We start from the raw sequence: 66,481 nt of genomic DNA on the forward strand, positions 1-66,481 counted from the left end.
GACCCCAGCGAAGTCGGCTAGTCCACTTCCAATGACTGGGCATATCAAGCCATCTAACTACAATACGAAACTATCTACACAGAAGATGAGGCTTCCCGAGACACTATCCTTTTCAAGCAAATCCCTCTTCTTTAACTTCCTTGTCACTGGTTCTTTAGCCCGACTAGTACACGGAAATGAGAAAACCCCTTCCCAGTTGAGAGAGAACCTTTCCAAGTAGTACGATACTCGAAGCAAATGGGTCCTACTCCTTTGCTGCTGACTCTTGCTTGCCGACTTCCTTGCGCACCTCCTCTTGTTGCTTCATCTCGCGCACCTTGGCCAAGACGACCTCCCGGAATATGGCTCCTTTTACCGCATTGGTCAGTCTTTGCTTCCCCGTGATGTTACCACTGCCGCTGTCACTCGACGGCGTCCCTTCCGATTGCGCCAGTACAGGCTGAGCTATCTCCGGAGGGGCACTAGTTGGCATGTCCGAGTTTTCTGGGTCCTCCTCTTGCATTTTGAGAGCTTCTATGCGATTGGTCAACTTGACTAACTCGATACCGCGGCGCAAACGAGCCTTTGCCATGAACGCCTTGATCTCGGGCAGCAAGTTGTGGTCGGTGGCGTTCTCGCCGCTCAGCCACTTGTGCTTCATGGCTTCCTAAAAGACAGATTAGTGAAACTGAGGTCAACTACATACTAGGAGCGAATGTGGACAGGCTGCTTACTTCACTGGTCCACCGATCTTCCGGCTTCGGCTGCAGCAACCCCATGATAAAATCTTTGGCATCGTCGCTGACATCTTTCCAGTAGCGGTCATGGAATACGACACGAGCAGCCGTGCACTCCTCAATCAGATCCTGTAGGTTCTCTGAGCGAAAGGGCGAGTATCCGCACAGCAGAGTGTATGTGATAACGCCCATCGACCACATATCCACGGGTTTGCCATGTCCTTTCTTTAACATTACCTCAGGTGCCGCATAGCCAAAGGATCCAGCCATGGTGGTGAGCACCTCGTCTTTACTGTCGAGCATCTTGGCAATACCGAAGTCGGCCAGGACAAGGTCAGAGTCAGCCTCCTTCGTGAGATACAACAAGTTCTCAGGTTTTAAGTCTTAATAATGCAGGTCAGTAAGGTCTATGCTTATCCAAAGCCTGAAGTGGACCATTGTATTGCTCACCTCGGTGGACAACGTTGTTGTTGTGTAGGTAATCGACGGCGGTCAAAACCTGCTTGATGGTCTGCGAGGCATCCTTCTCGGTGAACCTTCCCTGCTCGCAAATGCGGTCGAACAACTCGCCACCTGTTGCCAGTTCCGTCACAATGTAATATTTGTCCTGTCGAGGTGAGCGCAAAGCATCAGCAAATGGAGAGGACAAAAGGAGGAGAGGTGGCTCGAGAGATGCCTACCCTTGACTCGAACCAGTCAACGAAACGGACGATGTGGTCGTGTTGGAGGGTTTGAAGCAATTCAAGTTCATCATAGACCATCTGTTCATTGCCCTTCACATTTTTTTTGAGAATGACCTTGATAGCCACCTTCCCTGTCGGACCATCTGCTTCGCGGACGATGCCATATGTACCGGCGCCGAGCATACGACCAAAATGGTACTTGGATCTGCAATTGAAGACAGGCGGTCAGTGCCGGGCGCTCGAGAAGAAACCGTTTTGTAAGGTTATAGTAGGAGTGGCTGAGCCATACTTCTTGTCGTAGCTCTCTGGCTGGCCATGCAAGCGATTGAGCATACCCGTGACTAGATGGAAAGAACTGCATCAGCGTTTGCTAGGCAAGACAAAAGCAACTGTCCTGCGCTTTGGGACGGAGGTGCAAACAGCAACATCTCTAGGTGCACCAGGCGTGCAAATGGAGGTGGATTGTTTCGAGTGAGCAGCAAGGTAGGGGAGAGTAGGCGTGCTTACGACTCATTCTTGCAGATGGAATAGGCACTGATTGAGGAGAGAGAAAAAGAAGCGCAACCGAATCTGTCTTGGGCGATGGAGAGAAATGCGCGCTAGATGCCGGGGAGCGGAGCAGATAAATGGGATGGCAGATACGCAACACGACCCGGGGTAGGATAACTGCAGTCAGAGGGGTCTTGTGAGAGAGGCCTTAATTGAGACGAAAGAGACGTCAGAAGGGCTGACGATAGCGATATTTCTCGAGTTGGGCTTTATGTGAGCGGATGGGCCAGAGATGTTGGGTATTTTCTGCCTTGGCTGTCGCGATAGGGTGGAAAGTGCCTGGCGTGTGAAATGCGAATGGTCAAAACCAAGAAGAAAGTAGGGCAGGAACAACAAGCGAAGCCCAAGAAGAAATTCAAAGACTTCGGGCTAAAGCGAGCCAAGCAAACGTCCTGCAAAGATGAGGGCTGTACTTCGCAAAGGGGAAGGAGCTTCAGCTCACCCCCTCCCTTCTCTAGGAGGAGGGGCTGCTCTTGCAAACAGTACGACGTAGGAGATGCCCCGCTTCTGCTGCCAGGCATTTTACCCCCACTCGTTACGACAGCCAACCTTGCACTGGGGCTGATCTCAGTGCACAGCCTCAACACACCGCGTAAAATGTAATAACTGAGGTGGGTGTATGAAAAAAAGGGGAGAAGGCTGTGATGTACGGAGTATTGGGAGAACTATACTTCGTACGGAGTACTCCATTAGGTGGCCAAAGGCCGGCGGCAACTTGGGCCGTCCGTGGAACCCGAAGTGTGTCAGAGGCTTCTATCTTTCCCCGTCGAGTTGGGCGACAAGGCGAAATTGGCTGCCTCTTACATACTACGACCGAATACGAGTGCCGCATCCTGAGGCTGTTGAAAAAAAAAAGCGCATGTGCCAGTAAGCTTGTGCTGCCGACCCCGACCAATGCATCCAAATCCAAACCATATCGTCATCGCTATGTACCCAGCGGTAAAACGTCGTAGATGTTCGTTGCCTTGCGAGGCGCGCTAACTACTCGTATAATACGGAGTAGTACACGCTTGCTAGTTTTGGTCGCTGTCTTATCTTACATAATACAACCTGATCGTTTCCAACGGATTGACCCCCCTCGCCGTCGTTACCCACGCTTCCGACGCGACAGAAGACATCACCTAGCAATGCTTTCCATCCCTGTCAGTCATTTGCATTGCACTCCGTATCCTACCGCATCTCGCCGCCGCCGCCGCCTACTGCCCCTCTCCTACTTTATCTCCTCGATATCCCTGCCCCTCTTCTGCTATCCAGTCCCTAAACAGCCCAGCAGTCCACAACCAGGGGATCCACCAGCTTCTTCCTTTACATCACCAAGTAGCTCTGTCAACGTGATCGGTGCTTCTCAATATCTATTCGGGATTCAACAACGACCTCTCGGCCTCTTTTTCCCATTTTTTCCCACATTGCCAGACGACACTTTATCGAGTCGCCGATTCAGTTTCCCTGCTGCCACGCACCTTGACCTGCTCTCGTCTCTGCCCCTCTGTGAAACGTCGCAGCCCAGCAGACAACGGAGGCTGAGATAATAAGCTGGTAAAGCCCATGCACATATGTGTATGCGCAAGGTAACAGACAAGCATGAGCTTTGCAGCAAAGCGGTTGCAGAAGGAGTTGGCCAAGGTGAGATCTCATGCGTCCTTTCCCACCCCACACACTGTCGACGACAATCGCCAACACAAAGTGCCTTGGCCCTCTTCCCGTCAGATTCATAGTAGTGGCCTCCCTCCTGGCATCAGCCTAGTGACTGCAGATAATCTGGAAGAATGGACCGTCGATGTTCAGGTTCTCGACCAGAATCCCCTCTACCTAGACCAAACCTATCGTCTTTTATTCAAGTTCAATAAATCTTATCCGATCGGTTAGTTTCTGTCAGATCCCCCCCCCTCCAAAATCCCCCTTTCTCTTCACCGGCTGAACTTGCAGAACCACCCGAAGTTGTATTCGTCCACTTGCCTGATCGGCCGATTCCCATCCACCCACACATCTACTCTAACGGCATCATCTGTCTGGATTTGCTCGGCTCGGCTGGCTGGAGTCCCGTTCAGAATGTTGAGAGTGTATGCATGAGCCTGCAGAGCATGTTAACCGGAAACTCCAAGAACGAGCGACCGCCCGGGGATGCTGAATTCGTCCGGACCAACCGGCTACGGCCAAAGGACATTGAATTTTACTACCACGATAACAAGGTGTAGTCAGCCCTCTCACACACAACCATACATATGTATATACACGAATGCTTCTCGCAACTGGGGGCATGGAGTGTATACGAACCTCTGAAGATATACAGCTTTGTGTTGCGTATGCATCTGAAACGGCCGTGTTCATCTAGAGTTGGGCACTAAATATATCTATGCGCAAATTGGGCTGAAGGATGGCCTAAAGTATGAGCTTGACACGCCACCTTATATGCCGTCGGGTAGTTGGATGGACGCCTTCCTGTACTGCTAGATGCTGGGCATTGTATGCATTCTGTGCGGGCCTCTATGTCCTCCAATCCTAGGAATCCCCTTTCGTTTTATAGCTCGGGCAAGCTTCGAAGGTTTTGAAGACTACGCGGATTCATACGAGAAGTTCATTGGGTTTCCTCTCCTGGAAAGAGGCCGGAAATTTTACAAGTCAAAAGAGAGTCACATATCTTAGGTGGTGTCTTCAAGTAGTAACTTGGACTAAGAGTCCTGCATGTCATGTACGAAGTACTCCGTACTCCGTACTGTAGAACAGTTAACAGTAAATATGGGTCCACTGCGCCCAAATAGGCGGGGCAGTTTTAATCGTCTGTCGTTGCTCAGAGCTCTTAGCCTAGGATTTGCGCAGAGTCCACGACATCTGAATATTTCTAGCTTTATCTCTTCCACCTACCTCACAGTCACACCGACATCCTCCCTCTCCCCCCTCCTCCCTCGACACCGGCCCCCCTTAACGGAATTATTGGCCGGTTTAAGCGCACTAGGATACCCAATGGCCCCTCCTGTTGCGTTCGACACTATCCAGGTCAAAGACAAGGCACGACGTGACTTGCTGCATCTTCTCGAGGGCGTGAGTTGGATGGCCACCTCTTGCTCTCACTCTTTCGACTTCTGACATAACCAGGTCCGCGGCAAGAAAAACCTGGTTCTTGAACAGACCCTTGCTGGACCTATCGGCACAATCGTCAAGGTCTCCACGCTGCAGGATTACGGAGTCGACAAGTTTTTCTTTCTCGAGAACGGTAATACCGATACTAGCCAGCATAATGTCGTCTTCTTGGCTCGCGGCGAATGCGGCCGTCATGCTCAGGCGATAGCAGGTGACTATCCCTCTCTTTGCGCCTACTACTCTATGCATGTTAGCGGTGAAAGTGATCAGAGGGGGCTGACGGTGTTGCTTCTAGACCAGATCCGCCGACTACAACGTGAGAGCCAGACGGGACACGACTTTCACATTATCTGGGTGCCACGTCGCACACTCATATCGGACAACATCCTGGAAGAAGCTGGAGTGCTCGGCGACGCAAACATATCCGAGCTACCTCTCTACTTTTTCCCCCTCGAACACGACGTGCTGTCTCTGGAGCTGGACGATGCATTCCAGGACCTCTATCTCCACAAAGACCCGACACCGGCATTCCTCCTAGCCAGAGCGCTTATGGGTATCCAGCAACGCCATGGTCTTTTTCCACGCATCATTGGCAAGGGCGATAATGCGAAGCGTGTCGCAGAACTCCTCGAGCGTATGCGCCAGGAGCTGCTTGCGGGCGAGGATGCGAGCGAAGCCTCCAAGCTCGGCCTCACACCTAGCTCCACATCCGAGAGCGTCATCATCATCGATCGGGAAGTCGATCTTGTAACCCCACTGCTCACCCAGCTAACCTACGAGGGGCTTATTGATGAACTGTTTGGAATCCAAAACAGTCAAACCGACGTCGATCCCACCATTGTCGGAGCCGCCGCCCCAAACACTGCCGCTTCCTCAGCTACCGGCGGTACAAGTGGGGCTACATCGTCGGCGGCTGGCCGGATACGCAAGGTTCCGCTGGATTCTTCAGACAAGCTCTGCGAGGAGCTACGGGACGCCAATTTTGCCATTGTCGGCAACCTGCTCAATAAGACTGCCCGCCGCCTGCAAAGTGATTACGAGGGTAGGCACAACACGCGGACAACGGCGGAGCTGCGCGATTTTGTTCAGAAACTACCGGGCTTTCAAGCCGAGCAGGCCAGTCTCAAAGTGCATACAGGGCTGGTTGAGGAACTCTACAAATACACACGAAGCGACGAGTTCAGCAGCTTACTCGAAGTACAACAAAACCTGGCTGCAGGTGCCGATCCCTCCGCTCAATTTGACGCCATTGAAGAGCTCATTGCCCGGGATACATCGCTGCCACATGTTCTTCGTCTCTTGTGCATATACTCAAGTATTTCTGGTGGTATAAAGCCGAAGGAGTTTGACCAATTTCGCCGGCTCATCCTCGAAGGCTACGGCTACCAACACCTTCTTACGCTGCAGAACCTGGAGCGGCTACAGATGTTCCTCCCTCGCTCATCGCCGATGGCGGGCATGATTCCGATGACCGTAGGCACAAATGTTGCTGGTACGAAGACCAATTACACTTTCGTCCGAAAGCAACTACGACTGATTGTCGACGAGGTCAACGAGCAAGATCCGAATGACATAGCATATGTTTACAGTGGCTATGCGCCCCTTTCTGTGAGATTGGTGCAGTGTCTTCTGCAGAAGCAGTACCTTTTGAACTTCACAAAGGGCAATGGATCTACGAGCGGGTCGCATGGCTGGCGGGGCTTTGATGAGGTGGTGAAGCATGTACGCGGACAGACCTTTGACGATCTTCAGAAAGGGGATGACAAGGTTTTCAAGGCAAGAGCGCTTCTGTCGGGCAGTGGAGCTAAAAAGACCGTTTTCGTTGTCTTTGTTGGTGGTATTACGTTTACAGAAATCGCAGCTTTGCGATTTATTGCGAAGCAGGAAGCCGGTACGTTCAAATATTATTCCTTCCTTCATTTGACAGACAATTGCCCTGCATTCCGGTTCCTCGTCGTTTCTATATTTATTTCCATGCATATACTGATGGGGCATTGAGCAGACCGACGAAATATTGTGATCTGTACAACCTCCATTATCAGCGGTAATAAGATGATGGCGGCGGCCACTGAGGCCGGATCGTTCGAACGACAAGCCAACCAGGCTGCAGCTGCACAATGAGACGGAGGAAATAATGAGATGACGATAATTGCAGAGTAGCAAAGCATTGAAACACCCCAGGGTGGTCTTCTTACTGGGGTACGGCGTTATATGGCAAACAGAGATTTGGCGTTTCAGGCGAAACTGGCATGTGCGGGACGTAAATTGAGACTCCATCAAGACTAGACACGATTGCGTGAGGGCGCCGAGAATCCCGCGGCCGAGCTGAGAATGACAAAAGAAAGAACAAAGCGATTGCATGTTGAGTTCTACGATGTTGAATTGAGTTGGTGCTCACGTGATACAGCTCTAGGCCCGGCGGTTAATATTGATAGATAATAATACTAAAACTGCGCTGGGAAATAAATTTTTAGAGGCGTTGGGGCAGGTGCCAGCGCCAACTCTGCGTAGGCTTAGAGAAATGGTCCGATGCGACTGCATTCTTCCGGCGCATTTTCACCTTCCGCGAGAAACAAACGTGTATAGCATCTCACTATTACAAGGACGCAACGGGAGAAAGGAACGAGAGAACGGAACATAATCTCGGTTCTGGCCGACTTGGCCGTGATATATACATATAACGGGTCAATTGCGGTTAACAGCACGGAGTTGATTGCCGGGACCGGCGATCAACGAGAGGCTTTTTGACACCGAAGAACGAAGAGACCAAGAAAGGCCGAGGCCGAGGCCGACATAACGGGCCGGACCACATCCTCGGACATTTCAGTGGCGACCATATTCGGCAACTCATCTGTATGTGTGGCATACCTCCTGCATTTGTTGCGTATGTGCTATTTACCTCCTTTTCACCGGCTCGCAATGCGCCAACTGGTGCGGGCTTTGCTTCGAGATGTTACGCCTTACATAGGGTTCACTGGCCGGCGGTCCCGGAGTAGCTGCTTTGGATATATTGCCAGCTAACCGTCATCCGTCATTTAGAGTCCGATTCTCTGTCCTGCCGGGTCTTCCTCCGGAAACCCGAGCCTACTACCACAATCTCCAAGTGACAAGAAGAAAAGCAGGAGAAGGTCGCAGAATTGAGACTGTTGGACAGCTAATTCCTGTGGCCCGACGAGGTGCTCCAATATCTGGATTCAACACAGTCGCGCACCATTTTTGCGTCTCACTCTTAGCACACCCCACTGCCTCTTCTGAGTATGGGAGCTGTCGCCTCAGCACCAGCCTTCGCCTTTCTATATGCTCTCTACGCTCCTCTCGGATGCTAGCCTAATCTTCAATAGCTCCCTTATATCATGGAAGGCTACGAGGACGACGGTCATCATGGCGGTGATGTCTCGGACGACTCAACGCTGTCCGAACTTAGCTCGCCTAGCGATATGCCAGACGACTTCAAGTATTTCGCTCTATCTCCAGAATACAACTCGATAGAAGCGGCACCTGGCGCAGTGCCAAATGCAGGATTGCAGCCAATCGGACCAATTGAGTCTCTAATTGAATCAGCAGAAACAGCAACCGGCAATTTATTCGAGACGCCAGCGTCACGCGCTTCCTCCGAAGACTCATGCCTCAGCACAGCAAACTCCATGTACAGCCTGGGGGAGGAAGAGTCGCACACTGACATGGAGGCATCGATCGAGGATTCTGTCGAGTCGTTCATCGAAGTGTATGCCGAGGAGCCACCTTCTGGTGATGACGACGAGCGTGACGAGCCCTCCGCTGAACCAGAAGAGGGGCTGCCAGATGAGGAGCTGCCAGAAGAGCACATACCAGAAGAGCAGACATTAGAAGATCATGCGGACCGACTAGCTATTGAGCCAGCGGGCACATGCCCCGACGAGGCCACGGAGCAGCCTGGTGACAAGCCTACTAAGTTGGAGCCTGAGAAGGCGAGACCACTTGGTCATGTGGTACCATCGTAAGTCTCGCCGGCCATTTACACCCGAATTCTGCTTCGTACGTCTTGTAACGCTGACCGTCCTCTTCGCAGACCGGATTCATGTCATCACACATTCCCGTCGTTACTCAGACTGCCTCCTTTGCGCGAAAGCGTACACAAGTCGCTTGCCTCGTCGGTGTCTGCCATTACCGATCGGTCGGAGCTGTATTCAATCCCGTCGCTGGCATCCAGCTCTAGTAAGGCCACAACACCAATCGACTCGGACATACCGCTCGATGTATCGAACCCGTCACCGCAGCTGTCCTCGGCACCCGCAAGTATGCAAGCTCCTTTGCCGCAATCACTAAGGAAGCTGTCTCTCTCACTTCTTCCCGACCTCCAGCCTCCCCAGTCGGCAGTGGTGCATCTGCAACATACGATTTCCTCACTGGCTTCAGTTTCTCAGCTTCCTGCTTCTCCTGTACCCACATCGCCGAAACCTTCCCTCCCAATCCGAATTGTGCACAAAGTTCGGCCCAAGTCATCCATCCCGGCAGACCTGTCCGCGCGGGAATACGCTAGACAGTGCGTGGCTGCCGCTGAATCGTCCAGACTCAATCCATATGCTTTAGACGAGGAGGAGCGGATGATACTGCGCCAGCACATCAGCCACGCACAGGTCACCACGTATCTGAACATTCGCAACGGCATCCTCCGGCTATGGGTACGGCGACCCCAGGTTGCTGTCACACGGCAGGAGGCTATAGGCTGTGCAAAGGATAATCGGTGGTTTGACGCAGCCAATGTCTGTTTCCACTGGCTTGTCCGTCGTGGCTTCATCAATTTCGGATGTGCGCAGATACGGGGAATCCAAGCCAGCGTTGCTGACAAAGTAAAAGACAACGCCGGCGGTAGCAGTAGCATGCCTTCCGGAAAGCAGCAGCGGAGAAAACGGATTATCGTAATTGGTGCCGGCTTGGCGGGTTTGGGCTGTGCACGCCAGCTGGACAGCCTCTTCAAGCAGTATACCAATAGGTTCCTCGAGCTAGGAAAGCAGCCCCCGCCGGACGTGGTTGTCCTGGAGGGACGCAGTCGAATCGGTGGCCGGGTGTACTCGCGACCATTCCAGCAGCAGCAGCAACCGCAGCAGGGCGAGGCAAAGGAGGAGGGAAACGAGTCCGGCGAGCGTCCTGTATTTCGCTGTACTGCTGAGATGGGCGGCATGATCATCACGGGGTTTGACCGTGGCAACCCACTGAACGTCCTGGTCCGGGGCCAATTGGGCCTCCCCTACCACGCACTGTGGTCAGAGACAACAATTCACGACACAGACGGCAAACCGGTCGATAGCCGGCGTGATGGATTGGCGGAAAACCTGTTCAACGAGTGTCTTGACCGTGTCAGCGAGTACAAGTTCAAGACTCCGGTTCAAGCACCGGTCGAAGGCAACCGCGATCTGATGGATGAAGGCCGCGACAGCTCCAGTTCGGCAGAGGGACACCGGATGATCGCCCAGGTGGAGGATGCACAAGCAGCAACAGCGCAGGCGGCACGGACTGTCCAAGCCGTGGCGACGACGGCAAAAATGGCGCAAGAAGCAGTGGCACTCGCAGCGACCCAGCTTGAGACTCTGGCGGCGAAACCATCGGCCCAAAAGGCGACAATCCTGCCCCAGAATGGGCTCTCTGTCCTGCCGGCTCGTGGCACGCCCGGAGTGCCAGGAGTCTTGCCGGCTGCTTACAAGGTCCAGAAGATGGGCTGGGATCTAAGGCCTGGCGTGGTTGAGTCTCGAGACCTCCATCTAGATGCAGCTGCAAAGGCACCGGGCGCCACACTGGGCTTCGTAATTGACGAGGCCATCAGACAGTATCAAGAGATGGTTGATTTTGGCGCCAAAGACTTTCGGCTGCTCAACTGGCACATTGCCAACCTGGAATACAGCACTGCTATCAATCATTCCCGTCTCAGCCTCCAGGGGTGGGACATTGATGCCGGAAATGAGTGGGAGGGAAAGCACAGCAGGGTGATTGGCGGCTACCAGAGCGTGCCCCGTGGGCTGATGCTGTGTCCCACGCCTCTGAATCTGCGTAGAAACATGATTGTCACGAAGATATCCTACAGCCTGGACACAGGCGGCAGCAATGCTACTGGCCACAATGGGTGGGAGGAGGGCAGTGCGCCCGTGATTATTGAGTGTGAAGGCGGGTACAGCTTCGAGGCGGACTATGTTGTGAACACCATTCCGCTTGGCGTTCTCAAGCACGGCAACGTGGAATTCGAGCCACCGCTGCCAGAGTGGAAGACTGACGTGATACGGCGGCTGGGCTACGGTGTGCTGAACAAGGTCATATTGACGTTCCCACGTGTTTTTTGGGACCCCAAGTACGACATATTCGGGGTGCTGCGCGAGCCGAGCAACGGGTCCAGTCTCGACCAGCAGGACTATTCGCGACGACGCGGGAGCATGTTCCAGGGGTTCAACGTGACGACGACGACGGGCCTGCCGTGCCTGCTGGCGCTGATGGCAGGCGATGCGGCCTACGACACGGAGACATCATCCAACGACGAGCTTGTGGCCGAGGCAATGGCGGTACTGCGCAGCGTGTTTGGGGCAGAGAAAGTGCCGGCTCCGGCCGAGGCGGTTGTGACGCGCTGGGCCAGCGACCCATTTGCGCGCGGGAGCTACTCGTCAGCCGGGCCTGAGATGCGCATCGACGACTACGACGTGATGGCGCGGTCGGTCGGCCGGCACCTACTTTTTGCCGGCGAGCACACAACGGGCGCGCACCCAGCGACGGTGCACGGAGCCTATCTATCGGGGCTGCGAGCGGCATCGGAGCTGATCGAGGAGCTGCTGGGACCCATCGACGTGCCAGTGCCGCTGGTGATACCGCGGGAGATGGCGGCATCGCTGAAGCGCAAGGCAGTGCGGGAAGAGGAGGAAAGTGCCGGGGGAGGGGCCACGGGCGACGAGAGCGGCAGTGGAAGCGCGGCCGGAAAGGGCGGAGCGAGTCTGGGCAGCAGCCACAGAGCGGTCAAGGCACGTCTGCGGCGGCGGATGGAGGAGCGCGAACAGCAGATGGAGAAGTATGTGCAGGCGCATATTGGTGAGCGGCCGCTGCAGCCGGCGCGCGTGGTGGACACGTCGTATCTGCTGTTCAGCAAGGCGAACTACGAGCGGGCGCGGAAGAAGTGCGAGGAGACAATGATGAGTCGGCGCAAGGGTGGCAGCGGCAACGGCAGCGGACTGTCGAGCGCGCGGGCACTTCCCAACGACGTGCGGGTGTTGACGTCTAAGATGTGGCGCAGCGCAAGCGCTGACGAGCGGCGGCCGTATGCTGAGCGAGCGTCTGCTGAGAAGCAGGCATATGTGGCAGCACTGGAACAGCACAGACAAGAGGCAGCCGAATGGGACCGACAGGCGACCGTGCTGCGGTCGACCTTTGCGGCCGAAAACTCCGATCCGACGGCCACTGTGGCTTCGGCGGTGATTGCGGCTAGCAGTAGCAACAGCAACAGCAACAGCAACAGCAGAAGTAGCAGCAGCATGGAGCAGATCGCCCGGTCACCCTCGGCGATGACGTTGGACAAACCAGAGCCTCCTGCAGTGCCGCGACGGTTGCGACGGCTGACGAGTCAAGCCATGGATGCAGACAACAGCGACGTCGACATGACGGGATGAGGGCTGTTGCATTTGGATGGAGCATCCACTCTAATTATGCGAAGTATTGCACTTAGACATAAGAAAGTTGCTTTCCTCTTTTGGACTATACACGTGACTATCCTGTCCTCCTCTGCAAGACAGGAGAAAGCAAGTTAATCATACTGAAGACAGGTGGCGGTAGTAGAGTTCCTCTAGTTTCGGTTCAACAAGAGCGGTCAGTGAGGGATAGATATCGGCGATACGGAAAGCTAAATATCCCTAGGGGCAGCTCCAATCCCTTTTCCCTAAAATTTGTTTTACATATCCTCCGAGGCCGTGGCACCCGTAATGATCTCCACCAGCTCGCCCGTGATCACGGACTGGCGCGTACGGTTGAACAGGATCTGGTACCGGCTGATCATCTCACCGGCATTCTTGGAGGCGTTCTGTGCAATAGCGGTTAGCAGTGCTAAAGCGATGACAAGCACAGTCAGTACTAGGGACACTTACGTCCATAGCGTTGCGACGGGCAGACTGCTCGCAGGCGTGGCCCTCAGCAAGAGCCCAGAAGAGCGAGTTGGCCAGGGCATACTCCTGCAGGTTGGGCAGCGTGGAGTCGTCGACCTCGAAGACGGAGAAGTTGGCTGAAGCCGTGTCAGCGCAAAGTCATCCAAGAAGAGTGAGAGCAAAGATTTACGCGAGGCTGCGACAGCCTCCTCGGAGAAAGCCTCGATGGCCGTCGGCTCGTAGCTCTGGGCATTGACAAACTTGTTGTACAGGATCTTGACGGACGCATACTCGCCCGGCAGCTGAACAATCTGGTCTGCAATGGCCTGGGCCTCGGCAAACGACGGAATATCCTTGCCGACGCCGGCAAACGACAGCACCACATCCTTGTTGTTCGTCCGCTGCAGCTGCGCCTTGGACTTTTCGCCCAGCAGCACCAGGTCGTACGACGTCTGCGGCGCCGCGCCCGCCAGCGCCGCCTCCGCGAACAGCTTGCGCACCGTGCGCGATAGACCCGAGTGGATGCCGCCACACAGGCCCTTGTCCGAGCTGCACACGATCAGCAGCGTCTTCTTCGGCGCGCCCTCGCTCGCCTCGCTGGCCTCCAGCGGCTTCGTCTCGGCCGACTCAAACACCTCGTTCGACGTCTCGCCGTACTTGCGGCTCGCTAACATGGCACGCTGTGCCCGCGTCAGCTTCGTCGATGCCACGATCTTCATCGTCTTCGTGATCTTTTCGATGTTGCGGATCGACTTGAGACGACCCTCGATCTCTCGGAGCGTCGCATACGTCGCCAACGGCGTCGCCGTAAGAGACCTGTGGGCGTCAATCGTCAGCACTGTCTCCTTCTCCGTTTCCCCATTTACCCATGTCCCCGGTTCTTCCTCTCTTCCCTCTCTCCATCCATCGACAATCGCGGACCAGACGCACTCCGCTTTTCTCATCTCTCCCCCTTATTCATTTGCCCAAGTCCTCATTGTTTGCTCCCACCCCCCCTCCCCTACCCTCATCCGGCACCTATCCCCAAATAGGCCCTCCCCTGCTGCACGTACCGGGAAGCCGAAGCTCCAGCTCTGAGAGCTGGCCGTGCCGCTCTCGACAGCATTGCGAACGAAGTGGAAAGGTGGCGGAGAAAAAAATTGACGAGTGCCTCGGCTGGCAGTTAAAATCCTGGGTCAATTAGTCGCTCGTGGATGGCGGCCAACGGGATGTGAGTGGACGGGGTAAGAGAAAAGAGATGGTTGCGTTCTTTTTTCGGTTTTCAAAATTGGCACTGCGTTTTCTGTTTCCACTTCTCGCGCTTTTCCGGGAACTCTATGCCCGCCTGTCCGTTTTCGCCGGCTCTAACTCGTACACTTGCACCGCCACAGAGCGCCACACTCACTGTGCCCCGTAGTAAAATATACGGAGTACTCGTACTCGTACTCCGTATCTTACGAGTACTGATATGCCACGTGATGACAGCCACGGCAGGCTAGGACGGGTCGTGCCCCACTGTTTTACTATGGCCTTCTTTGGCGAAACCTAATAAGACGACCCAGTTTTCGGGAGGCTGGAATCTTACACAATCGCGCACTAGGTAACCCAGAGAGAACGCGCCGTAATAATGCGAAGCCTCAGGCGACCTCGTCCTCACTAAAACGCTAACAGAAATAGCCTCAGAAATTCTTTCTAATTCTTCTCCCCTCTCTCGTTCCCTCTCTCCCCTTCTCTCGACCGCATTCCACCGCCCACACCCCTTCTCTGCCCTCTTCTTTCCAATCCTAGCCTCTCGCATTACTGGTCCAGCTTATGCCACACTTAGTTTACCTTCGTTAGTGCTCACTGCTCTCTATCGCCACACAGACTTCTCTAACTGACACCCTCGATTTTTTCGCTCCTTCAGCCTCTTCAGCCTGTTCCTCACAACTCAGCACTGTCCGCTAGCCTTTTACGCCATCACTTATCCCTCTCACAAAAGTTCTTTTTTATTGTTCTATTTTGCGTCTGTGGCTAGCTAGTTGGCTCTTTGCGTTTTCTCAGTCGACCTCCCAGTATTCTGTCCTAGTTCTTCGCGCGTCTTGCGATTGGGATCTGAAGGTGTTGCATCTCAACAGCATCCACATTAAAGGATCACCTCCGGCCATTTCAGGATGTCAGATAGCTCGGATGATGACCGGCCTCTGGCAAGATCAAATGGACACGGTTAGTTCTTTAATTCAACTGCAATCCCTCTCATAGCTTTCTCACTCTTTTCGCACCGCGCCGATGACTTATCTCTTTCGCCATTCCATTTCGTCTCCCTTTTCTCTTCACTCGCCGCTCATCTTTTATCCTTATCCTCCGTTGTGGTCTATCTATCAGCGCCGAACGTTCTGACGCTCCAAATTCTTCTCTCAGGTTCCAACTCGACCCCGAACATGGCCGTCACCAATGTGACTTCTCGGAATGGTCCTGCCAACGGAGACCATGCCAACGGTATAGCCAAGCGGAAAGCCCGTATTTCTCTTGATACGAAAATAAGCTACAAAGACGAGTCCGACAGCGATGACAACGCTCCTCTGGTCAGCTGCCCTATAGTACCGCGAATGTCGCCTACTTGGCCAAGGCCTGTAGGTTAGCTGAGACAGTTGGTCAACTAACAGTTTTCATCAACAGGCAAAACGAAAAAAACCAAATCACGTTGAACTCGACAGCGAGGACGAACCAGTTTCTTCAAAAGCAAAACGAAAGCCTCTACCGTCCACACAGGACACGCCCATGCTCGACTCGGACGACGATAAGCCTCTTAGTGCTAAAGTCGCTAAGAGGGCCAGCACCGTGGTAGCGAGACCGAAACCCAAAGCATCTGCATCCTCGAAAAAAGCAAATGGCGTGAAGCTTAAGGAAGAATCAGACTCGGACACCCCCATAGCAAAGAAGAAGATTGTCAGCTCATCCAAGCCCGCGGTCAAGCCTGCAGCCAAGTCATCACGACCGCCAGCCAAGTCAGCCCCCACACCAAAGAAGGCTGTAGGTGCCAAGGGCCTAAAAAAAGAGGAAAGTGCCGACCTCGGTGACCAGGAGGCGGAAGGACAGGACTATCGTTGGTGGGACCAGCCAAAGAAGGAGGACGATAGCATCAAGTGGACCACGCTGGAGCACAACGGTGTTGTTTTTCCGCCTCCAAACCAGTCTCTGCCGAAACATGTACGCCTCTACTATGACGGTGCACCAGTCGAGCTCCACCCCGAAGCGGAGGAGGTTGCTACGTTCTTCGGCTCTATGCTTCACTTGACTGTCAACACGGAGAACCCGACGTTTCAAAAAAACTTCTTCGCCGACTTCCAAGAAGTAGTTGAGAAGACAGGCGGTGTAAAGCGGCTGGACGGGAGCAAAGTGGCACTGCGTGACTTCACCAAACTCGACTTCAAGCCCATGTTTGAGCACTTCAAGGGCTTGACCGAGGCCAAAAAAACACGATCCAAGGAAGAGAAGAAGGTGGAGAAGGACGAGAAGGCGAAGCTAGAAGCCCCATATCTCTACTGCAAGTGGGACGGGCGGAAAGAGAAAGTGGGCAACTTCCGTGTGGAGCCTCCGGGTCTGTTTCGTGGTCGTGGTGAGCATCCGAAGACGGGCCGGGTCAAGAAGCGGGTTGCTCCTGAGCAAGTGACAATTAACATCGGCAAAGACGCTGCCGTTCCGATGCCGCCCCCTGGACACAAGTGGAAGGCAGTGCAACACGACAATAAGGCGACATGGCTGGCTATGTGGCAGGAAAACATCAACGGATGCTACAAGTACGTCATGCTTGCGGCAAACAGTGCAATCAAAGGCCAAGCCGATCACAAAAAGTTCGAGAAAGCTCGCGAGCTGAAGAAGCACATCACCCGCATCCGTGCAGACTACACCCGAGAGCTAAAGAGCGAGGTTATGGCTGACCGCCAGCGTGCCACCGCCATGTATCTCATCGACCGATTCGCCCTGAGAGCGGGCAATGAGAAGGATACGGATAATGAAGCCGACACGGTCGGTTGCTGCTCTCTCAAGTATGAACACATCACACTGAGAGAGCCGAACACAGTGATCTTCGATTTCTTGGGAAAGGACAGTATACCGTATTACGACGAGGTGACTGTGGACCGGCAGGTTTTCAAAAATCTCAAAATGTTTAAGAAGCCTCCCAAAGAGGATGGCGACGACATCTTCGACCGACTAAACACCTCACAATTAAACAAGCACTTGTCAAGCTACATGCAGGGCTTGACGGCGAAGGTGTTCCGTACCTACAACGCCTCATATACCATGTCAAAATTGCTCCAGGAGCTGCCGGTGACTAGCCTGTCGATCGCAGAGAAGGTCAAGCTATATAACGACTGCAACCGGAAGGTGGCTATTCTCTGTAATCACAAGAGGACAGTAGGCGCAAGCCATGAAGCACAGATGGAGAAGATTGGCGACCGCATAAAAGGCCTCAAGTATCAGAAGTGGCGGACGAAGATGATGATTTTAGATGTCGATTCCAAGCAGAAGAAGAAAAGGGGGGCCGAGTACTTTGAACTGGACTCAGACATCAGCGACGAATGGGTTCTCGCACACCAAGCATTTCTCGTCGAGGAGCAGCGTATTAAGATCACCAAAAAGTTCGAGAAGGACAATGAAAAGCGGGTGGCCGAGGGCGACAAACCGCTACCGGAGAAGGATCTCAAGGAGCGGTTGAAGGCTCTGGGCGAACTGGAGGCCAAGTTCAAGAAGGAGAATCGGACCAAGAAAGTTGAGGCCGAGGGAAAGTCCGCTTCTGTGGAGAAGCTGGAAGCCGCTGCTCAGAAGATTGACGAGCGTATCCACAACATGGAGTTGCAGGCCGCCGACAAAGATGGAAATAAAGAAGTTGCTCTGAGCACGTCGAAGATCGTAAGTCTATACTCTCTGAAGCTCTTGTTGGCCTGCATTACTAACACCAAGTTATACAGAATTACATTGATCCTCGTCTCACTGTCGTATTTTCCAAAAAGTTCGATGTTCCCATCGAAAAGTTCTTTTCCAAGACGCTCCGGGAAAAGTTCAACTGGGCCATTCATTCCGTTGGCGACGACTCGACCTGGGAATTCTAAAAAGGCTTCCAGACGGCAATTCCTAGGTCGCCTTGCTTAGATTTGCGTTCGATACAGAGACAAAACTCGTTTTTAGACGCGCACTTTCGAAGCTTCCCCTCATCGTCGCTTTTCAAATTGCCACTGGAAATTTACTCTGGTTTTCATTTGCATTTATCGTTAGCACTTGCTGGGCTTCAAGGTAGGCCTTTTTAAGAAAACTCCCGCCACATTCCTGTTTTAATGCGTCATTGATGTTTTGCTTTCTTGATTTTATTTCGGGCCTGTGTTGAGGGCCGCACTCTCACAACTGCAAACCAAGGCAACAGAAGGCATGCTGGGAGTCGGTGGGAATATATAGGACATCGTTGCGCTTGGCTAAATTCTAGCAAAGAGAGGCTGCACAAGCGGCGAGCGGACTGGAGTGACACCCGGACGAGCTCTGAAAGTGGGGCTTGAAGAGAGTTGGAGTTGAACATGACGAGAGACAAGAGAAAATGAGAAAATGGATATCAATCAAAGTCGTTGTACCGCTTGTGAGTTCACAGACGGAATAATATTAGTCAGCGGTTCTGCCCAACAGGCGGCCGCTATTGGTACAGACCTGTACGGAGTACTCCGTATTACACCATAGATTCCATGGTATAACGCCAAGTGTTGCATAAGCTAAAAAAAATGGCGGCAGCCGCGGCCGCGCAGGAAGCAAAGGCATCACAAGATGCAGAGGTAGCGGCCCGTATAATTGCGTATCTAGAGCCCGCCAGCTGGCAAGACAAAATTAGACAGGCTAGGGCGGGCATGCGCAGGTTGATACAACCGCATAAGGCGCTACTATAGCCGAAACCCAAGATTTAAAGGATAGGGATAGGCAGGAGAGGCGGCAGTAGATTCGTATAACTATGTAGGAGGCCAGACGGGCTACCAGAGTAGGCCACCGTGGAAAAACTACTTTTGTAAGATACTCCGTACTTCGTGAGATACAGTAACTTGCTGCAATACCTATTTTCTTCTAGTGCATTTCGCCATGAGGTTTTCTTTTACAAGACACTTTTGAAACCGTGTTATCTACAGTGTACTCCGTACAGATCCAGTTTATCTTACCTGTTTTTTGCCACCACACTGGCACAGAGACTGGCCCAGTGACTGGCCCAGTGACTGGCATAGAGACTGGCATAGAGAAGACTGGCAAAAACTGTTTGATGGAATATTCTTGCTTTAAAAAGACATTTTCGGTCATGTAATGGCAAGAAAAAAAAGGGCGAATTTAAGGGATGTTGCACTACGGAGTACATATTTCGCAATGCCTTGTTTATACTCCGTACACTCGAAACGTCCACTATCATGATATCATCGTCTATGGGTATTTATCTGGCGGGGTCGTAGCCCGTTTCTATATAATTTCGTTGGGATCCGCAAAACGCCAAAGCCATGCCAAACGAACAATTAAACGCCAACACAGTCAAAGCCAGAATGAGTCGGTCTCCTCCGAACAACCGGTTTCGTCGAGCGGAAGACCCCATCTATATGAAAACCCGCAGTTTTCAGCGCCGTGCCATGTTTCGGAAGAGGCATCGTTAGCCAAAAGATAAGATAATGGCAAATAGTTACACCTAACGCTCTCATCACCAGATGAAGGCTGCGCCGAGCAGAAGACTCGCGCAGATCTGCACGGCGAGGATTGCAAGGTGTGGTGGTCCTGCAAATAAAGTGTTAGCAAATCAGTACCAACAGAAAGGCGGGTTAAGAAAGGCAGAGTACATACGGATCAAGTTGGAAGCGGCCGGTACGATTTTGCCGCTGGGCGTCATGACCCAGCCGCTTGGAATGGTCTCAGCAGAGGCAGTAGCCGTAAAAGCACCAATACCACCAACAGGAATGGTGGGTGACAGCGTAGAGGAACCGACGGCAGCAGTAGCCGTGGCCGTGTTTGCACTGCCCGAGTTAACGCCGACCTCGCCGCCAACGGCGACGATGGACTGCCAATCGCCGCTCTGGTTGCTGTACTGGTATTCGGTGCCGGTCGAGTAGTCCGTGATGGCGATGCTCCGGACGATCATGGAGAAGGGCCCATCAGAAAAGTCGGTGGGACCGCGAGCCCAAGAGACAGTGCCCTCGGAGTTGGTCGCTGTATCGCCACCAGCCCAGGCGCCAAACTTCACCTGCATCGGGGTCTGCGGATACTGGCCCGTGTCGGCGTCGGCATGCAGCAGCGTACGCACAACTGTGCCGGAGACAGACCACTCGATGCGGTCGGCCGTCCAGTCGATGTCGTAGGTGATGAACTCGCCCTGGTTGTTGGCGGCAGCGTCAAACTGGCCGCGGTTGTAGGTGATGGTCTCGCCCTTGCCAAAGTAGTTTGTCTGCACCTCAGTCGTGTCGGTGCCAAGCCACTCCATGTCGATCTCATCGAGGTCGTCGGACTGCAGCACCAGCGAACTGACGATGCCAGCACCAGGCGCCGACTTCATGACAAATTGGACGTGGCCAAACATGATGTAGAAGACGCTGTTGAGCTGAGGGGCGTCGCCAGATTTGGTGATGGTAAAGGTCACCCCGTCGGAGCCGTAAGTCGGCGAGCCGTTGGCGGTGAAGGAGTTGACGCTGCCCTGGCTGAAGTCGACTTTAATAGACGTGCCGAGGGCCTTGTCAGCGGAGCAGCCGGCTAGGCAGAGCGGGCGTGTCAGTTCTTGTCTGCATTCCAGAGAGCTTGCGTCCTTGCTTACTGCTTTCTAAGGGGTTGCATGATGCTGCTGCGACTGTGGTTTGGAGGGCCACAAGAGCTGCCGCCAATTTGAACTGCTGGATTAAGTGCATTGTGCGTCTGGGCTTGCAGGCAGGGAGGAAGGAAAAGAATATGCAAGGCGATTTCCCAATCCCGAGATCGTGGCGCTGGGAGAGAAAAGAAGGTGGTACGACGCGCTCAAAGAATTGAGGGTCTTGGCAACGGGTAGACTTGAACAATCTGAACAATGGACGGAAAAGAGACAATGAAAGGTCAAGCAGCACTATTGTGGCTCCCCGGGAAATAAATAAAGAGCATGAACTCTGAGAGTCCTTTTTGGCCGATACGAAAAAAACGGACCCGCCAATGATAGCATACATACTCCTACTCCCAATTACTTTTCTTACGTCCTTCGCCCAATCCCGTCCTTCCAGTGCAGTTTGTAGGGGAGAAAGTCCGAGAACGTGGAGACTACAATCAGAGGAAAAAGCGCAGTTGGCAGGGGTCTGCCTTTGTCACAGCTATCGTCTTCCGACTTTTGCAGCTCACCTCTTTTTTATCGCGAGGCTGGGAGGTAGCTTGTCAGGATATTTGCAAATAGCGGGCGTTAGTGGCTCTGTTAGCTGTGAGGTCGCCCCTGACTACGGATAAGTCCGTCTCGCATTGGCTGGTTGCAAGCTCCACCATTATCCCCCACCAGGCCAGCGGTCTACGACGTACGTCGTATAGTACTCAAGTGGCTGGGATTCGAAAGCGGGGCACACGAGGTTGGGGAAAGTGCGAATGTCGACGACACGCAATGGCAACCACGCAAAGCTGAGTATGAGTACGGGTACTCCGTACTTCGTATGATCTCTTGGTTAGAGTCATCCTAGCTTTGAGCTTGGTAGCTCTTGAGCCGTGTGATTTTCAACTCTTGGCTACTTTGACAAACTAAAGAGATGCCCATATTCTGTCTGTCTACTAACATCAAACTGCCTATGCAGCCAGGTACCCCCAGGCCCAGTGAAGAACATAGCTTGACAGCATTACAGAACAGACGGCCCACGGTGTATATGTTAACAAAGTGACTGCTTTCTTTGCTCCTGTAACAAAGCCAAACAGAGCCACTACGCCGGCGGCCATGGTAGTTATCAACAACTGTATTTCATTGTTTCTCCCCCCTCTTCGTTGTATAAACGAAGAGGCAGCGCATCCAAGCAAGAGACTGAAAGTAAACGCAACATTCGGCGATGGCTGCTCGAGAAACTCAAGCGTGAGTATATGACCATTTTGAATTGTCTGCGCAGCATCACGTCCTGTCAGTCTGCGCCTACAAAGGGGTTGGCGGCGTCCAACTCGCCATGTGCTAGAGACAAGGCTGCTGCTGACCTTGCGTTCATGATGTGAGAGCACAAAGGCTGATAGTGTTGCTGCAAACAACTCTGCAAGACACAATGGGGGAGTGTGATGTCGTGTGGAGGCTGCTGCTTTATTTTGCATCGCAGTGTTTGCAATCTTTATAGGAAAGTCGCCGCATAAACCAGATCTTCAAGACTTGAGGCTGAGGGAAACCCGAGAATAGGAATTCTGGGCTTATTATGAAAAAACATACTTCATCTTGCGAAGCCCAACGTCATCCTTCTCACAAGGCGCAGGTGCGGACTTGGATGATTAAGCTAGGCAGCCTCGGACGCCTTTTCGGGCACCCATACATACACCGACGACCCGGCATCCCTCCCCTCAGTTCAATTGGTGCCGGCCTGACCGAAGTATGAGCACTCTGATTTCATATGAAGGCGGATGATGATCAACTAGTCGCTAATTCGGGCATCAATGTCACATTGTGTTTTGGGGCGTCGAAACCTCTAATAGTTCACAATCCCCCGATTCATATTCTGAGGCCTTCCAACTTTTGTTTCTCGCTTGCCATCTCCGTATTTCAACGTTGCAGTCCTGAAAAGTCATGTCTTTTGCACAAGAATATCAACGTCAAATCGAGCGGGAGCACCCTCGGCTTCTTGCTCTGGCCAAACAGCTCTCTCCCGGGCTAATGTTTGGTAGCTCCATTTTTGCTGCCTCACAGCCTGGTTTTATACCTTGTTTCGTGTAAGTGTCTTACCATAAAGCTGATGTTTTCATTTCTCGGCCAGAATGCCCATCTGTTTTTTGGATTTTTGTGTCTTTTGTTCGTGCATGCCCGATCTCCCCCTTCCCCTGGGTCCTTGTAAGCTGACCGGGTTGTCCAGGCACGTCGTATTTGCGTTGTCGTTCGCCACATATCACTTAGCTTATTTCGAGGCATTTATTTCGTGAGTCGAAGTTTCGTTGCCACTACTGTGCCTTGTGCAGTCTAGGTCTGACCAACGTCCTTAGGATGGCGACCCTGCTTCCCGCAATATACGTGATTGTTATTCTCTTCTTCACCACTGACCCACTTCGGATACTGAGTCTGGAAGGGAGATCCTTCTTGCTGGTATCTCTATCCATCCTGCCCTTCTACACCGTGATTCTATGGGAGAAAAACCGTTGTGACCGCTCCAGTGGACAGTACACCCGGACGGATGAGGAGACACGATTAGCCTTCGGCCCATCGTTCCATCGCACGGAGCATACTGCATCATCCAGACAATCGGATATCTCCCTCTCGCTGGATGGAGCGATTCCCGACCGAGGACTATGGAATGCGGAGCAATGGTGTCCCCTTTTACCCTGGAAGTTCAACAGCGTTGAAGACATTGATCACAAGTCGCATGGAAGTACAGACTACAGTTCGTGAGCTGTGTTCTATTTGTGAAGGAGAGATCCGGATATATGAAAAACACTCCGGCAGTCAGATGTGACGATATCGAATGCGAACCGCTTGTGAAGCCAGTGCGGGGAAAATATGCACGCAAATCTGCTGTTTCAAGTTTACACAGGCTTTATACCAACGGCCACGAAACAATAACTCTGAACTCCCCAGTTATGCCAGTCGGTTTTGACACCATGGGATTTTAAGGACTTAGTTTTGCTTTGGGCTTGAAACGTTGCTTTGGAGACGTTCTAAAACGTATTGCACTCCACCAGACTACATCTACCAGTGAGAAATACAGGACCCAGCCCGGATTTTAGGATGGGGAGTACAGAGTACACGACCGATCAGCAGATTGAAAGAAGACCTCTGAACCCAGCACAACACATAAAAAAGAACGGAACAGCTTTCTTACAAAAGACAGCGAGGTCGCTGCACAACGTATTATAACGGGCGCAATCAATATTAACACTTATTTTGACACGTGTATGTATCTTGATTGGGGTTATCAGCGGCTATACACGGACAATGTGGCACCCCGCAAACATCCATGCCAATACGAAGGACCGTCTCCACGATCCGGTTACGGAGTGCTGTTTCCTTTCAGTGCTCGCTCCTTCCTCTTTTAGCTGGATGCTTCTCACATAAGCACACATCTCTGTACCAACCACTAACTCTCAGCAATTTTTTTTCCGTTTTTGGCCACCAAGAAGCGTTGCCAACATCATCATGGCACAGCCTGCAGCGGCCAGGACTTTGTCCCGGACGGTTCTGCCCCGGCCTGTGGTGCCTGTCACCGCTCGTTCAATGTCCACCTTGCCAAGACTTTACCGAGCACGCACAGGATTGCGTCCGCGAGTCCCTTTATGCAACAGGTTCGAGCTCGGTCGGTGCCGTGGGTTCCACAGCAGTTTGAGCTGCCAGTCTGCAGAAGGCGAGTTGGTGACCGAGGCAGCCACAGGGGAGACTGGGACGAGCAGCAATACAGCCTCGAAGCCGCCGGCGCCACGCAGGATCACGATCGAGGACATATATGCTCGGCGGAAGCGAGACGGGCGGCTTGTGGCCGGCACGGCAGCAGCAGCCGACATCGACTCGTTCAAGACGGCGTCAGACTGGCAGCTGCTGCCCAAGGCGCGGCGGTGGGACCACCTGCTAAGCTCGGAGAGCAGGGCGCGTGGGCCATGTGTGTTGAAACAGGCGGCGCAACACCTCAAGAAGCCGGGCATGATTTCACTGGGAGGCGGTCTGCCAACGCCGGAGCACTTCCCCATCCAGTCACTAAGCCTGCGGGTGCCTACGGGACCGACTGACTTCTCCGAGACCGCGGCAGGGTCTGAAGATGGCGGGGCGACGGTGACGATGGGCAAGTACGACGCGTCGTTGCGTGCAGGCAGTGGCGGAGAACCAGCAGCAGAGTACGACCTGTCGGTCGCGCTTAACTACGGACAGGCGGCCGGATCGCCACAGATGCTGCGGGGGGTGACAGAGCACACGGAGCTCGTCTGCCGGCCACCGTACGCGGACTGGCGCACGACATTGACAGTGGGCAGCACGGGAGCACTGGAGCAGGCACTACGCATCTTTTGCGAGCGTGAGCGCGGCGACACGCTGCTGACGGAGGTGTACAGCTTCGCAACGGCGCTGGAGACGGCGTGGCCGCTGGGCATCCACGTGCAGGGCGTGGACATTGACGGCGAGGGCATGCGGCCGGACAGCCTGGACGCCCTGCTGTCCGGCTGGGACGTGCAGGCCCGAGGTGGACGGCGCAAGCCACATCTGCTGTACACGGTGCCCAGCGGGCAGAACCCGACAGGCACGACGCAGAGCCTGGAGCGACGACAGGCGCTGTACGACGTGTGCAGGCGACACGACGTGTTCATCCTCGAGGACGAGCCGTACTACTTCCTGCAGATGCCACCGTATGTGCGCAGCCGGGACGCTGCAGCGGCTCCGGGGCCGGGTGACGGGCAGACACCGCCGTCTGCCGAGGCGTTCCTGCAGTCGCTCATCCCGACCATGGTGAGCCTCGACGTCGACGGCCGGGTGATGCGCTTGGATTCGTTTTCCAAGGTGCTCGTGCCGGGCTCGCGCATGGGATGGGTCACAGCGTCGGAGCAGGTTGTCGAGCGGTATGTGCGGCACAGCGAGGTGTGCAGCCAGGGTGCAGCGGGCATCTCGCAGGCGGTTCTCTACCAGCTGCTAGAGACGACCTGGGGCCACGCCGGATATCTGAACTGGCTAGCCCACCTGCAGCGGTCGTACACACGTCGCCGCAACGTCATGCTGGACGCGTGCGAGGACTACCTGCCGACGGGCATCGTCACGTGGAAAGTGCCGGTTGCCGGCATGTTTGTGAGTTCAGAGTGTTCCCCGTTGTGTCTGACGACTTGTCTGACTTTGTCTGCACAGCACTGGCTCAAGGTCGACCACACGCAGCATCCAGACCACGGACGGCGGGACGCGCTCGAGCTGGAGGACGAGATCTTCAAGCTCTGCATCGACAAGGGTGTCCTGGTTGCTCGGGGATCGTGGTTTTCAGCCGAGCCTGACAAGCCGCAGACGGGACTGTTCTTCCGCACGACATTCGCTGCAGCCCCGCCGGATGCGATAGTAGAGGCCATCCGCCGGTTCGGCGAGGCCGTCAAGCGGAGCTTCCGGCTCTGAGGCGATAGCACAGCACATGTACAGAGGTTGATCATCAGGCCACATTTGATAACAGCATTAACGATCAGACTAATATTAAGCCGACAAAGCATAAATTCGAGACCAAATCGATGTGAGCAAATGCAGAACAAAGCACGGTATAACGCCTACCCGTGATCAAGTTTGCCACCCTCCCTCTGTTCACGCCTTTGCAGCCTCGAAAAAGGCCACGTGCACACCGTCGCCGGGCTGCAGAACAATGTCGGCCTTGAGCGTGGGATGCCCGCCGTCAATAGGACCCATGTGGCTGACGATACGCTCGAACTTTTGGAGTAAGCGGACCAGCACGTAGCCCATCTCGGTGAGGGCAAACTGCTGGCCGATGCAGATGCGCGGGCCACCGTTGAAGGGAATGTAGTGCCAGGGCTTGGGCTGCCAGTGGTCCCAGCGCTCAGGGCAGAAAGTGCCGGGGCCGCGTAAGGAGGCTTTGTGACCTTGGGTTTCCGGGTAGAGGTCGCCGCGACGTTGCATCGTCAGGGTGGAATAGCCGATTGGAGTGTCTTTGAGAATGGAAACGGGCAAAGAGCCGTCAGGCCCGCCACCACGCGGAAGGGTCGTGTCGTGCAGGGCGAGGCGGACGTTGTAGGGCACGGCCGGATACATGCGCAGGATCTCGTTGAGAACGTGCTGGAGGTAACGCATGGATTTGAGGTCGGCATAGGTCGGAAGACGGCAACTGGTGCCCTGGGCGCCCTCTACGCCAACGACTTCGGCAATTTCGGCACGCAGTCGCTGGACGCATTCCGGGTGGCGGGCCAGCTCGTAGATGCCCCAAGACAAAGTGCCGGCAGTGGTATCGCGGCCGGCCAGCAGGACTGCGATGAGCTGGTCGCGCAGGACCTTGCGGTCGCGGGTGAAGCGGGCGAGTTCGTGCAGGAAGGTGTAGCGGCCAGCGGCTCCGGTGGTGGACTTCTCGAGCTCCTCGACCGGCAGGCACAGGGCCCGCTCAATGAAGAGGTCGAGAAACTTGTCCATCACCTTGAGGCCGCGACGGTAGGCAAAGCGAGGGACGAAGATATTGGCCGGGCCAGTGCGACTGATCATGCTCTGCATGTGCTGAACCTCGTTGAAGGCCTCAGCAAACTCTTGGCGGGGGATCCTGGACGCGTTAGAGAACAGAACAGGACATAACAGGACAGAACACAAAGAGAGCATACGTCAGACTTTGAATATCTGTGCCGAGCAGAAAGTCGGTGGCCACGTCGAGGGTGAAGCGGAAGAAGAGATCGCTCATCTCGAGCACACGGCCGCTGGAAGATACCGGTCCTGAAGCAGGGCTCTGGAGGGCAGCAGCAGTCGCAGCTGCGTCGCCGCCGACGGACATGGCGATGAACAGAGTCTGCAGATGGGACTCGAAGATTTGCAAGTCAGACACGCGATCCTTGACGAACTGCGGCCGGATCAGCTGGCGGCTGGCGTGCCAGCGGGCACCGTCGGTGGTGAAGATACTGTCACCAAGAAACTCTTTCCACTCGCGGTGGAAGGGCTCGCCTTTGCCATAGTCACCAAACTGAGTGGCCAACAAGGCCTTGATGTTCTCGGGATCGTCTGTGAAGATGATGCGCCTGCCGAGTACGCGAAACTCGGCCGTGTGCAGGCCGGTGGACCGGAAGATGTTCTCCCACAGCTCGCGGTTCTGGTGGTAAACGACCGCCAGCACGGCCCTGTAGGCGAGATCGAGACCCCAGGGCCATTTCCCACGATACATTGCTGTGCGGGCACCGCCCGTACGATGCAGCCGCCGCCGTTCTATCTGGCGGCGTACGACATGGACGACGGTGTAGCCGCCAATGGCCCAAAGCAACACGGCGAACCAGGACAGCTGGCTCCAGGAGTCATCGAGCAGACCCATGATGTTGCGACGGTGCTTTAAACAGCGAAAATGGTGATAATAGATGAGGAGGTTGTGATGTTGGGGGATGTTCAGACGCTGCGGAACATCACCGCTACATCGAAGCAGAAAGATGAAGTAGATGGAAGTCGGGGAGATCCTGATCAAGGCAGGCCGGACGCAAGCCAGCTTTTAAACAAACGGCTTGTGTGTCGATCCTGCTTTGTAACGCTGTCTGAGGAAGGAGAGATCGACTAGCACACACAAGCTTTCCTGCAAAGTGAACATGCGGACAGCACCGGCTTGCTCTTGCCAAACCGCATCTGTCCCTCTAATTTGTCCGTGTACGGCATTTTCCCTTACACAGCAGCACACCTGAGTTGTACCGGGTCGGATGTTGGACAGCTTGTACCGCCAGCCAAACCCTTTGGACGAAGTGATATGTAGCGATGCAGGTATGCGATATCAGCGGCGATCTGCCAAGTCGAGCGGGGAACCGACTGGCCCGTAAACGGCCCAGAGCACTCTAAATCACCCTAAAAAGGCCGCCGAGGCATCCGCCCACTTCGGAACTTGCGGGGAAATGCGCTAAAAGAAAGAAATTCGCAGATCTGCACAGCATAAACGGACATGTGAAGCCGGGTTGGCCTATGATGCGCATACTTGACGCCTTGCGCGCATCCAACATGCCGCGGAACATATCCGATCCGGAACTGTTCCGGCCGTCACCGTCACTGTCACCGTCACCATCGTCATCAACAACATCATGGCTCATATTGGCTATATTTGCGACGTGTAACACAGCATACTTATCAGGCCCGCACAAGCACGTGACTACTCACATGTCCCCGCCTCTTCGTTTGCTCCGACCTATTAGTATCCCGGTCCTGTTGGCTGCGAGCACTCGGTCGAGTTGTTTGCCTGTGTGCACCACACCATCTGCACCGGTTCTGCCATAACGCCATGGGCTACCATGCGCTCACGCCACTCGGCCAGCCGTGGCGTCACCGTCAGCTGGCTGCGGTTCTGCCCTGTCGCCGGATCCGTGTTGCCCGACCACAGCGCCTCTGCAGCGGCGCTTCCCCGTGGCCATAGCAGCCCGTCCAGGTTCGTTCCGTCAGCCGCCTCGCTCCACACCGCCACTTCGCCGCCTGCCACCAGCGCCGCCTCCTCCGCCGTCAGCCCGGCTGACGTCACCGGGTCGTACGAGTACACCAGCCGCCAGTTTTTGTGCGGACTGCACCAGTCGCCAAATGGGTAGCCGGCCGCGTACGCCAACCCGTTGTCCCAGTTCAGCCACTGTCCACGCCCGCAGTCGAGATAATAGAAGTTGTAGTTGCTGTCCACCACCTGCAGTCCGCGGCCGGTCATTTCCTTGATCGAGCTGGCACCCAGCCACGTCTGCACCCCCGTGTCCTTACCCACCGTCACATTCCAGGTCAACGGGATCTCCTCCCACACAATCGGCACAAGGCCTTCTGCCCGTACCCGTTTGTGGTTGGCGTCGATGAAGCGCTGGAGAAGCGGCTGCAGCACCGCCTTCGAATCCGTTCCCACGCCCGGGTCGAGCCGTGAGTCGTTGGCGTTGAGCTCGTCGCCACCCGTATGGAAGTACGCCGAGTACGGCGCTACACGTGGCAGTACGTCGTCGAGAAGCTTTTCCACAAATGCATCTACCGCCGTGTCGTTGAGCTTGAACGCCCCACATGGAGGCTCTGCGCACCACCAGAAGTAGGGAAACGCGTCGTACGCCACAATCAGCTCGGGGTGTGACAATGCCAGCGAGCCGATGTGGCCCGGCATGTCGATCTCCACCACCAAGTCCACGCCACGCGCTACTGCGTACCGCTGCAGAGCTTTCAGGTCATCCGATGTGTACGTCAGGTCAGACCGGTATGCCCCCTTCGCTGCTATTTCTGGCATTGTCGGGATCTCCAGCGGCCAGGACTGCGAGTCCGTCATGTGCAGGTGCAGCCGGTTCATCTTGTTCCAGGCCACCGCGTCGATTGTCCGGTAGATGTGGGTCAGTTCGTACCAGTTGCGTGCCACGTCTAGCATCACTCCTCGGTGCTTATACTTGGGCGCATCCTTGATCACAACTGGTGCCAGCGGCGTGTACCACGCCGTGCCCGACGTGTGCGCATAAAAAAGCTGCTCAAACGTCGCCAGACCCCGCAGAACGCCAACCGATGTCGTGGCCGTCAAGCTGGCCACCCCGTCCACGCTGACTGTCAGGCCGTACGACTCATCCACCGTGCCAGCCTTGGCCTTTGTCGTGTTGGTCGTGTCCAGGGTCGTCTGCTTGATAACTAGCGAGTGTACCGACGCCAGACTGCTGCTCGTTTTCAAATCGGGCTCGAAGCTAGAGAGGCTGTTCTTGGGGTGCAGCTTCCACGGAACGAGACCGGTTTGGAAGATTGCGTCAAGCGCCCGCGAGACACCACCCTGTACTATGTTTTCGCTGTTCTGGATGTCGGATGCCTCGTATCCATGCGTGTATGTGAGCTGTTATAGTGAGAAAAAGAATTAGGATCAGCAGAATTAGAACACCAATTGTTTGAGGATTCGCCTATGTCACCGCCTGCCACTGAGCAGGACGGCGGCCACGGGGAGCCAGAGAAAAGAACCCAGCATACAGATACACCATTGTAGGTGACAGCAATGTTCTCATTGATCAAGAGCGTCGTGTCGCCCGTGCTGATGTTCTGCGGAATCGGCCACACCGCGGCAACAGGATTGGCGACTACCAACGCGAAGGATAGTACAGTCTTTGTTATTAACAGCATGGCGTATGTCTCGGATGACAGATGGTTATTATGATGTCGTGGGTAAGAAAAGAGAGCGATACAAGCTGTAGCGCTACAGTCAAGCAGAATGTGTTGCTGGAGGTGAGGTGGATGGAAAAGGCGGCGAGGAAGATATAGAAAACAAATATGGGTATCAGAGCGGGTGCAACGACTCGTGTCCTCGCTTGTCCTGAAGCAGCCCGTCACAAGAAACGAAATCGAAGAATGGAGAAGACGTGGAGCTGGGGACGTCAAGGGAGAGGCAGGATGGAGACAATGAAGCTAAACGATACGAGGCAGGAATAAGCGAGAATAAGAAAGAAAGATCCCGGTATCTAACTGAACGGATGTATGACGTTAAACCAGGGTATTTGGTGGTATCGCTGCAGGGTCCCGTCTGAAGGAGGAAGCCTCGCGTATTGCTTCTAGATGTTCGGGTTCGCACTGACACTCTCTTCGTCCCTGCGCAAAGTTACGTCAAGCTGAGGTTGGTTGTTACTGCATGTGGACGGACTTTTCGTGCAGGTATCAGACTCCGTAGATCGGGCAATGAGTACAGACCGAAATGCGAGACCAAATCCACTGCAAGGCCAGAGAGGGGGGCAAACGCGTTTTTCTATACTCCTTTCCTCGTACTCGGTACGCTACCTGCACCCGAGCTGCTCTGAAAAACGTATGTTGCGTTGGCGAGTTAGAAGACGATGTCCAAAATTGGGATCGGCTGCCCAGACGCGAGCTTCGGATCAACATAGAACGACCGGAGTAAGGGTACAATGGTTGCAAGCGAAAAATGATGCGCGCCTATTCTTTGCTTTCTTTTTGGTCGTCCATTCAAAAGCACCCCACTCCTTCCTTCTCTTCCACCTGCCTGCTTTCTGTCCTCTTTCCGTGTTGTGTTACTCTTGCCAGTACTTGGCTGGGCGTTCCCCCTTCAACCTGAAGCATCGATCGCGTCTTACAGTGAGCTTAGTCAGCCGCCACTTCAGCCTCAGGATCCGATGTACACGGCTGCCTTGAGCATAGGAAAAATTGGGCGAGAGAAGAGGAGGACTGGTCCTAGGCCATGCAGAGCAGTAGTTTCACCTGCAAGCCACTGGAAGGATCGAGAAGCAATATACAGAGTACGAAGTAATAGCATATATTATATACTGGAAAGCAGTTAGGACCAAACTGAGATGGTAATAGAGAGCGTGAACATTGAGTCGTGAGACCGGGTGAGATTCTCTTGTCTTCACCGACGAGATATAAGAAGGCATTGTCACTTCCCGGGCCAATGATTGTGCTGCGCTGGAGCCCCATTCTAAAGCTGCTTGGAAATGATAATGCTGCCTCAGGCTAGAACACCCTCGCTCACTCTAGCCACATCCCCACCAGCCACACACACGTGACCATAAATGACCAATCAAAGCGCGCCGTGCTGTCGCGCTAACTACCAGGATCGCAAATCATTGTCACTTGGGCATATTTTTGTCTTGCCGCAGGCTCTCCCACCCCATTTTCTTCAACCTCGCTCCGTCACGGATTTCCTTTTGCCCCGTCGACAACACCACTCGAATAGGCTGACTGGACGCCCCGACGACTCCGATTTCAAATTCGGCCTGTTTCTGTCCTCTCTGCTGAGAGATTGAAGGCAGAGGTCCGGCACCCGGACGTCGCGCAGTGTCGATTTTTCCCTTTTTCTTTGCCTCATCAAATAGGATACTATACATTTGCCGTTCTTCGCGAATCGAAATTCACTCTCTTGCAGCCCTTTAAGGACACACGCAGTAGCATCTTCAGGATGCCTGTCGAGGTTGCTATGAACACGCCGTTGGCAGAGGCGCTGCAACGCGAGATTCAGCCGAAGCTGGTGGAGTGCGGATGGGCGCCCAGCGATGCCAGCGATACCACCATGGCCGAGTATCTGATCTTGATGATCGTCAATGGAAAGACTGAGGACGAGATTGCTTCGGAACTATCTAGTGATCTTTTGAACCTCCCACCCGAAGATGACAGCGCAAAGCAGTTTGCACGGTGGTTGTTTGAGATAATCGAGTCAGAGAACGCTAGAATCAACGGCTCGGGCCAACAACAGCAGTTTGAACTGGCATTTTCGGGCGGAGACCAGGATATGGAAATGGACTTGTCTAGTGCTGATGCACTAGGCAGCATGATTGCGTGCGGCTCCCCTCTTTACCTCGGTCCTTTTACTGGACACCCTTTTGCTATTTACCAGTGCTGACCTGCCACAGACCATCGGGACCGAAAGCGATGCGAAATGGGCCCGGATTCCGCGGCGGGCGGGACAAGCGCATGCTTGGCCAGATCAACCGCAATTTGGACCGTTCCAATGACTCGGTTCTGCACCGTGTTCGCGGTACCGATCGCATCAGCACACATACGCGCGGGGGCGGCGCGGGACCGAGAGGGAGTGGCGGCGGGTTTGGCATGGGCCGCCAACAGCGAAACATGAACGGGAGAAATGCTTCTGGTTTCAACCAGCAAGCCATGGCTGCCGTCATGTCTGCCGGTGGCCCGCAGCCGGGCATGTCTTGGATGGGCCCACCGGGCCCGCCAGGCCAGCCGCCGATGCAGCCGGGTCCCATGGATGTATACGCCATGTTGGAGCAGCAGTCACGTATGATGCAGCAGATGCAGGAGCAAATGCAACAGCAACAGCAGCTGATGCAGCATGGCCGACGGGGCGGCTTCAATCAGCAGAGTCGTGGCCGGCCACTGGCAGACCGGATACAACACCCGAACCAAAACTACAGGAACAACATGCGGAATGGGGGTCAAAACAATCATGGCCAACAGGCTGAAAATGGAGGGGAAGCACCAAAATCGAACGGCAAGTCGCAAGAAGGCGGCGACGCTTCCGGCTCGGCCACGGGAGAGGATGTCGACATGGGCAGCGAGGCCGGCACACACCGCGAACCGTTGAACCCGACTGATACGGTGTGCAAATACAATCTCCACTGCACGAACAAGGACTGCAAGTTTGCGCATCAGTCACCGGCAGCACCCCCCGGCACCACGGTAGATGTGCTTGACGTTTGCACGTATGGTGCTGCCTGCAAGAAAAAAAAAGTGCGTGGCGCGGCACCCGTCGCCAGCCGCCCGGATGGCGCACCAGAGCGAGCAGGACTGCAAATTTTTTTCCCAACTGCGCGAACCCACACTGCCAATTTCGGCACCCGTCGATGCCGCTGTGCCGCAAACGGAGGTGACTGCGCGGTTCCGGGTTGACAAGTTTACGCACATCAAGACATTGTGCAAGTACCGTCCGTGCACCAAACCGATACTGCACATTTCAAGCACGAGGAGGGCCAGCGAGGCGTATTTCCCGACAAGGTGTGGACGGCGGATGGTGCTGGCAGGGACCAGCAGACGCACATCAGCGAGCGGAAATTCGTCGACGAGACGGCCGCAGAGGAGACCATTCTTCCAAGTGCTGACAGGGACATGACCAGCGAGGAAGCGACGATCGCCTAGGAGACGAACGGATCCTGCGGGACATCTGCCTGTGCGGATTCATACGAGGGCTATGCAGACTTGATTCTGTAACGGAAAGCAGAAGAGGCTGCTGAGGGGAGGAAGAAGAGGCTGTGTTAGCGGCCAACGACAGAGTTTTGGAACAGCACGGGGCGGGCGGCTTTTTGTGAGACCGAATACTGGGCAAGCTGAAAGGGAGAACACACAAGAGAAGGCTCTGTGTGTAGATGTACGTGTACTACTAATACGAATACGGCACTGATAGAGGTGATAGTGCATTGGAGGTGTCGTTTGGGTTCTCTTGGAGTTCCACAGGGAAAAGGACAAAATCCACGGCGTTCTTGTGTTGGCCAACAGCCTCGAGATTGATTGCCATTGCTGCGCTCGTAGCAAGCGTGAGACGGTTCTGCACAAAGTACCGAGTACTCGCAGCCGGCAGCACGAAGCGTTGCCAGCTGCTCTCAGTATTGCATGCCCCGCAGCTCATTAGCTCAGCTTACCAATTTAAAGCTTACCCAACACATCGCAATTTGGGTAATGCTGAAGTCACTGTCTGCCTATTTACTCAGCCCCCTCTCCCGAGGCGACAGGATCTCTCGTCAAAGCATTAATGATGGGTGCCAGCAGCAGATATCTGGACGCCCAAACGACCGCCGTCGCCACCGTCCCCTTCACCACTGCTTCCGCTTCCGTCGCTGCTGTTGTGACTTGCCCCTGAGGTTGACAGCAGCGCAACGCTTGGTTACGGAGAACTCGATGACCTCGCAGTCAGCATTAACTCGCTTGACGGCAGCGACGTCGACACCGCCACAGGCGCAGACACCGGCACTAGCTCCTCTGACCCTCGCACCAACTGTGGAGATAGTTCTTGTTACTGGGACGCTTCATCGATGGCACCTCTCAATGCGCAGTCAGTGGTTCGTCCGCTTCTTTGGCGAACTCGCATCTACTACTCTTCAGTGTGCTTGCAAATACTGATCTCGACGCCAGGCTGCTGTTGCCCGGCTCCGTGCTTACCGGTCCCCTGCCTTCCCCTTGTGGAACCGGCTCCCTCTCAGTCGTCGGGCCGCCGTACTCATACTGCTGTATGCAGACCGCCATGGCGACTTGCGCGTTGTCTTGACCATGCGAGCCGCCAGCCTGCGCAACTATTCGGGCCATGCGGCGTTTCCGGGTGGCAAGGCCGACACGCTGGACGAGACACCAGAGCAAATCGCGCGGCGCGAGGCGTGGGAGGAAATCGGACTGCCACTAGACGGCCGAGGGATACTTCCGCAGCAGTTCCGCATCGAGCACCTATGTAGCCTGCCCCATAACCTGGCCAAGACAGAGCTGGTAGTGCGGCCTTGTGTTGCGCTGCTGACCGCTGAGAGAGACACGGCGGAAGCTGAACGGACAGAGGATCTCCAGAGCGAGGACGCGCGAAGCATAGACGTCGAGAGGCTCATACCCCGGCTGGACGCTAAGGAAGTGGCAGCCGTGTTCAGCGCGCCGTTCCACAACTTCCTGTTGGCGACAGACGAGCTGGAGCAGCCGGAGAAGGACAAGGTCATGGCCGAAGCGAGTGGCAAGACACAACGACTACGGCCACGACTACCGTCGGGGCCCTGGTACGAGGGTGTATGGGTTGACTGGCACGAGACACCTTGGCGGATGCATTACTTCTACGTACCGGTTGTGGGCCAGCGGGTGGCAAAGCCCAAGAAGCGATTGCGAAGCAGTAGTGCCGGCAAGGCTGCGCCGGCGCAGCAGCAAGAGGCTAGCAGTGGCGACTACGACGACATCGAGGAAGCACCTGGGCGATACAAGGTATGGGGAATGACAGCGCGCATCCTTGTGGACGCGGCTCAGCTGGCATATGACGAGCGGCCTGAGTTCGAGCACAACGCCCACTTTGGTGACGAGCGCATCCTCGAAGGCCTCGAACAGATGGGGCGGCTGGGCGAGAAGCTACGGAAAGAGCTGACCAATAAGGATGCCAAGGATGCGAGCAAAATGTGAAGAGACGGTAGCCGGGGAGGGTCTTTTTTATTTTCCATTGCATAAGCCATACATAGACAAAGACACATATGCTAATGCAATCAAATATCGACGGCAAGCCAGAGAATGGACAATTGAGCGTCTCAGTGGCCACATTCCGAGTCCGCCCTTATCTCATGCAGAAATGTTATACTGCTTTGCTCGGCGGCTGCCACTCCCATCTACCCTCAGTTGTTGTCAGCCTGCTGCTCGACCCCATTTGGCTCAGCGGCGGCGCCGAGTCCTACTGTCGTCTCCAACAGAACCAACTCGACGTCTGGTTCTTTCTAATGGCATGCCGTCTCCTTGGTTACCGTCGTCGAGCCGCCGAACAGGAGGTAGCCGAGGAAGGCGCCCACGGACACCGAAATCATCACCCAGCCATTGTATGTCATGAAAATGAGCCTGTTTTGTCAGCCTTTCACCCTGTAATCACCCACCTCTGGTCCATTTCATTGTAACGAAGCACTCACATGATCATGAACGCGTAAAAATTTTGCACTCCATAGAGCATAGCTTTGATTATATGCGCTCTCTTAGCGATTGGCGATTGAGCCATTCCTGTGCGCAGGATAGGCGTAGTCTCAGTATCTTGGTCATCGCGTTCGTGATCCTCGTCTTCTCAGGCTTAGTGGTGTGTGTGGTGTATGGGGGGGCGGGTAGTAACTGGGCATGGGAAAAGAATCGCAGAGGGCGACAGTACAAAAAGGGAGCGAGATGACAGAGAATAACGTGTAAAGAAGGTAGGCACTTACGCGGTGCCGTCTCTGTCTGTCTGGCCGTCTTCGCTTCGTAGCGCCGCACGCCCTCTCGCAGGGCCTCGTAGCCGGCACTAAATGCCACGATGGCCAGAAGCGATACCAAGAGACCGAATGTCGAGCGGACATGCCACCAGCGGAAGACGACACATAGGTTGTTCGTGTTCCATGTGAAGAGCATCTGGAATCGGTCAGTCGACCTTTCAGCTTCGTACTAGAGCTAGTCTGAAGTCCAGCCACGGTGACAAGCTTACGTTCATGCTGCACCTGTCACCCATATGCATGTCCATAGCACTGGCGCCATGGTGGTGTGCGTGGTCCATCGTGTAGCTCAAAGATAGGAGTATCAAGCCCCAGAGATGCGTTCGATATGATGTCGGATTTCCGTCTGCCTTGATCGAAGAGAGAGCGACGTCGGGTTTGAATGGGAGAGCGGACAGGGAGGTGAACGTGTGAGGCAGTTTTGATTGGCTATAAAGACTGTGTGGAGTTGAATACTCCGTAGAAATTCGCGATAAGTCCACTTGCGTGGGTTTGTGCCAATGTTGAAATATGCAGTATAGAAAGTAGGGAGCAATATATTGCGTTGCCTTGCGGGTGTTTATGTTTTGGATAGAAGAGCAGCAGAGCGTATATCAAAAAGCTTGTGCCCTCAAAGGAAGCTGCGACGGACAATCAATCACGTGAGAAGTCTAAGCTGTTTCGAAAGTGCAGGGGTTTGTGGGCAGGTTGAGACATGGTATCATTACCCAGTCTGTGTCATTTTGACGAGCCATGGACACAGAAAAAGTGCCCGGTGCGTGACTGCGTCTTTCGAACTGAAGATAGACTATTACCTAGCAGCGCAAGCTATGTTGCCAACACGTATCAAAGACAACTCTGCCTTAGCCTATTACAATCCTTTGCGCGTATAGGGGGGCACTACTCCGTACTACGTAATTCCGCTGTACTTCGTACATAGTACTCTGACGATCGCTTAGCAATCCGTCTGTTAGCGAGACCGGAGTTTACGGGAGGGGAGGGGGAAAAACCGATGTCAGAAGTGGCAGGAGAGGGTGCGAGAAGATATCCTCATGAAGGACTGAATCTGCCCGCCAAAAGGAAGTCGCGGTTAGAAGTCCTCAATCATGCTCGCATCGCCAGTAAATCTGCCCAAGTGGTATGTTCTGTGGATGCAGATGAACCCCCCTGGCCAAAAGAAAACTGGCTGACAATCAGTAGGCTAGATGAGAACTCGCACTTGTTGAAACCGCCTGTCAACAACTATTGTGTCTACAACGAGGACTTCACCGTAATGGTGCGTTTACGAATCTATGAGTCCCTGACAGGTTCCTATACTGCGCTGTGTGCCGCCTATTGATTCTCGCCTGATCTGTAGATCGTCGGTGGCCCTAACGCCCGTACCGACTACCATATCAACGAGACACCCGAGTGGTTCTACCAGTACAAAGGTGCCATGGTGCTCAAGGTTGTCGACACGGACGGCAGCTTCCGCGACATTATCATCCGTGAGGGTGACATGTTCCTGCTGCCAGCAAACACCCCCCACAACCCCGTGCGCTTTGCCGATACCGTGGGCGTCGTGTTGGAGCAGCGGCGGCCTGCCGCATCCACGGATCGGATGCGTTGGTACTGCGCCCAGCCCCAGTGCCGGGCCATCGTGCACGAGGCTGCCTTCCACTGCACCGACTTGGGCACACAGATCAAGTCTGCTGTTGAGGCCTTTAGCAGCGATACAGAGGCCCGGATATGCAAGACGTGCGGCACTTTGGCCGACTGGGCCCCGCCGCTGGGCTCCATTGCAGATCCCAACAGGACATGAATGTCGATGGAGGAGGGATGGCACAGAGAGCGAGGATCCGCTTCCTATTCGTAGCTGGGAAAAGTACATGTCTCTTTCTTTGCCTTCTCATTTACGGTTTATCAGCTGGGTGGCTTGGCTCCCGGCTATGTCTGACAAGACTCGTAATCACCAGTCCCACCCACAACGGGCACCTCCAGCTTGGCTTCCTCAATTTCCTTTCCATTTACGCGAATGCCGCCGAGCATCACGTCACCGGGGACAACTCGGCCAACACCCTTTGGCGTCCCCGTTAGCACGAGGTCGCCAGGCTCCAAGGCCATGACTTTGGAGATGTCGCTGAGAAGGCGGGGGATGCGAAACAGTAGCAACTCAGTAGAATCCTGCTGGCGGATCTCGCCGTTGACTGTAAGATACAGCTCGATATTATGTGGGTCGGGAATGGCGGCCTTGGGGATAATGTGGCTCAGCGGCAAGAATGTGTCGAAGCCCTTGGCAATGTCCCAGGGCAGGCCCTTCTTCTTGGCCTCGTTCTGGACGTTACGAGCGGTCATATCAAGCGCAAGCGCATAGCCTATAAATTCGAGTGCACGGTCAGCACCGTGAACAATTCCCGAAAGCTTTCAATAGGGAAACGCAGCTGGCGTAGCTATGAGACTTACTCTCGATGGCGTCCAAGGCGCCCTGCTCATCATCTGGCTTCAGGTCACGCACGGTCTTGCCAATGATCAGAGCTAGCTCGACTTCATAGTGCAGATCGATACCCTTGGGCTGGACACAAGAACCGCCTGGCAAGACAATGGATGAGGGCGGCTTCAGAAAAAAGAAAGGCTGTTTTGGTCTCGCGTTGTTGAGCTCCGTTATATGGTCGCTAATAGGCAAACACAAAATCAGCAAGGGATCCGAACAAGACACTGTAGCTAATGCGCGGATTGGTATGACTAGTACTTACGCATAATTCCGCCCAATACAGACAATCTTATTGGACTTCTTGAGCGATGCTAGCGAGGTCGTCATGGTTGCAAAGCCGCGCCGAAAACCATTCATTTTGAAAATAGTGTCAATTTAAAGAATTGCTGGATTCTTTATACTACAGCCACAAGCCCAAGTCCTTAGTATGACCAACTGATTAAGATCCGAGTGTCACACAGCTCAAGATTCTAGGCGGCTCCTAATTATGACAGGATGTGAAGAGGAGTGGTAGACAATTGAGACATCGCGCATAGATCTAGGCCGGGATGCTTGGGAAATGAGGTAGAAACTAAGCGAGAGCGCTGATTGGCTCTTAAAAGGGGGGCTTTTCATTGCAGAACGGGAACCTGCGCTGATTCGGCAACGCGTGAGTAAAATTATGTAGTAAAAATTTTAGTGACGCCACAGGCCGTGCTAGTGGACCCCGCAATCGTGCCTCAAGATTTCTACTTGACAACTTCTCGTAAAAGATGCGAGCCCACCGCTCCATATGTATGTATGTACGGAGTACGACGTAATAGTACCGAGTATCTTATCTTGCATACGGAACACTCCGTAAAAGCTGCTTGCTCGGAGTCTCTTATTTCATCAACTTAAACGCACTCGCTCAACTATATCAAAGGCATCATCCACAGGACGCGGCCCCCGCTCAATCCTCCATTAACACTCCGACAGCACGACCGCTGTGACAGCCACACTAATTCCCGGGGGTGTTTTGAACTCGAATTTCCCCTTTTCTCAACATGGAAACGTTGCAGCTGGCGCAGATGCTAGCGGATCTAAGCAACTTGAATGCCACTGTAAGCCATACATGTCTCCCAACGTAGAGGTAGACTGGATCTGCTTACAGATCCATAGGATCCTCATACTACCGATTCTCTATTCGATTCCAACAAGACCACCGCTCAGCGTCCGTCGGATGCCATCATATCCACGTCTGTTCCGACTGCCCCTCAACCTCACAATTCTACACCGGCTCCGCAGTCTATTCAGCTCCGTGATTCGTTGACAACGGCTCCGGAACAAATTTCTGCCTCTTGGCCCTCATCACCTCCTCCTATAACCCGCACTACCGGCAATCCTACTTCCTTCGACTCTAACATTAGCCGCCACTTGCTTTCAACACCCATACCGAGCTCAAGTTCGCTCCCAGGAACTCCACATGGAGAGGTAAGAAAGTACCATCAACTTCCGATTGTCTCATGCTTACAATCAGACTGATACCGACATTGATCGCGCATCGGCGCTTCTGGCACTATACGAGCTTCGCGCCAAGCTGAAACAGTACAACGATAACAACAGTCTTCAACTGGCTCGCGAGAAGATTTTCACCTTATCTACACAGAGGCAGAAACAGCAAAATACATATCAACCTAGCAAAGGGACTGCACCATCCACTCCAGTTCTGCAACCACCTTCTCTCGGCCGACAATATACTCAGTACACACACCCACACATAAGCTCGAAGTTACCACAATCCCCACCCCACCGCTAAAAGAAAAGTCACAAACAACGCAAGGAGTAACGGTGCAATCTCATAGCATATCGGGAAACCGTAGTGCTTTTTTCAACGACCAGTGCATTGACCTTTGATGGCCGTATGCACAAGATCACGAAGTCTATGCTCGAACTATAACAAAATATCTACTCGCTCTCGCACTTTCATAGGAATCTGCTTTAGGGAAGATTTGTGAACTTGTTCCCCCCCTAGCAACCTTTGTTCTCCTCTAGCTATGTGCAGAGAATTGGCAATGTATCAAAGTGGTCAAGACCAACTTTGCAGCCGTTGCTCTCGCTATTTTCTTGTGCCCCTTAAAAAACTAAAAGGAGATGGCGTTCTTGGGGTGCTCCTGATAATAAGGTTAGTCAAGCGAGTTATAAACCCACAGTTGACATAAATGAAAGTAAATTTGCCGGTGCTTAGTGAGTTTCGAGAAGAAGAAGCGCTTTATATCACTGGCCTTTTAAAACTGGCAGTGCGCTCTGCTCCGGAAATAAGCATCGAGTGCCTTCCGCCTTGAAGTAAGCTATCTTATCTATAAACTCCCGCTTTCTAAGAGATGTGGCTTCTACTCCGTGTACCACTAGTCTGTACGCGCAGTCGTCTGCGCAAATACCAGTGTAAGACCCGTACGGTAATCCTTGTGGGATATTCGTCCGGACCAGTTGCACGTATCGTAGTAAGCTCTAAGGCCTTTCAGAAGATCTAGTGATGATATTTCGTTGGGTGGTTGACTGAAGCTTTAGACTGTGCGCAATGTGCGTCCAGTCAGGGCTTCGTCTTATCTAGTGATTTCGGCGGCCGAGGTCAGGTGACCTCGGGAAATCCACAGAGAGCTTCGTACTTGAGAGGCACGTGACCTTGCCACAGGGACCCAGTCACGCGTTGGTGTGCAGCGTATTACTCCGTATTCCGTATATTAGAATAACCTGGCTTTTGGAGATTTCGCTAAAGTGACCGGCGCCGACCTTCAAATCTTCACACTTCCTTACTCTCCTCTTTTGAGGTGTCTATACCGGAAGTCTAGACCGATCACTTTACCATATTTACCATGGCCACAGGCGTGGATGCTAAGCTCCTCAAGAGCACGAGGTTTCCACCTATTTTCAATCAGAAGGTAGACATGCAAAAAGTAAACCTTCAAGTGATGAAAAAGTACGTCTAAGCTTGCGCTTCGCTTCTCGATCCGTTAACTCACCATGCTAACGCATCTACATCACAGATGGATTGCTGGAAAGATTGCCGCTATTTTGGGCAACGACGACGATGTTGTGATCGAGCTCTGCTACAATCTGATCGAGAGTTCAAGAAACGTACGCGCCACCACCCTTAAATCCTTATATATCTGGCCCTTCTCCGAATAAAGCTCGCTAACGCGCATTTGTAACATCAGCCAGATATCAAGGCACTCCAAATTCAGCTCACTGGCTTCCTAGAGTCGGAAACGCCTACTTTCTGCAACAATTTGTGGACGTTGCTACTGAGCGCCCAATCTAGTCCGCAAGGGATCCCACGAGAACTTTTGGAAGCTAAGAAAATGGAGCTTATTCAAGAAAAGGTGACATGACCCACAGTCCGATTTGAACAGCAAAGAAAAAAAAACACCTAGCTGACAACCGGTATTACCAGATCGAAGCCGAGAAGGCCGCAGAAGAATCTCGCCGAAAACACGAGGGCGGCGGGCGTTTTGACCGCCCGCCTCGAGGCGACGACCGTGGCGATACCTGGCGGGGTGGCGCTGGTGGTGGGCGCCGTGGCACGGAAACACAAAACGGAGGAGGAGGAGGAGGCGGAGGAGGAGGTTGGGGCAGGGACCGTTCTCGTTCACCTGCCGGCCGCGGACGTGATTTTCGTGAACGGGGCAGATTTCGGGCAAGACACGATCTCTACGTTCCCAGTGATCGTCGTGGCCGCGGTGGTCGGCGAGACGATGTCCGGCAGAGGAGGTCGCCTAGTCGATCTAGCTCCCGATCGCACTCACGATATCCGCAGCGGTCTCACTCGGACAAATCGACGTCTCGTTCTCGCTCCCGTTCTCATTCCCACTCTCGCTCGCGCTCCCCGTCACGGCGCCGATTGAGTACAGATGTCAGTACTGCAGCTGCTGGAAAGCGACAAAGGTCCCCACAGCTACGTGCTGGAAGTGACCGACAACGTGGGTCCTTGAACAGCCGATCACCAGCGCAAAAACGACGTCGGCGCTCTCCGCCGCCAATGGAGCCCCACAGCCAGCGTGGTAGACGCCAGACCAGCTCGGTCTCTTTGTCTGGCTCTTCCCGACGTTCTGCCAGCTCCGACAAAAAGGATTCGTCTCGGTGGCAGAAAGGGTGCGATCGCAACCGTGGCCGTAACCGTGGCCGCAGCCGTGGCCGCAGCCGCAGCCGTAGCCGTGACCGCAATGGCAGCACCTCTCTGGAGACAGGAGGCGGTGAGAGGCTGCGGCATCGTGGAAAGGCGAATCAAAAGACCCAGCACCGCCGTGGTGGCTGGAAACGTTCGCTCAGCCGCAGCCTGTCGGGGTCATCTGGCGATGGCACTGACTACAACAGACGGCGTTCTACTCGAAACGAAAATAGTCATGACGAGAATCACGAAAGAGACGAGCGCCCTGCGCGGCAGCAATCGCCAACAGGTCGGCGAAGAAGGATCAACACTTCTTCCGTTTCTTCACGTTCAAAATCACGAGACAAGTCTGCTGATGTTCTCGACAAGGATGACATACCCGCCGCCACAACGACCGTTCAACCTGCCATTGCAGCGGCCACCACCATGTCTGCGGACCACGAACCGGCATCTTCTGCATCGGGCCAGCCACAGGTACGTCCGCTATCCTCTCAGACTGTAAGTGTTGCTTTCGTAAGCCAAACTAAAATTCCCATCTGCATAGGCCGCGCAGCGATTGGTAAACGAAAAGCGCGAAAAGGAGCTGAAGGAAAAAATCAAGCAGATGAGATCTCGATGAGTGGTCCTAGCAGTACCTGACAGCACTAACACATCAAAGCTTTGTCTTTTCCTATTTACCGCACTTTCTAATCTTTCCTGCTACAATAAGTTCTGGCTCTGCGGCTCGATACTACAACTAAAAGGGTGGATAGCGTAAACTAATAACTCAAACTATTTGCTTAAGATAAAAAGGGTTACACGTATTGTAGCTCTTTGTTGTTCGTTCTGTTCGTTTTTGTTATAAGCATCTCGTGCATGGCTATGCTTGAAGATGAAAAGGAAGGGACATATTAGCGTTAAAGTCGATAGAGTACTCTACTCCGTGCGGAGTAGAATTTTATTCGTATACGGAGAACTCGTACGAGTACGGAGTAGACTATTATTCCGTACGGAGTGCTCCGTATTACTCGTAAAACATATTAAAGGTGATAGGATATGACTAAGCAGCCCATTCTCTTATCGATAATCGCCGATATTCTAGACTAATTTCCTTTCCCGAATATGCGTCTTCTTTCACGCGACTTTCAGCATGGCAGACAAGCCACACAATACAACCGGCGTTGTGGCCGATGTACCGGGATTACCTTACTATGAAAAGTCGCGGCAGCACCTTAAAGAATTACTTCAGAGAAGGCGGCAGCTGGAGAGACAGCTTGTGAGTCTTAATCCAGACCTGTATTGGAACAAGTCTGACTAGCTGCGGCATAGCACACACGCGAGGAGTCCATCCTTCAGAAGGAGACAGATTATCTTGACAACACACCGAGCGGAAACATTATCGCAGGGTTTGATAACTATACAAAGGGTACAACGGGCACCGCTGCAGCGCGGCGCAAAACGGGGATAACCGAGTCAAATCGCGTCTTCTCACGTAGCAGCATATCCTACAACACTGCTGCTGGCAATTCCGGCTCATCATCATCGCACCCGCCCACCCCTCTGCAGACGTCGTTCAAAGATGGAGGCATCAGCAGCGGGCCTGGATCCGGGCAGGCGACGCCAACATCAGCATCGGCTGCCAAGGCGCCACATGGTATTAAGAAAAAAAAGGGACTAACTGCAACGGCAGCGGCAGCTGCGGACGACAGTGAGACGGACACACGTGAGACGACCAAAAAAGTACGGACGAGCTTCGGTGCTGTGCGGAAATAATAGAACCTGGGACGCCGAAGATACGTTAGCCGGTAGCCAAGATTTGATTGAGTATTGCAGTTAATGGGCTCGAAAAAAGAACCAGTCTTTCTGTACATGTCCGCTGTTGGGGGCCGGACATAGTACACATACCAGCGCGAGGTATTCTGCTTTTCACATGTGGCATTCTAAGAACAGAGCTACATGAGGCGTTACAGTACTAACTAGCCGGTAGGCACTAGATGTGGCTTGCTGTATTATTCATCAAAGGAAACTAAGTGAATTCGCCTCGTGTGTCATGCCACGAACAATGCTCTAAGTACTATGGTATCATATTTGCTCAGTGGACGCAGTAAATATACTCGTAGTGCGTTCGAAGATGGATATACAAACACGTGGCGACATTCGACATTTGGGGTCCTCATCAGGCTACTAAGTACGAAGTAGAAACGTGCAATCCATGAAGCTCGTTTTAGCGGCCCCTCCTCTAGTAGGCAAGTGCGGGGCTTTTCGTCGATGCAACCGTTCTTGCTTGCTCCTTCGATTTATATGAGATGATGACTTTGCTCGTAACATAACGAAGTGCTATTAAAGCAGACGTCGTACCAACAAACCTAACATTGTGACTAAGCAGCAACAGGATTTTACGCCAATTCTGAGTGTGGAGGAATCTTTTTTTTTTCAGATCATAACTTTCTACCCGTCCTACTTCAACGTCTGCAGCGATGGTTCTCAAAGCGACAAAGTTCACGCCCGAAGTGCTTCTATCGGCCCCACGCCGCTCCGCCGGTGCTCCAAATTCTACGGGGAAGAAGGTCCTTTACACGGTAGGAAACCCCCTTCTTAGTATTGGGTTAGTGCGTATCCCTAGCTGACAAACACAGGTATCGACATATTCCTTCCGGGAGCACCGCAAGGCGTCCCAGATCCGCGTGCTCGATGTTAAATCGGGCGAGTCCACCGTGCTGTATGAGGACCCCGCCTACACTGAGCCCGTGTGGATAGGATCGGACGAGTTTCTCTTCCTCAAGGCCGGCGATAAGGGGACTACCCATTTACTGTTGGGAGATGCATCTCGACCCGGTAGCCCGCCCACAGGCATTCGGACTTTTGACGGTGGCTTATCTAACCTCAAAGTGTTGCCCCTTTCCGACGGCGCCATCGCTATTGCCCTCACCGGACTGTCGGACAAAACTGGCCTGCTTTTCAACCCGGACTCTGACGCCGAAAAAGGCAAGCCCACGCACACGACTGCACGCGTGTACTCCAAGCTTTTCGTTCGTCATTGGGATGCCTACGTCACGGAGAACAGACAGACTGTTTGGTATGGCCGCCTTGAGCGAACGGGCGAAAATTCTGCGAAAACGTCAGGGCGATATAGTCTCGTGTCGAATGGTCAGGCCAACGGACTTACCAATGCTCTAGCTGGCACCAAGCTGCAGTCACCGGTGCCACCGTTTGGTGGCTCCAGTGACTTTGCTCTCGGCCCACACGGCATTGCTTTTGTGTCTCGCGACCCGGCCTACAACGAGGCTATCTACACAGTCTCTAACCTCTATTTTATCCCCATAAAAACATATGCCGAGCCAAAACCCCTTGCGCCTCCGTATGCTGTCAAAACAGGCGCTCTTGCCGGCTACAGTGCCGGTCCCGTTTTCTCGCCCAGTGGGAACAGTCTGGTATTCTCGCGTATGCGCAGTCACCAATATGAGAGCGATAAGCCTCGCCTTTTGTTGGTGCCAGAGATCGAAAAACTCGGTGCAGACATTATTGGCAAGAGCGACGAGTTTGAGTTTTACGAGACCGAAGATGGCGTTGGTGCTTGGGATGCTCGACCCGATGCCGTTGCTTGGAGCGCCGACGGCGCGGAGTTATTTGTCACGGCCGAGCACCATGGACGCAACGCGCTGTATCGCCTGCCTTCAGACCCCAGGCATACCACATCCTTTGGTGCACCTCAGCTCCTTGTTGGTGGCCACGAGGTATTCGAGGATGAGAAAATTGACGCTTCCCACGATGACAGTGGTAGTGGCGTCACTGGCGATGAGTCTGTAGGATTCAGACGCCTGGGTGGTCATGGCAGTGTTTCTGATGTGCGGCTGCTTGCTAGTGGGATTGACGGTGATACTCGACTCTTCCTAAGCTTAAACTCTCTGGTTGACAACTCCTTTTTTTGCATTCTCGACCCAGAGCCTACGGCTGTCTCAACATCAAAGTTCCCACGAACAATTTTGCAGGCCGTGTCATCGCAGTCCCGCCATGGCTCAGCTTTCGGTCTATCGCCGAAACAAGTGGGCGAGATATGGTATAAGGGTGCGGGCAACTATCAGGTTCAGGCATTGGTGGTGCGGCCGTCAGATTTTGGTGCCGAAAAGAATAAGAATCGCAAGTGGCCGCTGGCATTATTGATCCATGGTGGACCCCAGGGAGCCTGGAACAACAGCTGGAGCACGCGCTGGAATCCTGCTGTGTTTGCAGAACAAGGCTACGTCGTCGTCGCGCCTAATCCGACGGGCAGTACGGGCTACGGGATGGCGCTCCAGGATGGCATCCGTAACCAATGGGGTGGGCTGCCGTACAAAGATATTGTGCGAGCCGTAGACTACGTGGAAGCTGTCTTCCCGTACGTGGACATTTCACGAGCCGTTGCTCTCGGCGCATCATATGGTGGCTATATGATGAGTGAGTGTGATACTCCGCCCGATCTCTTGTATTGACAGTCTTCTGACTTCGACCCTTTCAGACTGGATCCAAGGTCAGCCGCTGGGCCGTCGCTTTAAGGCTCTTGTCAATCATGATGGTGTCTTCAGCACGCTCAACCAGTACTCATCAGAGGAGCTTTTTTTTCCGCTCCATGATTTTGGTGGATCACTCTGGGACAATCGTGCCGGTTATGAACGGTGGGACCCTGCCAAATTCACCGACAACTGGGCCACGCCTACGCTTGTACGATGTCTCTCCCTTCCCTGCTACTTATGCATTTATCAGAATGCTTGTTACCATTCCCAGGCTAACCAATGAGATCATTCACAACGAACTTGACTATCGCCTTCCCGTCACTGAGGGACTGGCTGCATTTAACGTACTTCAAAGTCGCAATATACCAAGCCGGTTTCTCTCATTCTCAGACGAAAACCACGTGAGCATCCAAATTCGCCAGCTTCTGAGAAGAAACACAGTAAGAAGGCTAACATTTTGTTCGTCCAAACAGTGGGTTCTAAAACCAGAGAATTCACTCGTGTGGCACAAAGAAGTGCTAACCTGGATCAACAAGTACGTCGGTGTCGGCGACGAATTTGAAAAAAAAGCGAACGCTGCCAACCTGGTTGGCAACATGGCAAATCTCGATCTCCCGCAAGTGGAGCGGGAATGACGGATCGAGCCAATGAACCCTTCTCAACTATCTTTGATGTTCTCGTTACTTCTCTCATTCAGTCATGTCAAAGTCGGTTATGTGTCTCGTGTGACACAAGGATAGCTTCTCTGTTCAACCTCTGAATCACAACAGGTTTGGGGTAGCAATGCTTGGGTCTTTTGTGCCTCTCTCACATGTTACTTTTCTTCCAGACTTCGAACCCTCGAAAGCACATGTTTCAATTATTACCTAGCCTGAACAGTGCAAATCATTCACTTCTTATCTAGATGTATAGGAACAGTCCTCTGCTGCATTGTCCGAATCAACGCCACAACATCCCGCCAAACCAGTCCCTCTCCAAAGTTTATTACGTGTTTGGCTCGTACTCCTAGACTTGGGTGTACGGACTTTGGATAAGCTTCGAGCAACTTCTGCTGCATGTATGTCGCCCACGCTGGATCTGGGATCCCGTCCAGGAAGCTCCATATAAACCGCCGCTCAGAGCGTGGTTTAGTACTGTTATATTCTTTGGCAAACTTTTTGGCGTGTGCAGCAAACGCCCTCGTGGCAGCCCGTCTTGAGTCGGAGAAAAATTGATTCCGATGGCCATTTGCAATTGGCGTAACTTGGGTTCCACCCCCATCTTGCTTCTTTGTCGAGGCTGGGATAGCCGCATTCAAACTTTTATTTGTTTTCTTTGTGACATCCTCAAATATATCGTCCGATGGCCCACTCTTGCCTTTGATATTGTGGTTTTCGTCCTGAATCTGGCTGACTCCTCGAAGTGGCTGGATTTGGGCCCCCCCTGCCAGTAGTGACGGCAGTGATTTTCGTATATCTTTACTTTCAACATCCTGCAAGTCATCGGGGGTGTTGTTGTATTGCCGGATAGAACTTGGCTCTGTAGTTGGCATGCTTCTAATGCTGTTCAGTGCCTTTCTGGGTCGTAGTACAGCATCGGACGCATATTGCGTTGTCGGTTTTCGTTCGGCACTTCGAACCTCCTGAAAGTTTGATATCAAGCAACTTCTCAGCCTTCTAGACTCTTTTGAAAGATCATTCTCCGTATATTGAGGGTGTGCTAGGTTGCTGTTCAAAGTTTGCTGTCGTTTTGAAGGTGGCTCGAAGTCCATCATGCTACTTAGCACTCGAGGTCTAACCGGCAGGCTACTCCTTGGTGGACTCTCCAGTCGTCGTTTTCTAAGCCGAACATATGCGTCTGACGTCGAGGGTTGCTGGCTGAGTGTGCTGGTTTTAATGTACGGGGGCAGTGACGCTTCCATGTCCACCGACGAAGCGGACATTTGCGCGAGATACTTTTGCGTGATACCCAGCGCTGGAGCGAGGCTTTGACTTTGTAGCACTAACCATGAACATGGCTGTTAATAATGTCCATGCCAATATTGGGAGGATACTGACAATCATCCTCACCTCGGGCATAGTCTGTGTCAGGTTGGCCACTATCTGGATTTGACATTGCTTGCCAATTATGCTTCAATTCCTCGGGCATCAAATTTTGTAGCTTGATCAATTCGACTTTGCGATCTTGTATACTTATTTTCGAACTTTCAATTTCTTCCCGCCGATCGATGTTCAACCGCACAAAGTTCCGCGCCTCCGTCTCCAAAGCCTTGATTTTCTCTTCTTGAGCTACCAAGCGAATTGATTGCCGTATAGTGGTTATCTCCAGCTTGTCAGTTTTTTCCTGAAGTTTCTTATGTGTGTCCCGAAAAGTCTCCAGAGTTTTCAGCCTCTCACTCGCTTCTTCGATTTTGGTCGATTCCAGCAGACTCATAAACTTAGAGAGCTTGGATTGACACCCGCTTTCGTATTGCAGCAGGTTATCGACAGCCATGTCATCTTTTGCTCTGATCTTTCGGTTGGCATCGTCTATCTTTGCGTTCAAGCTCGTCATGCTTACGGCGAGCCTGGCGGATACATCGGATAACTGAGCATTCAAATTATTGACTTCGTCATCTAGCTTCTGGTGGAGGCGGTCCAGTGCAACACCCATCTTATCACTGCTGCCAGCACTTGAGTTGTCCACTTTCTCGGAGAATCTTTGAAAGTTGAAAGCGGGTGCTGTATCCCAGAACGAGCGCATCTGCTCCTGAAGGGAGCCGAAGTTCTGTGCATGCTCATTGATTGTCTTTTCAATCTCCTCGAATTTGAGTTGGGCCGTGCATTGGAACGAATAGAGTTTGCTCTCGCTTTTCGTCTCTTGGAACTTTCTGAGAAAGTATGTCGCCAATCTGTCGACCGGCCCTTTACCAAGTCCAATTGCTGGTGTAACTGCCATTGCTTCTAAAGGCGATCTATCAAAGTAGGTGATCGCCGATTGGCGGGTTGCGAATATGTTCAAACGTCTTGCCAAAACGGATAGTGAAAGTGATAAAAGTAAAAATGAAAGACCACAAAGCGAATTGATTGAATTTTCTCATGCAAGGGAAGGAGCGCTAATATGATAGAGCCGTACCTGCCTCGTCTGCCAAACAGCGGCATTATGATGGGGGGAATGCTTATCATGCAACATCTTTCACCGGTACGCCTTCTTCTAAATAAAGGTTCTCTGGAACTCTGCGATTCTTGCTTGTGAAGGGGTGGAAAACATAACGACAAAGAGACAGAGTTTAGTATCAAGTTGGCACATTGACAGTGTCAAGCCTCGTTTCTTGTGCGTTTAGAAGGCTAGCAGGAGGAAACCTGCCTAATATTGTTTCTTAAGGCAACTACTCCGTACGACATCGTTTGTGTCTTAGCAAATATGAACAAGGCCTTCGTTGCATAGCGTTTTGGAGTTTTGGAAGCTTTAAGCTACTAGAGCTTGGGTCTACATTTGGTCTTTTTAAGCCGACGCTCTGGGTTCTGCATTAGGCGTTCACATTATGGCATCAAGCCTTCAAGAGTTCCGACGTTTCCGCCCTCTTTTTTCTCCCTATGTCTCTTTTGTTTTGTGTAGTTATTACATAGGGAGGTACTTGCCGCTCCTTCCCACTCCCTTCTGCTCCTAACTTGTCCCTGCAAATATATGCCACCTCTTTCCGCTATTACATTTCTCCCCATCTCGTCACCGCATAATTATCTTTTTACGGAATTGAAGGCACGTCGATGATACCTATGCGATACTTGCACGATTTAGCTGTGGCTACAGAAGAGCACGCAAGACATTAAGAACAATACTACATTCGTCGAGAAAGCTATATGGAGAAGCTACTCCGTACATATTCACTGTTGGCAATGCCTACGCACGATCAGCTAAGATGCCTTTTTAAACAAGAAGAATATGCAGGGGCTTGCAACTGATGCTCGTTGCATATGAGACAAAAAGGGCCCTGTTGAATCCAGTATCATTTAAGAAAAGGAGAATATGAAGAAGGGCATATGCTGGACAGTATAGGAGCACCAGCGCCGTGTCTTCGAGGCAAATTTGGGGGTTCTGGCGGCATGACGCGTCTTATTTCGGTAATCGGAACATACGAGTCCTGTGCTCCGTACAAAGTACGGGATATACTATTGGGTTCCATATCTACTACTCCGTACGGAGCGCTCCGTACGGAGTACGTATAGAATATATCAGTTTTAAAATGAGAGTTGCTATTTGCACCGTAAAATTTAGCTATCTGCACCGTATTCCACTGATAAGAAATATGGTACATAGGGTGGGCTTAACAAAAACTTAGTCGATTGGTTAATTTGTTCTGCGCTATACTAGAATAGGAATAGACTTTTGTTTTTGCCGTAAAAAAATTTGCTTACTATTACAGAGTACTTTTTATAATGTATCTTATAAATTATAATAATATTTACTTTAAAAGAAAGGATACTAGATACTAAAGGCAACCGCGTAAAGTTAGAATTCTTACTATATATTAACTAGCAGCTTAGACTTATAGTATAACTAGCTTTATCTAAATTTTTACTATAGGTTTTTATTTATAGTAACAATTTAAAGAAGGGCGGATATTTTTGTTTATTCTTTAGTATTTTATTTGCCTATAGAGTACAAAGTATAGAGTATAGAGTACAGAGTACAGAGTACTTAACTAGACAACGGTGCAAGAATATTATTGGCTAAAAGTAGATTCATATTATGGGTCCTTAGGGGTGAAAGCAGGGACCCACCCTATGTATCATATCTCTTATTAGTGAATTACGGTGCAGATAGCCAACTTTTTTGTGAAGGTTAAAGGAGGCTATACGTGGCGGTCATATAACGTGATGCACTGTGAGGAGCAGGAGGCTGAATAGGGTCTAGTGTGGGCGAAAGTAGTGTTGTGTACGGAGTACTAAGGAAGAAATAGATACATCGCGACCCTTCTGGGGATCCGTATTGATACTAGTGCCAGGACCCGCTTTTTGTTCCCTTCTGACCAATCACAGGCCAGTACTGTCAAGTGGGGCGGAAGGGTCACAGTGTGGCGGATTCCAATGCTTGACACTTTTACGGTGCAAATAGCAACTTCTCTTTAAAAATATCCACCTTTTTAGAAGGTTACTGGAATTTTATTATTCAAGTTTAGAAACTACGGACTCCAGGACATGGGTCAGCCTTTCTGCAGTCCACACAAGGATGCCAGACACAAAATACGTCCACGCACATATTCATACTCCGTACGGGGTACAGAACATTGATAGACAGGGAACAGTATGGACGGCAAGGCAATTATCGAGTTTGCCGCGTCCGGATCTCATCGCCGCTAGTTAAGAACATAACTTCGTTAAGAAGCGAGCAACAACAGCTGGCAAGGCCGATGGTCTGGTTGGGCAATCTGCCGGCATCAAGCTGGAAGACCCCAGTCTCGGGGTGTGCGCAATTAGTGAGGACAACCCTGCCTCACATCTCGCTTTCTTTTCTTGGCTGACAAGTGGTTTCACTCTGACGGTAGCACGCGCTGCTTTTCCCGCAATCACAACCTTTACAAACAAGTGAACTCTCCACAACCGATCCTCGTCGAAATTCTGCAGACCGAGGACAGGTCTCTCGTTGTTACCCTGGAGGCCCCCTGTACTGAGGTCTTTACCAGCTGCGGCGCCGCGCCGGATGGCAGCTTCTTGACAGCTGTCCGCACATCCCGCGACTGCGTTGATGAGCCTGCATCACCGTTGCTAAAGGCTACTACTGGCTATCACGCGGCAGTAAAAACTTTGGAAATACATAAAACGCCGGTGGGTCGGCGGTGAGTGATGATCAAATAGACAAGTCGAGGGGCAAATATGAAAGCAAAGACGAAAGAAGGACGTGAATTTGCTCTGTCTTTGTCCCTCCCTGTTTATAAACTTGGCAAGCGTCTGACCTGCAGTTACTCCGTACGGAGTACATATCGCCGACAACATTTCCCTACGACGTATCTTACTGCGCAACGGCCGCTAGGCAGCTAATCTGTACCAAGGATAGTTCCAAAAAGTGGCGAGGCACAGCCATGTGGATTATTACTGTAGACCCACTAACGGGCTTCTAATGACCGAAACCTGTGTAATTATGAACCAAGTACTCCGTACTCCGTACTCCGTACATAGTACGCGTAAATAGTACGCATCGACGTGCCGGCTGGTTGGGCTTCAGAATACGGATTTCTGCGAGTTGATGAGACGGGTCGATGACTGGCCGATCCTTGAAGACTACGGAGTGGGCCTAGCCAATATGCTTGTTCTTACTCCTACGGAGTACATAGGTAACTTACACTGTAAACAATAAGATGATAATTAGATACATACGCGGCTTTCAAGACACTTGTGCAAAGGATAATTTATAAATATACGTACCTGAATCTTACCTACTATGTATCAAGGCTACTCCGTACGCCGTAGGGGCTGCTTTACTCGTACGGAGTCTTGATTAGCACGGAGCAGGTTTCACTTCGACTAGCGACTGTCTTTTTCAGGCACCGCCACCACATTGACCCACCAAAACTAACTTTAAACTGCAGGTGGGTATATCCAACACTGGGATGGCAAAAAAAAAAAAAATACATACGGAGTAGAATATACTATGTACAAATACTCGTACTGGCTGCTCCTCTTTTCATCTCTAAAAGCGGATTTTGGCGAACCAGAAAAATAATATGGGGCAAACCAATGCCTGAATGGCAGCCCCTTGCGGATTTACCTCCTGTCTGCACCACACCGCATTACACTATGTATTTCATCGCCTGATGAAGTAGCAGCATAAAATAAGCCTCCCTCAACGCTCTCCACCGCCCTTATGCTAGCCGAGGGCGGGCCCTTGATCTTTCCGCTGGCTGCCTTGTTCTGTAGCGTCCGCGTCGTACTCCGTCGAATTTTAGCTTGAAATCTACGGAGTAGGCTGTTTGCTTTCTCGCCTGGAACCAGTGATATTAAAAAATGGTCCTGTTTCTGCCATAGTCTTAATACAGATCCCGCCCATTCCATTTTTCATCCATCACTCTCCTTTTCTTTCTTCTCCCTCAGCCATTTTTGGAACACTCTCACATTCATTTGCTTGCATATTCTCAGTCACTCCTTTGACCATACTACCAACTTGCTGTTGCTATTCTGTTTGTTTTAGACGCTGCCGTCCGTTCTGTCTTGAATTTACGACTCGTACATATACCAAGTTCAATATGATCTTCACTGCCGCCTCCATTCTCGCGCTGGCCGTCTCGGCGCTGGCCCAGACCGCAGGTTTTGACGCCATCTCGAAGCCGACCGATAATGAACAGCTGACCGCTGGCGACTCCTACGCCATTACCTGGGAGCCCAGCTCTACGTACACAGGCACTGTCTCCATTGCGCTTCTTGGTGGTGCCACTCCCCAGACTCTTCAAGTGTTGTCGACTATCTCGAGTAGGATTCTTTCTCCAGTCTATTTTTATTTGTCTTCAGGGAGTCCTGACTAATCAAACTCACAGGCGGTGTCAAGAACAGCGTTGGCTCGTACAGCTGGTCTGTCGGATCCGACCTGGGCACTCTGGAGACATACGGCATCCGTATCACCCTCGACTCGGACACGTCCGTGTTCCAATACTCGTATCCTTTCCACATCACCGCCAGCGAGGCTAAGAAGACGACAGCTACTGGCACCACATCGTCTAGCAGCACGGCTACTGTCGCCCTCTCCACCACGTCCTCCATTCTAGCACCTGTCACCACTGTTTCGACTGCTATTGAAACGAGCACTACATGCACCGCCAGCGCTTCGGTCTCTTCCGCCCCAGCGACATCTGCGCAGCTGATTGCCCATATCTACAACTCCACCGCATCGGCTCCCACAACTTTGGCCACGGCCGTGTCCTCGGCTGGCAGCCTGTACACTACCAAGTCTTCAAACTACACTAAGGTCGCCTTTACTGGCACTGCCTCTGCGAACCAGACAACCGCGACTTCCACAGTGGTCCAGGCTGGTGCTACTTCAAATGCGGCTAGCTTCTTCGCTGCCCTGGCTGGCGGCCTGGCCGTATCATTCTTCCTCATGTAATAGACACGTCGAATGAGTGGCGGTTTCGGGTCCGTTTTCTTCTCTTTCCCATCTTACTCCGCTTTCCTTCTGATTCTCACTACCATATTTAGTGTCTTGTGCATGGAGTGTTGGTGTTCTTTTTATACATTCTCAATTTCTCACCTTCTTGAGAAGGTTCTTGCCATATTCATTGTGTCTTTCGCATAATTGGCTCGTTGAGGGCTCTCGTTGGACTATGCGCAAGTGTCATGGCGGGTAGAAACAAAATCAGATTATTATTTGGAAAATGTACAGGACGCAGCCAATATGAATCGAGCATACTATAGGACAAGGCATTTAGTGCCCCTTCCGGTTGCATTATCTTCCTGGACAACTCTGCCCTAATCCATATTCACGACGTATGGCAAATATTTGGGTCGTCCTCGTAACAGTCATGTGCTAATACGACCCTGCCAAATCAAACGGGCAAGCCATATAAAGTGTCCGTAATCTACTCCTACTCTATCAAATCAGGAGACAAGCTCCCGTGTCTTTGAAGACCTTTCATATGATCAAAATCGAGGAAACATGCAGGAGACGGTGGCCTTTTCATTTTAACTGTATACAGGTGATCACTCTGCCAAAAAGAGCAAACGTGGAGGGCGTTAGCTTGTCAAAAATTATTTCGTACTGCTCAGCTGTCAGCAATCTTATATAATGAGATACTGGTTTCAGCATAACGTCGTACATAACACTGCCCATATAACCATACAGCTCTCTTCATTCTCGTAAAGTAGCCGCCAAAGGCACACTGCGAAACAGCAAAACACAGGAATTTCAACAGCAAACCAGATCGTTTAGAAACTATGAGATCTGGGGAAACAAGCTATCAGCAAGCATTAGTTCATACCCTTCCGCAGTACAGTGCCTAATTTGTGGATATATTTTCAAGTGTTTGACGTACACAGGAACTGCATATAGCTTCCGCAGTGGCCGTTTTGTTATGTCAAGACAGATCCTCGCTGTAGCTTAAAATCAAGCCGAGTTATGAAAGCAAACAGCGGCAATTGCTGCAAACAACGCCCTGCGTTTATCTGTTTCCAGGCTCACTCATTTGTCGTATTTGAGACCGAGCTAGAGAGTGGATGGAATGGCTCCCATGGAATGTCAAAGACTTCGGAAGCTCATCTGTTATCAGTGAGCTCGCTGTGGCACTGTGACTGCCTATCGGAATCGTTGGCATGGTCATGACGGGCGACGGAGTATCAACATACTCGACTCTTGTCGCAGTCTGAACCAATATGCGGCATGGCGGCTGTGGCCCCGTTAGAGAAGGTGGAGATGCGACAGAAAGCTGTTCGGTGTTGTTGTTTTGACGTTGCTCTTGTGGAGGCGATATTTGTGGAGACGTATACGCAAAACGTGGACGAAAATTTGAGCTATTACTAGCACACAGCAAAGGTGTCTGAGCTGGAATCAGTGTAGTTGCATTGCTGTCTTGATCGTCCCTAGGGTCGGCGTTGCTAATATCCGCGATTGCATATTGGTCCCTGGCTTTCCTTACTTGGCTCTGTGTCCCATCCACAACAAGCCACTCCCCCCTCTCAAGACAGTCTATCAACTCCGTGCCTTTGTGCTCGTTTATCGAGGTGGGCTTTTGATCGAATTGATCCGTGTGGTGCGAAGCACTTCCGCAAACAGAATTGTCGTTATTATTCCTAGAGCCAAGAACAGGATGGAGGCCATGTCTACTTGGACTGTGACGACCTGCTGTCATGGGAGAACGATAAGAAGACTTTGCACGTTCTGCAAAGCCACAGCGACTAAACAACGGACGATATGTAGCAATACAACCGGCGATTATGCAGATTCCCGGCTCGAGGATGGACCAGTCAGCCACGTTGCTGTTGAAAAGTTAGCACATATCTTTCTCTCTCAGTAACTAGATTCTGGAAATGACGGATATGGCATACATTGACTCGTATAGAAAATCCGTTGAGACACCAAAAGGGTGGACGTAGGTGATGCGGACAATGAGAGCAATGCCGGCACTGTATAAAGATTTATTAGCGTCTTAAATGTTGAAAAATCAGGATGGAGATGGAAAGTCTGACAAAAAGCCCATGCCCAACAACAAGGATAATGTGAACTTAGTTCCTTTGTTCAGTTGAACTTTCCATAACATAATCATCGGCATGAAACCCAATATCCAATCACAACAGGCGCTGATAGCCGAGTGAAAAACGGACACCAAGAAGATGATACGGGGATCAAGGCAGGTGCCTCGAGGTGCTGATGGAAACGGTTGCATCCAAAAGTAAGAGACGGGGTGGCATTGGAAAATCATAGTTAAGAGTAGTGGTAGTGTCACGGTCCAGAAGGCTGCGACTACCCCGATTATGATGCGTCTGTGCTTTTTTTGAACGGCAATGCGAAGCAAAAACATAGCGACCGACGTGCGACTCAACAATGTTAATGGGGCATACATTATTTCGCAAAGCCACCAGGAGCGAAGCCCAGTGGAAGCCTCTGAGGGTGACAGCCCATATTTGAGCATGCCCAAGCCTTCAACAACACCAACCAAGCCAGCTGTGGCATACCCCGTGTAGAAGAGCTATTGTAAAGTTAGGGTAAGCATCTAAGTATTAGAAGAACTAAGACGTACGATAGCACCGAGCATAAGATAGTCATCTGGTGAAACCTTTCTGATTATGAAAATTTTGACCCAGGCACGAAGGAGGCATGCAATCCATCCCATGGCCAAGAATATGATCAAAATAAGAAAAAGTGGCTCGGAACGTCCATACCCTCCAGCCATTGTCGCTAGTACTTGCTGGGTCAATACTCAAGGTAAAAATATATCTCCATAAGCTACCTGAAGTGAAAGAGAATGATTCCATATGTCGCAGATTTTAAGAAAAGAAGAAACGCAGGTTAGCAGAGAGCAGAGGAAAAGGAGTAGTTTAGTGAATGGTGCAAAACGAAAGATAACCGAGAGGTGAAAAAACGGCCGGTAGATTTTGTTGTTCTCGGGAAAGCAAATTGTATTATTATGGCCAACTCCTAGCAAAGAAGAGCAGCTGAGACAGCTATAGTTTGGCCGGCGAATCTCGGCGGCACTAGATCAATGTCGAGCTGCTCCGTCGTACCTTCCTCCTTCGGTACCGATTACATCTTGCCTGTTTTAGGTGTTGCTGGTTTAATTTCCCCAAAAAAGGCCAAAAAAAATTGGTCAGAAAATTATACAATTTCGCCTTTTATACTATCTCGCCTATTCAATTGGGGCGCACAGGACTGGATAAATCAAAAAAAAAAAAAAAAAAAAAAAGAACGGTCAGAGCTATATTTCTGCAATATGTCAAAGCACTTATCTTGATACAACCTTTCATGTGTAGGATGCGAGATCCCGACTAATCTCCAGATAGAATGCTGGCCAGTACGGAGTATGTGGCTAAAAATGCTTGGTAAACTTAACTTCGATGGTTTGTATGGCGTTTGCATCATATCGGTACCACATTTTGGTTGTGAACCAATGCTCTGCTAGCTACAGTTCTTACTACTATCAGAGTCTTAACTTATCCGCTCGGGGCTGGGCGGCCAGTATATCACTGTAAGTTACGGAGTATTTCATTATAATATATACTGAGTACGGAATACTTTATGCTAATACTCGACATTTTTCTCCTTCAGAAAAACAAACTTTTCGCCGGACATTGTCTCAACTGCCAATCCCTATACAATATTAAACTACTCCGTGCCCCAAGTGTTATAAACTTGTACTTCCGATTTCTCTGGATCGACACGTAAATATTGAAACTCCTTATTCTTAAAAACGTCAAATCCAAGATTATGATGATCTCTCCTCATCTGTCATGCTTACCCTTACCGACAGGAAGCCCCTCATCGAAAGCCAACTTATTAGTGGGTCTATTAACGGCAACCGAGGAGTGGGACAAAATCCTAAAACTATCGAGCGAGCAAGTGGTGGCCTGGTCCATCTGACACGGCTGCCCATATCATCATCCCGCTAATAATTTATTAGTGATATGGATAGTATTGGTGAGCTTCTGTTTGGCAATCGAGCCGACTCACTAGAACGAGCGGGGAATGCACTTTTGATATCATCTCGCATCAAAAGGTGGTTCGACTCATACCATATCCTCATCGTCCCTGTCAATTTTAGGCAAATGCCAATCCCAAGATGGCGGGCCGAAATCATCTCCTCAGACATATCATTTCCTCAGACATTAAAAAGGGCGAATACAAGCCTACCTCCAGCAGCAAAGACCTTGGTAAGAAAGAACTCGTTCGTCGAAACGATGAAAGCTCAGTTCATCGGTTTATGTACTTTTTTATCAAGACACTCATCCGCATCGAGGATCTTGATCGTCGTGGATGGCAAAAGTGTGGTCATTAGTACCAACAGCGATCCTTTCCTACGCCAGAACCGGATATGCGTGGAAGAATGCTACACGCCCTTGTCATCCATTGTTGTACAGCCGACATGAGCGTTGTCAATTCTTGGATCAAGGTTAATGGAATTGGTGCTTCGCTACAGCTGACAAACGAAGAGGCGACGGAGGCGGCTCGCCGAATCCACAATGCAGTAGACGCTGCCACTCTGGTCTCGGAGAGCCCGGGTGTCTACAGCGAAGATTACGGCGATGAGGAAAGCAGCGACGAAGAGAGCTCTGACGGGGACAACATTGCGGACAGCGCTGAGAACCTGTACTGATAACCCAATTTGGGCATCTACGGCTGTCCTGCCAACGGCACTGGCTGCCACTGCGGCTATGCTTTGAAGAAGTTGAACACCCTGCGTCTAGTTACCTTTATATCTCGTCTCGACGATTCAGGAAAAATAAAAAATAGAAATGTCTAAAGCTGACTTACCTTTGAAAGTCAGCAGCTGCAAGGCCCGCTACTTGATATAACCTTCCAACTTATATGCCTTCGGGCACAGACAGCCGTAAGGCCTCATCTCTTTCTTTCGGAAGAGGGAATTTAATTACCTTTTCGCATTTGGGCTTGCGAAGACTCGTTCGCCTTCGGGCTTGTGAACAACCAAACGTTGTGCAGATGTACTCTGCTTATTCACTTAAGGTGTTTCAAGTGAGCAAACTATCAGAGGGTGGGTTCGACTCCCTCGGCAATAAAACGTTAAATACATTCTATATCGCCCAGAATCTACGGACTTTGGTGGCGTTGGGAAAACTTTATAAGACGTTAACGTGGGCTTTGGTCGTATGATACAAAAAACGCTGCATGCGCTATAACGTGTGGAAGTGCGCAGGCCTCTGATCAAGGCTCACGCACATTGATTGCGTTCCTTCCATAGTCGATGGGAACGAAACAGGTGATTCATTCTTACTTAGGACAATCGTTGTATTGTTGGTGCCGTTTTACTACGACCTGGTGTAGAACTTTATTTTATAATCGTTGATATCATAATGAGATCTCATATTATAGACTCAATAAATCATTCTGCTTAGGATTGCTTATAATAGAAGAACAACAAATTTTGTATTTAGTATACTTCATCCTTTTTCTTTTCACTTTGAAACCCATCTTATGCAGCAAGATGGATGCTTACACACAATCCAGGATAGCCCCAAATGAACCTCACTCCCAGCACTACAATCTTGGCCCGTTTGTCGAACATGCCAGACACACCCACCGGCTCGTTCACCTTCGCGAGTTGAGCTTCCAAACAAAAGGCCAAATTGGGACAGACGCGAGGACTCTCCTTCCGGCCTCCGTTACGCCTACCGCAATACATTGGGCGCTTTATGATGGCACTGCAAACAGAGCACACCGGAAGTTGGTGCTTTATCGTTTTTTCTAGCAGGCTAGATTGCACGCGTGTCATTTCTGCCCGGAACAGACAGCCAATCTGTGGCCGGACAGTACGAGAAAGGCAAGCAGACCAAATTCGGATCCAGTAATAGCTGTGTCGCATCTGAAGCTAACAAATAAGAAAAGCATGCCGCTCATTCTCCTGCTATTAACTCCCCCGCTTTGCCATGATTTTATTACTAAGACAGCTCTACTTCTAGCTATAATACCGACTCTTTCAGTTTTGACAGCTCCGGCTTCCATTAAACCAACCGTCCGTTCGATTTTCGAGACAGCTCCCGCTTCTGCTACCCCGACCATTGCAGCTTTTCCAAACCTTTCCAGAATTTTCAACCTACCTCAACCACCTTCTTCGGACAGAAAACCCAACAAGCCGATAACCGCCTCCACCTTTCCTCTATAACAAGCCGCAAAGCTAATTCCACCATTCGCCTCCTGGCGCAGACAGCCACAAGGCGTCGTCGCTCGGTTTCACCTTCAAGCTGGTGAACTTTGAAGACAGTTCGGCAATATGGTCAACGTCTGGTGCCTCTGGCAGAGGGATGGGTTCAAATATTATAACAGTCGTGTACTTTAGGTCTGCCAAGCCTAGGGGTGGTTAATATGTAGATGAAATATAGAACACGATTCGTTGATCTGCACTTTTTCCGAAAAGAATTACTGCACTCATAAAGCACAGAAGAATGTTGGGAAACCACTATCCTCGATATCCTACCTACAAGATGCAGGGTCCATGATGCTGTTAGAATCTATGTCTGCCTAGGTAATTTCCATTTTTCTCATCACTTTCCAAGACGAGTCTAATGCTTATAACCGTTTAGGACAGAAGAGCTACATTTTTACAAATTGGCTAATCTAGATGTGCTCAAATTTTCTGCTTCTCTGAAATACCTTTCTACAGCCTAAGATACTTGTTGTTACCTAACAGATTACATCTTCCTTCACACCCGCTAATATTTCGGCACCACGTCTGAAGGCAAGGTTTGTTATATGCTGGCTAGATTGGCCGACTTTTACCCTACTATTTGTTAAGTTGTTGCTGCTGTTTATTCCACTATTATCTAGTTCTATATACAGAAAGTAGATAACGAAGCCATTTTCCTGACTATTTTCGGCCCGAGGTGAGCTTAGATAGAACTCTTCTGGGGAAACCCCTATCTTAACCCTTGTGAAGGGGGAGGTTGTCTACTATTTATAGAGTCATAGCGTCGTGAACTCACCTTCTTTTTTGTGCTTTTTGATTAGTTTTTTACTGTTTTTTCAACTACATGCCCCCCCATCATTGCGTAGTTCCCTTTTTTTAGGGTTGTTCTTCTATCTATGGCGACTTGTAGGCAGGCCATAATCGATACCTATTAATCATTCCTGACCACAAGTATATTCATTCGCGATAGGACGTGAACTTCAGTCTGTGTGTAGATGGTGTTTTTTTGTAGCTTTTTTGCTAGTAGCCTCTGCGTGCTACTTTCAAATAAAATATGTTACGATTTCTTTCTAGATACGTTGGATATTAAGAGGAGGTTCAAGTCTAACTTGGGATGATGGTATAATTGTGAATCTTGACAGAGGCTTTATGTACATGCCACATTTAGGAGCTAATACAATTGAACGAGAACCTGGGGCCTGAGAAGGCTAGTGCAACGGGTGAGGTGGAGAATTTGAAGAGCCTCGTAACTTGTCAACCCAATAAAGTAAGATCAGCTGAGTAATCACTTCAACATTGTCTTTCATTGAATTGAGGTAGGATGATTACGGAGACTTCAAGTACGTCGTATGCCAAGAGAATACAGTATCAGTCATTTGCTCTCCCGGTCTGAAAATACGAGGGGCATCATTGCTAAAAGCATCCCACTTAGGCCGTGTCTGGCCGCTTGTACGGAGTACTCCGTACGAGTATCCTGTCGCACTATTTTAGTGGGCCTAACGCCACTAGCAAAAGAAACCGCATTGTGTTTGATTTCATCATCCCCCATAAGTTCCAAGAAAAAATCACAAGGGTTTAGTTTTTGCTCTTTGTATCATCACTACAAGATAAATACATTTTGCAGATTGAATCTATAAAAATGGCATCGGCGGATACTAATACAGATCTGATCGGCAGCCAGTCGGTTGTCGAGCTGATCGGCCATACACCTCTCGTTCGGCTGAACAAGCTCCCACAGTCACTGGGCATCAAGGCTCATGTATATGCAAAAGTCGAGCTCTTTAATGCCGGAGGCAGCGTGAAGGACAGGATAGCACTTCGAATGATCGAGGAGGCCGAGAAGAGCGGCCGTATTAAACCGGGCGACACTTTGATCGAACCTACAAGCGGGAATACGTATGCTTCTTTTTTTGGCACTGCCGTATGTGCCTAGCTGTACTCCGTATCGTCTGCTAATATGTTATGTCTTGGGCAGCGGTATTGGCCTTGCTCTTGTCGGTGCTGTCAAAGGATACAAAACGATCATTACGTTACCAGAGAAGATGTCCGCGGAAAAGGTGTCCGTTTTGCGCGCCTTGGGTGCTACAATCATTCGGACGCCGACACAAGCTGCCTGGGATAGTCCTGAATCGCATATTGGGGTGGCACGGCGCCTGCAAAGGGAGATTCCGAATAGCCACATTCTCGACCAATACACCAATGTCGACAATCCGCGGGCGCACGAATACGGTACAGCAGAGGAAATCTGGGAGCAGACGAAAGGGCGCGTGACAGTCCTTGTAGCCGGCGCCGGTACAGGAGGCACCGTATCTGGCATCGCCAAGGGACTCAAGAAACATAACAAGGAGATCAAGGTTATTGCTGCCGATCCGTTCGGGAGTATTCTTGCTCAGCCAGAGAGCCTCAATATGGAGCAGGCAAACCTTCCCTATAAGGTTGAGGGTATAGGATACGATTTTGTTCCCGATGTGTTGGACCGCAGCCTAGTGGACAAGTGGTATAAAACAGACGATCGGGAGTCATTTCATTACGCCCGCCGCCTAATAGCCGAAGAGGGCTTGTTGGGGGGGGGCAGCTCTGGATCGGCAATTGCTGCGTTAGTGAAGGCGTCTAGCGATTTGGGCCTCACTGCCGATGACGTGGCGATTGTCGTCCTGCCTGATAGCATCCGCAGCTACCTGTCTAAGTTCGCAGACGATGACTGGCTGGCAGCAAACGACCTCCTCTCAACAGTACCAGGTGAGGCAGAAACTGCGATTGAGCAGCAGCAGCAGCAGAGACTGCAGAAGCAGAGCAAGAAACCTTCGGAGAACCCGTATGGAAGCGATACCGTGAAGGTGTTACGGCTTAAGCCCGTAACGTCGGTGCTTTCCGACAGCTCCTGCAAGGATGCAATCGAGACACTGCGCGATAAGGGTTTTGATCAGTTGCCCGTGCTATCACCCACGGGCGACAAGCTGGTCGGGCTTGTCACCTTGGGCAATTTGCTGTCGTACAGCTCACACGGTCGACTACAGCCGACCAGTCCCGTCAGCGACGCGATGTTCGACTTTGGCCGTATAAACGAGGTGGTGACCGACCCGAGAGACGTTGTGAGGTCGCCAAAAGGACGGCGGCAGAAATTCGTCGAGATTACCATGGACACGCCGCTTTCAGTGCTGAGCAAGTTCCTGGAATGGAACAGTTCGGCCGTTGTGACAGAGCGGAGCGGCGACGCAAGGGCGGCTAAGCCTGTGGCTGTGGTCACCAAGGTGGACTTGTTGACGCATGTGATGAAGAAACTCAAGACCTAGGTGTTGTGCGAGCCGTGCGGCCGCAATGCGGCCTAGACAGATTCAAGTTTCGTTATGATATTGAACATGCAACCTAGTGAACCTTGCATTAACAAGGGACAGCAATGTTATATCTAAATCTTGTGTGCAATCCAGCTCCACCATTTGTCCACCCCTGGTCCGTCCCCTACAATGTTGCCGCCCAGAACATCAACGTCGATGTCGAACGCGCGCATCTGCGAGAAAGAAAACTTGTTCGAGCCGTACTCGCCCAGCCAGTCGTCGCTCTCGGTTGCCATGTCCACCTCGTCTGCACCTACGCCACTGTCCAACAAGCTTTTCTTTTTTGTGGTGCGTATGCGGCCCAGCTCGGCCTCCAGATTGCTCTTTACGAGCGACGCTGGCAAGGCCGTGAAGAGGTCAGCCTTATTTGAAGCGATCAGTATTGGGACTGCCGGTGGGGCCCTGGACGTGCTACCCGCACTCATCCGCTTCTGCAAGGCGAGCAGGACGTCGTAGAGGTAGGTTGCAGAGGCAGCTAGACCATCTTGGTCAGCCAGGGCACCGGCATCTACCACAAAGACAACGGCCTTGATC

General features: G+C 51.9%; 22 protein-coding genes across 22 annotated transcripts in view; 14 read left to right on the forward strand and 8 right to left on the reverse strand.

The window, feature by feature from the left end:
* Positions 1-244: 244 nt before the first annotated feature.
* On the reverse strand, positions 245-1,582 carry CMQ_2609 (calcium calmodulin-dependent protein kinase; the record flags this gene model as incomplete). The annotated part of the gene is made up of 4 exons (XM_014316687.1): positions 245-646; positions 714-1,099; positions 1,167-1,323; positions 1,397-1,582. The coding sequence occupies 4 exons, from the start codon at positions 1,580-1,582 to the stop codon at positions 245-247; spliced, it is 1,131 nt and encodes a 376-aa protein (XP_014172162.1).
* A 1,947-nt stretch (positions 1,583-3,529) lies between these two features.
* On the forward strand, positions 3,530-4,143 carry CMQ_2908 (ubiquitin conjugating enzyme; the record flags this gene model as incomplete). Its single annotated transcript, XM_014316986.1, has 2 exons — positions 3,530-3,809; positions 3,875-4,143. The coding sequence occupies 2 exons, from the start codon at positions 3,530-3,532 to the stop codon at positions 4,141-4,143; spliced, it is 549 nt and encodes a 182-aa protein (XP_014172461.1).
* Positions 4,144-4,909: 766 nt separating this feature from the next.
* Positions 4,910-7,147, forward strand: CMQ_2543 (vacuolar sorting protein; the record flags this gene model as incomplete). The annotated part of the gene is made up of 3 exons (XM_014316621.1): positions 4,910-4,987; positions 5,042-6,917; positions 7,029-7,147. The coding sequence occupies 3 exons, from the start codon at positions 4,910-4,912 to the stop codon at positions 7,145-7,147; spliced, it is 2,073 nt and encodes a 690-aa protein (XP_014172096.1).
* Positions 7,148-8,379: 1,232 nt separating this feature from the next.
* On the forward strand, positions 8,380-12,645 carry CMQ_3201 (lysine-specific histone demethylase; the record flags this gene model as incomplete). The annotated part of the gene is made up of 2 exons (XM_014317279.1): positions 8,380-9,002; positions 9,114-12,645. The coding sequence occupies 2 exons, from the start codon at positions 8,380-8,382 to the stop codon at positions 12,643-12,645; spliced, it is 4,155 nt and encodes a 1,384-aa protein (XP_014172754.1).
* A 278-nt stretch (positions 12,646-12,923) lies between these two features.
* CMQ_3158 (ATP synthase gamma mitochondrial precursor) lies at positions 12,924-14,218 on the reverse strand (the record flags this gene model as incomplete). Its single annotated transcript, XM_014317236.1, has 4 exons — positions 12,924-13,052; positions 13,117-13,250; positions 13,304-13,929; positions 14,166-14,218. 4 exons carry the CDS (start codon positions 14,216-14,218, stop codon positions 12,924-12,926), a joined length of 942 nt encoding a protein of 313 aa, XP_014172711.1.
* A 1,027-nt stretch (positions 14,219-15,245) lies between these two features.
* CMQ_3110 (topoisomerase 1) lies at positions 15,246-18,185 on the forward strand (the record flags this gene model as incomplete). Its single annotated transcript, XM_014317188.1, has 4 exons — positions 15,246-15,297; positions 15,493-15,656; positions 15,844-17,985; positions 18,045-18,185. 4 exons carry the CDS (start codon positions 15,246-15,248, stop codon positions 18,183-18,185), a joined length of 2,499 nt encoding a protein of 832 aa, XP_014172663.1.
* Positions 18,186-19,786: 1,601 nt separating this feature from the next.
* On the reverse strand, positions 19,787-20,978 carry CMQ_2759 (glycoside hydrolase family 16; the record flags this gene model as incomplete). The annotated part of the gene is made up of 3 exons (XM_014316837.1): positions 19,787-19,860; positions 19,927-20,826; positions 20,888-20,978. 3 exons carry the CDS (start codon positions 20,976-20,978, stop codon positions 19,787-19,789), a joined length of 1,065 nt encoding a protein of 354 aa, XP_014172312.1.
* A 3,410-nt stretch (positions 20,979-24,388) lies between these two features.
* CMQ_2578 (aromatic aminotransferase) lies at positions 24,389-26,326 on the forward strand (the record flags this gene model as incomplete). The annotated part of the gene is made up of 2 exons (XM_014316656.1): positions 24,389-26,014; positions 26,072-26,326. The coding sequence occupies 2 exons, from the start codon at positions 24,389-24,391 to the stop codon at positions 26,324-26,326; spliced, it is 1,881 nt and encodes a 626-aa protein (XP_014172131.1).
* A 180-nt stretch (positions 26,327-26,506) lies between these two features.
* Positions 26,507-28,217, reverse strand: CMQ_2882 (cytochrome p450 alkane monooxygenase; the record flags this gene model as incomplete). Its single annotated transcript, XM_014316960.1, has 2 exons — positions 26,507-27,464; positions 27,523-28,217. The coding sequence occupies 2 exons, from the start codon at positions 28,215-28,217 to the stop codon at positions 26,507-26,509; spliced, it is 1,653 nt and encodes a 550-aa protein (XP_014172435.1).
* Positions 28,218-29,069: 852 nt separating this feature from the next.
* Positions 29,070-30,982, reverse strand: CMQ_3210 (beta-hexosaminidase beta chain precursor; the record flags this gene model as incomplete). Its single annotated transcript, XM_014317288.1, has 2 exons — positions 29,070-30,701; positions 30,833-30,982. The coding sequence occupies 2 exons, from the start codon at positions 30,980-30,982 to the stop codon at positions 29,070-29,072; spliced, it is 1,782 nt and encodes a 593-aa protein (XP_014172763.1).
* A 1,780-nt stretch (positions 30,983-32,762) lies between these two features.
* Positions 32,763-34,456, forward strand: CMQ_2988 (nuclear polyadenylated RNA-binding protein; the record flags this gene model as incomplete). The annotated part of the gene is made up of 3 exons (XM_014317066.1): positions 32,763-33,139; positions 33,214-34,198; positions 34,280-34,456. 3 exons carry the CDS (start codon positions 32,763-32,765, stop codon positions 34,454-34,456), a joined length of 1,539 nt encoding a protein of 512 aa, XP_014172541.1.
* An 890-nt stretch (positions 34,457-35,346) lies between these two features.
* Positions 35,347-36,457, forward strand: CMQ_2699 (nudix domain containing protein; the record flags this gene model as incomplete). The annotated part of the gene is made up of 2 exons (XM_014316777.1): positions 35,347-35,373; positions 35,447-36,457. 2 exons carry the CDS (start codon positions 35,347-35,349, stop codon positions 36,455-36,457), a joined length of 1,038 nt encoding a protein of 345 aa, XP_014172252.1.
* Positions 36,458-36,762: 305 nt separating this feature from the next.
* Positions 36,763-37,556, reverse strand: CMQ_2888 (ctr copper transporter family protein; the record flags this gene model as incomplete). The annotated part of the gene is made up of 4 exons (XM_014316966.1): positions 36,763-36,880; positions 36,949-37,093; positions 37,231-37,414; positions 37,488-37,556. 4 exons carry the CDS (start codon positions 37,554-37,556, stop codon positions 36,763-36,765), a joined length of 516 nt encoding a protein of 171 aa, XP_014172441.1.
* An 804-nt stretch (positions 37,557-38,360) lies between these two features.
* On the forward strand, positions 38,361-39,055 carry CMQ_3124 (3-hydroxyanthranilate -dioxygenase; the record flags this gene model as incomplete). The annotated part of the gene is made up of 3 exons (XM_014317202.1): positions 38,361-38,392; positions 38,455-38,530; positions 38,612-39,055. The coding sequence occupies 3 exons, from the start codon at positions 38,361-38,363 to the stop codon at positions 39,053-39,055; spliced, it is 552 nt and encodes a 183-aa protein (XP_014172677.1).
* Positions 39,056-39,180: 125 nt separating this feature from the next.
* Positions 39,181-40,081, reverse strand: CMQ_3087 (fumarylacetoacetate hydrolase family protein; the record flags this gene model as incomplete). The annotated part of the gene is made up of 3 exons (XM_014317165.1): positions 39,181-39,608; positions 39,697-39,905; positions 39,987-40,081. 3 exons carry the CDS (start codon positions 40,079-40,081, stop codon positions 39,181-39,183), a joined length of 732 nt encoding a protein of 243 aa, XP_014172640.1.
* A 1,087-nt stretch (positions 40,082-41,168) lies between these two features.
* Positions 41,169-43,587, forward strand: CMQ_3187 (pwi domain protein mRNA processing; the record flags this gene model as incomplete). Its single annotated transcript, XM_014317265.1, has 4 exons — positions 41,169-41,176; positions 42,730-42,820; positions 42,901-42,980; positions 43,137-43,587. The coding sequence occupies 4 exons, from the start codon at positions 41,169-41,171 to the stop codon at positions 43,585-43,587; spliced, it is 630 nt and encodes a 209-aa protein (XP_014172740.1).
* A 134-nt stretch (positions 43,588-43,721) lies between these two features.
* On the forward strand, positions 43,722-44,469 carry CMQ_3204 (uncharacterized protein; the record flags this gene model as incomplete). The annotated part of the gene is made up of 2 exons (XM_014317282.1): positions 43,722-44,324; positions 44,395-44,469. The coding sequence occupies 2 exons, from the start codon at positions 43,722-43,724 to the stop codon at positions 44,467-44,469; spliced, it is 678 nt and encodes a 225-aa protein (XP_014172757.1).
* Positions 44,470-44,979: 510 nt separating this feature from the next.
* On the forward strand, positions 44,980-48,954 carry CMQ_2943 (oligopeptidase family protein; the record flags this gene model as incomplete). The annotated part of the gene is made up of 6 exons (XM_014317021.1): positions 44,980-45,105; positions 45,159-45,552; positions 46,305-46,408; positions 46,466-48,263; positions 48,325-48,527; positions 48,793-48,954. The coding sequence occupies 6 exons, from the start codon at positions 44,980-44,982 to the stop codon at positions 48,952-48,954; spliced, it is 2,787 nt and encodes a 928-aa protein (XP_014172496.1).
* Positions 48,955-55,517: 6,563 nt separating this feature from the next.
* On the forward strand, positions 55,518-56,371 carry CMQ_2637 (GPI anchored serine-threonine rich protein; the record flags this gene model as incomplete). The annotated part of the gene is made up of 2 exons (XM_014316715.1): positions 55,518-55,740; positions 55,806-56,371. The coding sequence occupies 2 exons, from the start codon at positions 55,518-55,520 to the stop codon at positions 56,369-56,371; spliced, it is 789 nt and encodes a 262-aa protein (XP_014172190.1).
* Positions 56,372-60,836: 4,465 nt separating this feature from the next.
* On the forward strand, positions 60,837-61,067 carry CMQ_3127 (uncharacterized protein; the record flags this gene model as incomplete). The annotated part of the gene is made up of 1 exon (XM_014317205.1): positions 60,837-61,067. The coding sequence occupies one exon, from the start codon at positions 60,837-60,839 to the stop codon at positions 61,065-61,067; it is 231 nt and encodes a 76-aa protein (XP_014172680.1).
* A 3,184-nt stretch (positions 61,068-64,251) lies between these two features.
* On the forward strand, positions 64,252-65,905 carry CMQ_2881 (cystathionine beta-synthase; the record flags this gene model as incomplete). Its single annotated transcript, XM_014316959.1, has 2 exons — positions 64,252-64,508; positions 64,588-65,905. The coding sequence occupies 2 exons, from the start codon at positions 64,252-64,254 to the stop codon at positions 65,903-65,905; spliced, it is 1,575 nt and encodes a 524-aa protein (XP_014172434.1).
* Positions 65,906-66,018: 113 nt separating this feature from the next.
* The window catches only part of CMQ_3186 (srp receptor beta subunit), a gene marked incomplete at both ends in the record, with an annotated part of 885 nt that continues 422 nt past the window's right edge, over positions 66,019-66,481 (reverse strand). Inside the window, one exon of the mRNA XM_014317264.1 lies at positions 66,019-66,481. This exon is cut by the window's right edge and continues 422 nt beyond it. Coding sequence (XP_014172739.1) covers positions 66,019-66,481 — 463 coding nt within the window.

Source organism: Grosmannia clavigera (assembly GCF_000143105.1).
Source record: "Grosmannia clavigera kw1407 unplaced genomic scaffold GCSC_144, whole genome shotgun sequence".
NCBI lineage: Eukaryota > Fungi > Ascomycota > Sordariomycetes > Ophiostomatales > Ophiostomataceae > Leptographium > Leptographium clavigerum.